The 72,089-nt window shown below is 48.5% G+C and overlaps 1 protein-coding gene across 1 annotated transcript; it reads right to left on the bottom strand.

Moving 5' to 3' along the window:
* Positions 1–7,079: 7,079 nt before the first annotated feature.
* SHD (Src homology 2 domain containing transforming protein D) lies at positions 7,080–42,495 on the bottom strand. Its single transcript, XM_085637844.1, has 6 exons — positions 41,478–42,495; positions 35,066–35,195; positions 34,582–34,812; positions 12,237–12,414; positions 11,183–11,302; positions 7,080–9,164 (listed from the first exon to the last, which is right to left on the bottom strand). Exons 1-6 carry the CDS (start codon positions 41,811–41,813, stop codon positions 8,978–8,980), a joined length of 1,182 nt encoding a protein of 393 aa, XP_085493970.1. The 5' UTR covers positions 41,814–42,495; the 3' UTR covers positions 7,080–8,977.
* Positions 42,496–72,089: the final 29,594 nt, after the last annotated feature.

Consider the following 72,089-nt stretch of genomic DNA (forward strand, 5'->3'; position numbering starts at 1 on the left):
TTCCCTTCCCTGGACACTGAGTTCAGGTGTAACCTTCCCTTCCCTGGACACTGACTGCAGGTGCAACCTTCCCTTCCCTGGACACTGAGTGCAGGTGCAACCTTCCCTTCCCTGGACACTGAGTTCAGGTGTAACCTTCCCTTCCCTGGACACTGACTGCAGGTGCAACCTTCCCTTCCCTGGACACTGAGTGCAGGTGCAACCTTCCCTTCCCTGGACACTGAGTGCAGGTGTAACCTTCCCTTCCCTGGACACTGACTGCAGGTGCAACCTTCCCTTCCCTGGACACTGAGTGCAGGTGCAACCTTCCCTTCTTGTACACTGACTGCAGGTGCAACCTTCCCTTTCCTGGACACCGAGTGCAGGTGCAACCTTCCCTTCCCTGGACACCGAGTGCAGGTGCAACCTTCCCTCCTCTGGACACTGAGTGCAGGTGTAACCTTCCCTTCCCTGGACACTGAGTACAGGTGCAACCTTCCCTTCCCTGGACACTGAGTGCAGGTGCAACCTTCCCGTCCCTGGACACTGAGTGCAGGTGCAACCCCCTCCGAGGTCAATGAGTGCAGGTGCAGTCTTCCTTTCCTGGACACTGAGTGCAGTCCCCTCTGACGTCACTGAGTGCAGGTGCAGCCCTCCCTTCCTGGACACTGAGTGCATGTGTAACCTTCCCTTCCCTGGACACTGAGTTCAGGTGCAACCTTCCCTTCCTGTACTCTGACTGCAGGTGCAACCTTCCCTTCTCTGGACACTGACTGCAGGTGCAACCTTCCCTTCCCTGGACACTGAGTGCAGGTGTAACCTTCCCTTCCCTGGACACTGAGTACAGGTGCAACCTTCCCTTGACACTGAGTGCAGGTGCAACCTTCCCTTCCTGTACACTGAGTACAGGTGCAACCTTCCCTTCCCTGGACACTGAGTGCAGGTGTAACCTTCCCTTCCCTGGACACTGACTGCAGGTGCAACCTTCCCTTCCCTGGACACTGAGTGCAGGTGCAACCTTCCCTTCCCTGGACACTGAGTTCAGGTGTAACCTTCCCTTCCCTGGACACTGACTGCAGGTGCAACCTTCCCTTCCCTGGACACTGAGTGCAGGTGCAACCTTCCCTTCCCTGGACACTGAGTTCAGGTGTAACCTTCCCTTCCCTGGACACTGACTGCAGGTGCAACCTTCCCTTCCCTGGACACTGAGTGCAGGTGCAACCTTCCCTTCCCTGGACACTGAGTGCAGGTGTAACCTTCCCTTCCCTGGACACTGACTGCAGGTGCAACCTTCCCTTCCCTGGACACTGAGTGCAGGTGCAACCTTCCCTTCTTGTACACTGACTGCAAGTGCAACCTTCCCTTTCCTGGACACCGAGTGCAGGTGCAACCTTCCCTTCCCTGGACACCGAGTGCAGGTGCAACCTTCCCTCCTCTGGACACTGAGTGCAGGTGCAACCTTCCCGTCCCTGGACACTGAGTGCAGGTGCAACCCCCTCCGAGGTCAATGAGTGCAGGTGCAGTCTTCCTTTCCTGGACACTGAGTGCAGTCCCCTCTGACGTCACTGAGTGCAGGTGCAGCCCTCCCTTCCTGGACACTGAGTGCATGTGTAACCTTCCCTTCCCTGGACACTGGGTTCAGGTGCAACCTTCCCTTCCTGTACTCTGACTGCAGGTGCAACCTTCCCTTCTCTGGACACTGACTGCATGTGCAACCTTCCCTTCCCTGGACACTGAGTGCAGAAGCAACCTTCCCTTCCCTGGACACTGAGTGCAGGTGTAACCTTCCCTTCCCTGGACACTGAGTACAGGTGCAACCTTCCCTTCCCTGGACACTGAGTGCAGGTGCAACCTTCCCGTCCCTGGACACTGAGTGCAGGTGCAACCCCCTCCGAGGTCAATGAGTGCAGGTGCAGTCTTCCTTTCCTGGACACTGAGTGCAGTCCCCTCTGACGTCACTGAGTGCAGGTGCAGCCCTCCCTTCCTGGACACTGAGTGCATGTGTAACCTTCCCTTCCCTGGACACTGGGTTCAGGTGCAACCTTCCCTTCCTGTACTCTGACTGCAGGTGCAACCTTCCCTTCTCTGGACACTGACTGCATGTGCAACCTTCCCTTCCCTGGACACCGAGTACAGGTGCAACCTTCCCTTCCCTGGACACTGAGTGCAGGTGTAACCTTCCCTTCCCTGGACACTGAGTGCAGGTGCAACCTTCCCTTCCCTGGACACTGAGTGCAGAAGCAACCTTCCCTTCCCTGGACACTGAGTGCAGGTGTAACCTTCCCTTCCCTGGACACCGAGTGCAGGTGTAGCCTTCCCTTCCCTGGACACTGACTGCAGGTGCAACCTTCCCTTCCCTGGACACTGAGTGCAGGTGCAACCTTCCCTTCCCTGGACAATAAGTGCAGGTGCAACCTTCCCTTCCCTGGACACTGAGTGCAGGTGTAACCTTCCCTTCCCTGGACACTGAGTGCAGGTGTAACCTTCCCTTCCCTTCCCTGGACACTGAGTGCAGGTGCAACCTTCCCTTCCCTGGACACTGAGTGCAGGTGTAACCTTCCCTTCCCTGGACACTGAGTGCAGGTGTAACCTTCCCTTCCCTGGACACTGACTGCAGGTGCAACCTTCCCTTCCCTGGACACTGAGTACAGGTGCAACCTTCCCTTCTTGTACACTGACTGCAAGTGCAACCTTCCCTTTCCTGGACACTGAGTGCAGGTGCAACCTTCCCTTCCCTGGACACTGAGTGCAGGTGCAACCTTCCCTTCCCTGGACACTGAGTGCAGGTGCAACCTTCCCTTCCCTGGACAATAAGTGCAGGTGCAACCTTCCCTTCCTGTACACTGACTGCAGGTGCAACCTTCCCTTCCCTGGACACTGAGTGCAGGTGTAACCTTCCCTTCCCTGGACACTGAGTACAGGTGCAACCTTCCCTTGACACTGAGTGCAGGTGCAACCTTCCCTTCCTGTACACTGAGTACAGGTGCAACCTTCCCTTCCCTGGACACTGAGTGCAGGTGTAACCTTCCCTTCCCTGGACACTGACTGCAGGTGCAACCTTCCCTTCCCTGGACACTGAGTGCAGGTGCAACCTTCCCTTCCCTGGACACTGAGTTCAGGTGTAACCTTCCCTTCCCTGGACACTGACTGCAGGTGCAACCTTCCCTTCCCTGGACACTGAGTGCAGGTGCAACCTTCCCTTCCCTGGACACTGAGTTCAGGTGTAACCTTCCCTTCCCTGGACACTGACTGCAGGTGCAAACTTCCCTTCCCTGGACACTGAGTGCAGGTGCAACCTTCCCTTCCCTGGACACTGAGTTCAGGTGTAACCTTCCCTTCCCTGGACACTGACTGCAGGTGCAACCTTCCCTTCCCTGGACACTGAGTGCAGGTGCAACCTTCCCTTCCCTGGACACTGAGTTCAGGTGTAACCTTCCCTTCCCTGGACACTGACTGCAGGTGCAACCTTCCCTTCCCTGGACACTGAGTGCAGGTGCAACCTTCCCTTCCCTGGACACTGAGTGCAGGTGTAACCTTCCCTTCCCTGGACACTGACTGCAGGTGCAACCTTCCCTTCCCTGGACACTGAGTGCAGGTGCAACCTTCCCTTCTTGTACACTGACTGCAAGTGCAACCTTCCCTTTCCTGGACACCGAGTGCAGGTGCAACCTTCCCTTCCCTGGACACCGAGTGCAGGTGCAACCTTCCCTCCTCTGGACACTGAGTGCAGGTGTAACCTTCCCTTCCCTGGACACTGAGTACAGGTGCAACCTTCCCTTCCCTGGACACTGAGTGCAGGTGCAACCTTCCCGTCCCTGGACACTGAGTGCAGGTGCAACCCCCTCCGAGGTCAATGAGTGCAGGTGCAGTCTTCCTTTCCTGGACACTGAGTGCAGTCCCCTCTGACGTCACTGAGTGCAGGTGCAGCCCTCCCTTCCTGGACACTGAGTGCATGTGTAACCTTCCCTTCCCTGGACACTGAGTTCAGGTGCAACCTTCCCTTCCTGTACTCTGACTGCAGGTGCAACCTTCCCTTCTCTGGACACTGACTGCAGGTGCAACCTTCCCTTCCCTGGACACCGAGTACAGGTGCAACCTTCCCTTCCCTGGACACTGAGTGCAGGTGTAACCTTCCCTTCCCTGGACACTGAGTGCAGGTGCAACCTTCCCTTCCCTGGACACCGAGTGCAGAAGCAACCTTCCCTTCCCTGGACACTGAGTGCAGGTGTAACCTTCCCTTCCCTGGACACCGAGTGCAGGTGTAGCCTTCCCTTCCCTGGACACTGACTGCAGGTGCAACCTTCCCTTCCCTGGACACTGAGTGCAGGTGCAACCTTCCCTTCCCTGGACAATAAGTGCAGGTGCAACCTTCCCTTCCCTGGACACTGAGTGCAGGTGTAACCTTCCCTTCCCTGGACACTGAGTGCAGGTGTAACCTTCCCTTCCCTTCCCTGGACACTGAGTGCAGGTGCAACCTTCCCTTCCCTGGACACTGAGTGCAGGTGTAACCTTCCCTTCCCTGGACACTGAGTGCAGGTGTAACCTTCCCTTCCCTGGACACTGACTGCAGGTGCAACCTTCCCTTCCCTGGACACTGAGTACAGGTGCAACCTTCCCTTCTTGTACACTGACTGCAAGTGCAACCTTCCCTTTCCTGGACACTGAGTGCAGGTGCAACCTTCCCTTCCCTGGACACTGAGTGCAGGTGCAACCTTCCCTTCCCTGGACACTGAGTGCAGGTGCAACCTTCCCTTCCCTGGACACTGAGTTCAGGTGTAACCTTCCCTTCCCTGGACACTGAGTGCAGGTGCAACCTTCCCTTCCCTGGACACTGAGTGCAGGTGTAACCTTCCCTTCCCTGGACACTGAGTGCAGGTGTAACCTTCCCTTCCCTGGACACTGAGTGAAGATGCACCCCCCTCCCTGTGCACTGAGAGGAGGTGCAGCCCTTCCCTGGACACGGAGTGCAGGTGCAGCCCCCTCCGAGATCAATGAGTGAAGGTGCAGCCTTCCTTTCCTGGACACTGAGTGCAGTCCCCTCTCAGGTCACTGAGTGCAGGTGCAGCCCTCCCTTCCTGGACACTGAGTGCAGGTGCATCCTCCCCTCCCTGGACACTGAGTGCAGGTGCAGCCCCCTCCGAGATCAATGAGTGCAGGTGCGGCCTCTTGCCCCTTTGTTGCTCTCTGGTTGCACATATAACCCTCTTTCCCTGGACACTGAGTACAGGTGCAGCCCCCTCTGAGGGCAATGAGTGCAGGTGCAGCCTCCCCTCCCTGGACACTGAGTGCAGGTGCAGCCCCCTCCGAGATCAATGAGTGCAGGTGCAGCCTCTTGCCCCTTTCTTGCTCTCTGGTTGCACATATAACCCTCTTTCCCTGAATACTGGGTGCAGCTGCGCCCTTATCTCTCTTGGCACTGGGGGCAGTGCATCTGCACCCCCATTTCCGTAGGTAGTGGGCACTGGTAGAGCTGGGAGCAGCATGCGCGCCCCTCCACTATCCTGTGCTTAGCACCGAGCCTCGGCCGGAGTCCACTCTCAGCAGCCTCTCATCACACCCTTCTCTGAGCAGCAATGCTGCGCCTGCACTGCAGCAGGGGGGAGCCCATGAAAGCCGCCATTCATTCAACACCTGCAAAAGAAGCAGTAGAAAGAGGGGTTGGGGGGGGGGGGGGGTAATAAGATGGAACAGTGGGGGAGGGGAAAAGGCGTGAGAGTGGGAGAGGCGTGTCAGCAGGGGGAACATAGAGGAGAGAAGGGGGGAAATTAATTGAGAGGAGAAGGTGAGAAAAATGAAGCAAGCCACAAGATAAGTGGACCCAAGATAGACGGGGTTGGCTCTTAAATCAGAATATGCCAGTCCGCCAGGCCACGCCTCACCAAAGCACCCTTCAATCGTGCTCTCCAGCTGCCATTCTCTCCGCCTCTCATCTCTCACCTTTCACTACAGGACATTCTAAGTGACCATTTACAAATAGTTTCTACTGGATCCACTTCATGGAAAGAAGGAAGTTGGATCATCCAATGTAATTTTTTTTTTTCTCATAGTTTTTTATAGCGCTAACTTGACCCGAAGGTATCAGAGCGCTTTACATAAGCACCAGTTCCTTTACTCAAGGACACAGTAATTTTTGTTAGGCACAGGGAGATTAAGTGATTTGCCCAGAATCACAGGATATTGAGCGTCATTGTCGAGACTCCCCAGATTTGAGTTCAACCACCCTAGCCGTTAGGCTACATCCTCTCCCCAGTTGTATCGCGTAACTGGTAATTGGTGCAACTGTTTTGTTTAAATTAGCAGCAGAAATAACCTTGTTTCTTCCGGTGGGTATTTACATCCATGGTCTATGCCACGATTGTAGGCCGTAGAATCCATTTGTAACAGGCTAACTAGATTTTTCACAAGGGCTACATCACTTGTTCTTCTCTTTCCATAGAGCCTGGCACTTGTCAGCTGACCCTTGCCATGTATTTAATGCCTGCTACTCAACACACCGGCGTACTTCAAAGCACTTAAATGCGTTTTACTATTACCTTAATGATCTCAAAAGAGTGAAAGACCGAGTGATCCCTGCCAGGAATCGGATCACTGAAATACAAATTCCCACAGATTTCTGCAGTTGGGGCTTAGCCTTCCAGGCTTTCTGACCAGCTGCTTTGAAACCATACATGTACCTGTAAACCAGGAGTGTCTAACCTAGGTCCAGAGTGACACATCCATGCCAAACGTTAGGGATTAATGTGACTACGCTAATGAGCTTCAATCAGATTCACTATGTAAAATTATCTCATTTAGATACGCGACCCTCCTTGACCTACGTTGGACAAATCAGATATAACACAACATATTCAATCGAGAGACCTTGCACTGATTGTTAAAGTAGTATCACTCCATATCATGAACCTATGACCTCACTGACCCCATGGGTGAGGGGGGTGAAGCAGTGCAATTGGCACATAAATGGTTGACCTATATGCTAATCTTGGCTTCCTCGATGGACTGCACTATGCGCTTCTTGCTACATCATCTTCTCAACCACACACTGGGAAATTTTAGAAGTCAGCTAACCCCAAGCAGGAAGTATTCACTGTACAAGTAATAACTTTTACATTGACTAAGCAGTGAGTTTAATGGATACATTTCTGATGTATTTTGTGCTCAATTTCTGTGAAAAGTGAGATTGACCAATGCCCTGGTTCCCCAAAACATGGACACGTTGAAATGCCTGCTGGTTTCCCCGCACATAATAAACTCTTCTCTTACATTTATATGAAAAGTTGGGAATTTTTCATATGGTCCTTATCATTCGAGTATCAGTGGAAAAGATTTTCGAAGCTGCTCGTGCTGTCTAGGGGTGAACCAGAGGAAACAGCCAATGGCAGGCCACAGACAGGCTGTGCTGGGTTCTTAATGATGACATTCAAAGTCTGATATAATAGGACACAAAAAATATGTTTTTGGTTGATAGCCATCTAAGCAGGTTGAAGAAGTGACAATCCTTCACTCCTAAATAGGTTCTCCACTCCTCCTTTCACAGAGCTTATGATGTTTCTGCATCTCTAATTCCAGAAAAGACCAAACTAGCTTGTACTCTATCAAAAGTAGAAAGATTTCTTCACAATTTATTTTTATCATTGTTATGTCACAAAAATATCATTATCATTGGTGGATATAATCAGTTACACGTTTCGCCACACCTACAGGACTTCCTCAGGGCTACAGAATAAGTAGTCCCTCAAGCGGCGATTTAAAATCTTTTTGATATGCTCCTTTCCTCTTGACATTTCGTACGCCATCTCATTCTATCCTCTGTCTAATTGCATTGCCACTTTCCACCCAGTTGCTTTTTGAAGTGATCCTTTTTCTTCCCATTGGCTTGCTATCTTTCCCACTCTTGGTCATGTGGGCAACTTCCCTTCTGATTTGTGGTTTAAGTAGCCTCTTTATTGTCTGCTGCTGTAGGGACATTCCCTTCAAGTGAGGTGACTCCTGTGCTTTTTGTTATTTCCTCTCTCCCTTAATGTATTTCTTTTGTTGGTAACACCAGGCCCATTTCCTTACAATTACTCTCCTGTATTAAAAGCCAATTTCCAATGGGCTCAGGTGTTCCCTATAGTTGTGTTAGTGTTTTCTTTACAAATGTTTTGTTGTCTTCATTGTGTTTAAGGAACTTTCCCTCTGACGGTGTTCTTTTTCTTTCTGATTCTCGGTGAAACGTTCTTCTCTGACCAAGATGTCTTCTACTTTGGTCTCAATGAAGTGGTGTTCTTCTTCACCCCTCTCCTCCAGATTTTGAGGTAAATGGCTGTTGCTAGACATTTTACTTTTGTGTTTTTAAGTCATTCAGTTGCATCCATTTGCATCTCATGTCGTCTGCTGGCTTGGCTTTGGTTGAGGTAATTCTTTACTTCGCTGATGTCTGTTGTTGGCCAGGCTTTATCTGAGGGAAGTTATTGTTTTTGTTGTTTGTGTAGTTGTTACTCCTTCACTTCGATTTGTACGGTCCTCTACCATGCTAATATTCTTTTGCCATAACAGCTTGGAGTTATTCACTCTCTCAAAACTGCCTTTTTACTTGTTGATTGTTATCCAAACTCCGCGCCCCACACATGACCTCCAATGGTCTAGCTTCTGTCCAGCCATTTTCCTACTGGCCGTGCCATGTTTGATGAAGGTTTTCTCTGACAATGGTGTTTTCCCGCTTTCCTCACATGGGTGGGCTGGTCACCACTCTCAATGGCTCTCTTCTGTCAGTCGGAGGTGGATTCTATGTCTGGCTGTTGTGATTGCCTGCTACGGTGTTCTCCACCTACCATAGCTCTCAGACAGTCTGCCTGAGCCCTTTCCACATAATATCTGCCCTCCTGGGCAGACCCTGCTGCCCATGGGCAGGCTGGATATGTCTAAAGCAGAATCTGACCCTTCGGCTTCCTTAGTTCCCATCAACCCAACCTTGCGGGCAGGATGCAAAGGGTCCTCTGGCTGCTCAGATGTCCTGTCAGAGAGTCTGGGCAGTGACTGGGTAGAGCAGAGAGAGGTGTTCTGCCCCCTTGATGGGCAGCTTGCGCGTGCTGTAGTAGTGTATCACCTCTGGGATGCTTCCAAAGAGGGCGCTGTTCTGACCAACGATGTACTTGTTTTCCTTTGTCTGCGTGAATTTCACGTGCATAAAACCTTGGCAGCATCTGAGGACAGAAAACACCATTAGTGAATGCGACAAGTGATAATAAGTGAAGGAAGAGAGGAACGAGACAAGACAAGGAGGCACATGCAGCGGACGAGGGAGCATGGTGGAGAAGAGAACACATAGGTAATGATGTGTGTTTAGCCTTTATTTGGGTTTTCTAAGGGCTACATGTAGCTGGCAAGCATCTTGGAGCTGTCTGCAGTGTAGGGTGTAAAGTGGGTTTGTGGGATTTTACGCAAGGATTTGGCAAACACTAAGGGACATATCCAGGAAGTTTGGTGTCGTACCAGATGCTCCCTGGTGATTGGACGTTTTCAAGTTGGATGAATAAAGGCGATCAATTGAATTGAACATTCGATCGAACTGAACCTGGTACAATTTGATGGTCCCATTTGGGACTCTTCACTTTGATGGCCTGGATAATACTCGTATGATAACAAAAGACACACAATTGATGGACGGAATGCAGAACAAATCAAAACATTCACCCGCAGTCAAGAGATGTGGGTTAAATCCATCATTCTTTTGCTCACCATGCCACCCCAGTTTAGACCTGGCCGTATGCAAATCAGTCTTGACCCATACTCATATGATGACAGAACCTTGGTAACAAGAGTTAAAGACGAATATGTAACAGCCAATCAGACTAGGGATGATGAGGGCCAACCACAGCCAACTGATCGGACCATCTTGCACATACCAAGAGGAAGTGAAAAGGGTGCTGTACACTTGTGGAAAGAGACGGGGTGATTCTGCACACATAAGAAATGAAACAATATGGTGCTGTGCATGACGAGTAAGGACTGATACAGGAGTGAGTCATTAAACACGTCAGTGTTTTGTTCACAACGAATGAGAGATGCATCTCATGCCATGACGAGGTAAGTAGAGCGGTGTTACACAAACAATGGAAGAAAAAAAGACAACACAGAGCTTTTACGGAACAAGTCCGGGTTGTGTCGAGGAACTGGTCTGTAAGGCTTTCGGGTTATTGAAAAGAGCTGCTTGTCATTTTTGCACACTATTTTAATTTCCCCCATTTTCATATCACTATTCAGGGTGTACCAACACTGGGGGGAGGAAGCCTTGCTGGAACATTGTGATTATGAGTTTAAACCTCTGATGACTTAGAGCTTCAAACTTATCTTTTTCCCGTTGATTAGACCAATGTTGTCTTCATCCTCTGAGGGGTCTGTAAATTACGTAATTTCTGTGAGAGTGCTGTTAGGCTTGTACCGTAGCGCGGGGACACACTAGCGTAGTGTTACCAGGCGCTTTATAAACTTGTTTATTTATTTATTGTTCAGACAGCCATGCATTTTTCTATTCATTTCTGTAACTCGTTGCAAATAGATGTGCCACTGAAAAGTTTTGAAAGATCTACACGTTTAGTCTAAATCCAATGTAACTTCATTGTAGAGAACTTTTTTTTGCATTCTTGTGAATTAATCAAGGAGGGTGTAATTATGCATATTAGTTTTTTTCTATCAGTGCTCATGGGAATCCGTACGCGAGTGACGCCCTCCCACATCTGTGCTGTTGTGCTGTTCTGCATTCTGTCCATCAACTGTTATTTTTGCATTTGTCACCCCGAGTGGGACGGGTATGCTCAGACGTGAGTCCCGTGCTCTCCATGCCACTGGAATCAAGCTATCCTGGCTGAAGAGGGGTGAAACCCCGAAACCGGTCCTAGGATGCTTGGTTCCAGTCCAGGGAGGACCTGGCCTGGCAGTTCGGGCTGGACTGTTCCCATGCGGCACAGGGTCAAGACTGATTTGCATATGGCTGGGTTCAAACTGGAATGGCATGGTGAGCAAAAAAACGATGGATTTAGGCCCAGATCTCTGTACTGGGGTGAATGTATGACATTGTTCTGCATTCTGTCCATCAACTGTTATTTTTGCAGTTGTGCTGTAGCAAGCGCAATGAAGCATGTTCAAAGTGCAAAGGACATAGGCAATATGAATAAAGACATGATAGCAAGGCACACGCGACTGGTCGAGGAGCGATGCTCACCTGACAGACAAGCAATAGTCATTCCGGCTGGTCTCGCTATTCCGCACCAGGTAACTGCATTCCCTGCATAGCAGCAGCAGGGTCTCAGCATCTGCCCTACTTATAGCACCATGAAACCACCTGCAGGATAGGATGAGGAAAGCATAGATGTGAGTGGGGGGGAGGGGCACCTCCTTAAACACCTTGTTGAGGCACTCTCCTAGAAACCTCTGTCCTTCCAACAACTATCATATCCACACTTTCGACACACCTTGCCAATAGTACTCCCTGGCAATGACACAAACCTATCTCTGAAAGCCTCTAACACCCCTGTGCTACTATCACAGACTTATCTATGGCACCATCTCTTGCACCGTCACAGAAATTTCACTTTGCCAACTTCAGCTTTAAAAAATAATCTTTCCGAAATGTGTCAGAGGTACCCTCCTGCACTGATACAACCCTATTTCAGGCTCACACTAGTGCCACACACTCTCTCTGTCACCCTTTGGAGTCTAACTCTCTCTCGAACACTCTGTCCAATCATATTTATATAAAAAAACTAAGAGCCTTATTTATTTAGAGCTTGGAGGACAGGGTACTCCGTCACATTGAGGCACATGTCCAGCTGTTCATTGGCGTGCCTCTAGGGAAGTGCTCTAAGATTGATATGTTAGACTCTGGACCACCCCCAGGTGCCTTTTAGAGGCACCAGCATCTCTGGAAATCTCTTTGACCCCTCATTGGCCACTCTTGACATACATTTAACTCGAGATGTTAAAGGAAGCCCAGAGGGGCATTATCATATCCATCAACCACTCCTTCTTCATTCAGGAGCGTCTTGAGTTGATCTTCTGAGGTGCAGCACTAACAAATTTCATTTCTTTATTACTTCATTGTCAACTGCTCCATATATTTTAACCCCAGCTGGTACGTGAGGTTTCTTCCTTCACATTGTACTAAACCACTTCTTGCCACGCTGGAATCAGTAGTTTATATCTATAGCCACTACGCAACCCCCCCTTCAATTCCAGGCAAGCGGCCATCTTGAGGGATCTCCCACCGAGCGACTTACGGCTGCCTCTCCAGTGGTATCGCGGGGTCCACCCTCTCGCCAACACTGGGGCGGCGCTCCTGGCTGCGGCCACTGCCATGGCGGCATCGTCCGAGCTGGGGGCTCAGCTGGCGGGTCTGCTGAAGGCGCTCCATGGAGGGGGTAGGAGGGAGCTCCCAGGCCGGGCTCTCAAACTGCACTGTGGAAACAAGGAAAGAGGGGGTAGATATATCCCCAGATGCCAACCCTCAATGCAACAACCACAACAACAATAATAGCAATAAAAAATATTATTAAAAATAAGACAAGTCATAAGATTATAGATTGTGAGAGTAATGAATGAATAAGAAATAAAATAATATTGATTTTGATAACAATAAAAATTGAACAATACAAATATTAAGTTCTTAATATGAAAATTATTAGAATAGTGATGAGAACACTTATCATAAAAGTAATAAGTATACAGATAAAACAGTACAAAAAGATGTTGATATTAACAATGAAGATGACGAGTACTATTATTATTATTACCCACTGCTCATTGTGTTAGCAGTCGTTAACGCTTTCTGCAAAGGTCATTAATACACATTTATCGCTCGCTCTACAGTTATAAGCTGGAGCTATAGGCTAGGCTTAATTACAGGTAGGGCAAATAACAATGGTTAATGCACAACAACACATGGGCAATAGTACCCGTCCGTCTACTCTCACTCAGCACAATCAGAAAATGGGCTCAGAATGCAGGCAGACAACTGGTTAGTGTCAGCATTCCAATCAGTGATATAAACGGATCATCGTGATTAAAGGACAAATGATGTAGGCGGGCGAACGAGGGGTGAGCGGGAAGACTACCGAAAAGTAACTAAAGATAGCAGATTCTGAGAGGAACCGACTTGGAAAGTGAGGAGGTTCCAAATAAAAGCAGCGAGAAGGGGAAGGAGTGCAAAATTCGGCTCCATGGAAGGAGGGAATAGTTGGCGTAAGTTAAGAATGTGACCGTAGACTGCAGCAAGGGGAAGATATTGGTAGACGAGGAAAGATAACGGGGGAAATACAATGGAAACCACAACACACAATGAACAGGTGCAAAGCTGGAAGCAGAAAAAAGAAGCAATGGAGAAGGGTTTGGGATCTGAGAGATGGAGCGAAGTTTAAAAAGGAAGCGAGGAGCGGAGTTAAAGGGTTGGAGAGCAGCAGAGGTAGGAGAACTTTGAGGAGGGAGGAACTGGGGTCAGGCGAGAGAAGAAGGCGTTAGAATGAGGACTTGTATGGTTTGAGAAGTACTGAATACTGGACTCCTCTGGTGGGTGCAAGGGAGGAAATGAGGATGAAGAATGAAAGTGAGGAGTGAAAAAAAATAACAGGGTATTTGACAGAGCAGCGGGACAGAAGAGCGAGGAAACGGAGTACGGGGCGGAGGCAGCTCATAGGCTGAGGACGGAGTGGCGAGCATGGCAGGATTGTACAGCAGAAAGACGCGAGGAGATGGAATCCGAAAGTAGAACTAGAGTAGTGTAATAATAATTAGAATAACAAAACAACTATTACTGCTACTACAATCAACACTACTACAGCCATCATTACTACTAATGCTACCACCATCACTTCTACTAACAACAATACTACCACCACGCAACTACTAGTTCAAACATTATCACTACTAGTAATAAACTCAAATAAATATTACTACTACTACTGTTTCCACTAACATCATCACTCGTACTAATACAAATTTAACAATATCAATACTACTACTTCTTCAATTACTGCTACTCATATTGACACTACTACCACCACCATCATTACTACTAATAATGCTACCCCCATCACTACTACTAGTTATATTGCTATTACCATCTCTACTAATTGATCTACGATCATGACTAATAACACTACCACCACCATAACTACTAATGATATTACGAACCATCTCTACAATGATTAAAATTGAAAAGGCACAGTAATACCAATAATGCAATTGAGGATGTTGGTTTTGCTAGTGATACTAATAATAATAAAACAAGCAAAAGAATGCTAATAATAACCCCAACATAACAACAACATCCATTATATTAGCAGTAATAATAAAGGTTAAACTAATAACAACAGTATAGCATCGTAGCCCACTGGTGAGGGCTCTAACAGTTGTTAAAGGCTTTCTCCTTGAGTTGCAGGCTTGAGCCGAAGCCAGAGGCCGGAGGGCTATAAGGCTATTAGAACATTCTGCGCTCCGAGGGGCGAATCTTTAAACAAACGGGCGAAACAGGAGGGCAAGCATTGGAATACTGGAGCAGAAGTCCTTCTGCTCCAGTGGTCCCAGCCAATGTTATCTCTGTGCAACTATATTTTCTACAAAACATAAGTAAAAGTCGACACATTAAAAAAGTTAATGAAAAGAACCATGATATGGAGTCAGAAATGAATGCAAAGGTTAGCCCATGAAGGGGGAAGGGGGAAGGGGGATGGATGGATGGATGGATGGATGAGCTAAAACCATATAGCACGCACTTCATGACAACAGACAGAAATGTAGGTATTCGTTGTGCCGAACACAGAATAACACCAAGGAAGAGACTTCAGGAACAAGGACACAGAATGAAATATTATTGAAGCTGAACCCGCCATAGGGTAACATTGAGGGAAGATGAAGCTATCTGTAGATCTGAACCTGCTATAAATTAATACTGAATGGTGTCTGCGCTAACCAAGGAGCTGAACCCGCCGAGCTAACACTGAAGGGAGACTGGGCTGTCCAAGGTGCTGAACCCGCCATAAGATACCATTGAAGGGAGCCTGAGCTATCCATGGTGCTGAACCCGCCATAAGATACCATTGAAGGGAGCCTGAGGTATCCATGGTGCTAGTCTAGTCCCACCATATGATAACACCGAAGGAAGCCTGGGATGTCCATGGTGCTGAACACGCCATAGGATAACATTAAAGGATGCCTGAGATGTCCGTGGTGCTGAACAAACATGGGGTAAAACTGAAGAGGAGACTTCAGGAACAAGGACACAAAATGAGATATCCAATGTGCTGAACCCGCCATAGGACAATACAGAGGAGAGACTTCAGGGCCAAAGAGCTATCTTTTGTGCTGAACTTGACATAGGGAAACACTTGTCGGTATGCTTCAGGAACAACAACAGAGAATGAGCTATCCATGGTTCTGAAGAAGCTATATGCCTGCAGCGAGGGAAGATTGGGCTATCTGTACAGTTGATGATGCCAGAGCATAACATTGAGGGAAGACTTCAGCAACAAGGGCATACAATGAGCTTTCCACAGCGCTAACCAATCATTAACATCGCTGCTAATAGTGCCACGGGCTCACACTGGGGGAGTTGGACTAATCTTTGGTGTGGAACAACCATAGAAGGCACTGAGCCAGAGAACTCAGAAACAAGGACAGAGATTGTTGATGCATTTTGCTTTAAGTTCTTGTAGCATCGGGTTGTCTGTGATACTGAGCGGGAGGGTGTTCTAGTAGAAAGACCAGAATCCGGACAGAGTGCAAGATGGATTCAGTCTGCTTAGAAAGTGCTAACTGGCTGAACTTAAGCTGAATGAGGGGATATGTCAGGATACAGGAGAGAGCATGGGGCTTCACACAGCCCAAGCGCCTGACTTTGAAACTGGGGAACCAGGTTCGGTTCCCGGCATCGGTTCCACGTCCTGTGATTCTGGGCATATCACATAATCGCCCTGTGCCTACAAAAAAAAGATGACCTTCTTTAATGTAACTGGTGCTGATGTAAAGTTCTCCGATGCTCTTGAGCGCAGCTAAATCTACATAAAACTGCATAAGTAAAAATAAGATCTTAAAAGCTCCCCAGGGATATCACAGAGCCAGCCGCCTTGATGGCTACACTATGACACGGACGTTTTGAAAGGGCGCCCAGGCTCTGCAAGGAGCCAAGGAAGCATACAGACTGTAGAAATGAACCATGGTATTGCTGCTAACAAGCCGCGCCTTCACTCCACTAGCAACACCCATGTTCCTGATTTAGAAGCCACATTCTGGCAAAAAACGTAAGCAGTGGTTTGGTAACGTACCATCAACACTGCACCAGAAACAGACATCAACATTCACCATTGCAGGCAAGAAGAACACCTTTCAAATTAGGAAAACAGCACCCAAGTCTTATATGGTCCTGAAAAATCCCACAATGCACCAATAATGAATTTGTAAGAGCTGAGCTGGATTTTAGTCACATATTGGAACTTGGAAATCTATGCAAGACAGAGGTGAGAAGTCGTGGCAGAGCTACAGGGTACACAATGAGTACAAAAGAGAAATGATTAGGAAGCTATCGAAAGTGGGTTGCCGGTGGAGGCGGGGGCAGAAAATGAAAGAGAGATAAGAAGGAAAATGAGGGAGAGAAGAAAAAATTAGAATAAGGGTCTATACCAAAATGTCCCGAACGAATTAATACAGACATATTTCACTTTAGCAATAATACCTTTTGAAAAACAAACATGTATTATATATATATTGTGTATATATAGCACTATATATTGTGTATATATATAATATAATATATATTGTATGTGTATATATATATATATATATATATATATATATATATATATATATATATATTACCTACTGGCGGTCGCCAGTAGGTAGTTATAGTTAGGACCACGTTTCCATAGGAAAACCTCAACATTCTATTTTGAATAACTTTTGCGCCGGTCGACGAATCCTCGCGAATTTTTCAAAATAGGTGGGGCGCTACGCTCCGCTCCTACCCTGAAAGTCTCGGGGGGATTCGTCAAGCGGGGGCTGAGATAAAAGGGGGGTCCCAAAACGCGTTTTTCCCATGCATTTTTCCATAGGACCTTTAGACAGGGCTACAGCCCGAACGGCTGAACAGAATTACTAGAAATTTGGCAGAGAGGTAGTCCTCAGGTCAAGGAAGTGCCTTTTGTAGGTTTGGTGTAAATCTGTTCAGTAGATTCTGAGAAAATAGCCTTTAAATCAATATATATATCTGAGCCAGCTTACGGTGCGCTTACGGTACGCTTACCGTACGCGTACGGTGGCGTGCGCGAGCGCGATTCTGATTGGCCCTTAGATCTTAGTAAACATTCGAATCGGTCGAAACCAGGAAGCGGCGGCCGCCATTTTCTCTCTCGCACTCTGAGGGGGGAGCTGATAAACAAATGCCAAAAACATATAAAGGGGCTGTTTAGACAGCGCCCATGCACATAACCATGTTAGTTGAGTCTTCAAAGATCCCCCAAGGCAAAAAACGCAAATTTTTAATTTTTTGAAAATTTCGCCGATTACGCTTACCGTACGCTTACCGTACGCGTACGGTAAAAAATTATAAACAAATAAATCCACACTCTCTCCACCCCGTGTGCAAATGCTGGCCGAAGGCCACCTTTTGTGCATGGCTTTTGTGAGCTCAGCATTTCCCAAAAAAATTTCAACAGATTACCTATCACAAGGAAGCGCATAATATGTCCTCCATGTGCGCACGGTGCGCGAAGCGCATCGTGCGTACATGGCCCATCTAGTGTAACGTGGGCACGCGGTGCGTGTAGCGCACCGCGTGCCCACCGTGCGTGCACGGCACTAACTGCGAAGCGCACCGCGTGCTCACTGTGCGCGCACGGTGCGCGAAGCGCACCGTGCGCGCACGGAACGAACTGCGTTAAGTGGGCGCGCACGCCACGAATGGCGTAAAGTAACTTAGCATTTAAAAAACCGTACAAATTCACTGAAAAAACCATAGGTTTCACACACGTTATAGTTAGGAATTAGCATTTAAAAAACCTTGCAAATTCACTGAAAAAACCATAGGTTTCACACATGTTATAGTTAGCGGAAATTTTACTGATAAAAAACCAATGAAATTCCCCCGTTATAGTTAGTGTAGGCAACTATAACTCACGCGACCGCAATCTTCTGCTGATGACATATGTGTCTTTATGAAAAAAAAATATTTGTAATATATGTATAGCTAAAAATGTATGGAAGAAGACATGGGCAAATAAGTGTCTAAATACAGTATTAGCATCAGCAGAGGATTGCGGTCGCGTGAGTTATAGTTGCCTGCACTACTATAACGGGGGAATTTCATTGGTTTTTTATCAGTAAAATTTCCGCTAACTATAACATGTGTGAAACCTATGGTTTTTTCAGTGAATTTTATATATATGTATATGTATGTGTGTGTGTTACATTTTGCTACCACAAATACATTTTTCACTATGTAATACACTCTTTTAGGAGTCAGTAAACTTTCACCGACTCTTGGAGTGGTATTGCCACCCGATACTTATTCTCTATTTGGGAGGTAGGCTTTGTAGTTGTCCCTTCATACACTGAATTGGCGAGAGATATATCAATATGTTGTGACTGGAATCATTGAAAAATGACTGACTTCTGAGTTGAGGGTGGGAAGGCATTCTGTTTGGGGCCCCTTCCCCTTTACAAATGTTTGTTGGGAAGTTGGCAGTGGTTCAGGGGAGCACTAACAAATTGTTAAACTTTTTTTTTTTAAAGAACCATAAAAAAAAAATGCAGACACATTTTCTTTCAGAAAAATGGCCAGCGTTTTTATGTTAAGGCAATCACAGACGTGGTCGTCTTCTGGCACTATTTGGCTACCATCCCTGTAATGTCCACCAATCAGAGTGGGTCGCATTTTGCGACTCACCTCATAACTATTCATGACGTAGGTCGGATTACGACTCATTCCAAATCGGAATTTTGCAAACCTACCTATTAGAACATAGATCAATTAATAAAAATCTTAACTGATTGCAAAAATGCTGGTCACAAATTGCAACCAGTTGTTTACGACCAGTATTTTATACATCTGGCCCTCTATGTACATGTACAGACAGACACACATATACACACATAGATTCACACACACACACTTTGCTGCTTTTATTACACAACATGCACCTACATAAAACATACATCTCAGGAAACCATGAAATATAGAAAATATTTTACCGTTGCCTGTGAAATACGAATGTTATCATGTTAAGGACAGCACCCGCAACACTCTGGAGAGATTTAACGTTTTCAGGGCTACTAGGATTATGTAGCATAAAGAACCACATTCTGTGACAAAGTTATCTAAATTATGCTGCAAAAATGCAAATTATAAGGCACATACTTTGGCAGTACTATTTTTATCCCTTTGAAATAGAAACCGTCTTTTTTGGAGAACGTTGCAAATTTCGTAAAATATGTGTGCAATGAAGAGGCAAACATGAAAATTCTTAATTATGTGGTAAACAAACTCTGCTGCCACGGAATTACCTGAATTCACTCACTCTCGGCATTGTCCATTGTTTTATTAATTATATAGCCAGGAAAGGCAAACAAAACCTAAACACTCTAACTCAAGCCCATGTCCGTTGTTAGCAGCGCTTTGAAGAAAACTTTTTCAAGCTAAAAACCCTAAAATAAACAAGCAATATTAAAGATACATAATGGGTACCATGTGTAATATGATCTCATATTAAAAATTAAAAATAATAATATGGTCTCATATTGGAATCTTGGGGTTCTGTTGACATTTACAAACTACATTTAGCCTCGTTGTTTATGATGTCACCAGAAACCCTCAATGGCAATACTCCTGTCCATCCATCCATCCATCCATCCATCCATCCATCCATCCATCCATCCATTTATTTATTTATTTATTGTTGAGATTTATACAGCGCGTACAATTGCCCGTAGGCGTCGCGGCGCTAGAAACTTTGAATGTATTCCCGAGGTTGAGCCGGTAACTATTCTTGATCAAACAGCCAGGTCTTTATCTTTCTACGGAAATGCATCAGGGATGGGCTGTCTTTGATGGATGCTGGCAGGGAGTTCCATAACCTGGGAGCTGCCACAAGGAAGCGTCTATCGCCCCAGTTAACTGTTTTTGTTCGTGGTATTTGAAGGATTTTAAGGTTGTTAGATAGGAGCGGTCTTATGGAGGACTGGTGTCTGAAATGGGATTTCAGGAAATGTGGACCACAGTTGTGCAATGCTTCATAGAGTATGCACAGCGCCTTAAACTTGATCCGGTTTCGAATCTTGAGCCAATGCAAGTCCCTTATAGTCTCAGAGATTGGTGAGAATTTAGGGATTCCATCCATCCATCCGTCCGTCCGTCCGTCCGTCCGTCTGTCTGTCTGTCTGTCTGTCTGTCTGTCTGTCTGTCTGTCTGTCTGTCTGTCTGTCTGTCTGTCTGTCTGTCTGTCTGTCTGTCTGTCTGCCTGAATAAGAGGAAGAAGAAGAGAAAGGAGGGAGAGAAAAGTAGAGTGCCCACTGAGGGCGAATGAGGGAGACATGAGAGGTAGAGAGAGTTAAAAGACTGGTGACAAGTGATGAAGAAAATAAGAGAATACAGATGAGAAGAAGTGAGAAAGATATGGGGGAGACAGAATAAAGAAGGTGGTAAGGCGAGATACGGAGGTACAGGGAAGGGGAAGAAAGACAGGGGAAAATAGAAGAACAGGAAATGAGGCAGAGTGAGGTAAAAGAGTGAGAAAAACCTGTGGAGAAAATGAAAGAAATGGCAGAGGAGGGAGTAAGGAGTTGGGGGTGGGGGGGGAGTAAAATTTGGGGAAATAGATAAAAGGCAGGCAGAGGAAAAACAGGTGACAAAAACGAGAGAGCGGAAGCCAGTGAGAAAGAGACAGAAGGAAGGAAGGATATGAGAAACGACAGCCGAGGAGAGGGAGAAGGAGGATAGAAGAAAAACCCAAGAGGTTTGGATCAGAGAAAGTGGATTAGAGGTGAGTGAAAATAAAACCAACGAGAAGAGGCGAAGAAAAGACCGAAAACAAAAATTAGGTGTGAGGGAGAGAGTGGAGCAAGACGACAGTTGTGGGGAGGAGGAGAGAAGAGGCATGAGGTGGTGAGAGGGGATACTAAATAGGAGGTTAGTGAGAAGTCACGAGAGAAGGAGAGAGAGAGAGAGAGATGGGGAAAGGGGAGGGAAAGGGGGAGAGGGAGAGACGTGCGCGAGTCCCCGCAAATGCCAGGAAGCGACTTTCACAGCCAAATCATTATCTCATGACAAGCTGTCTGAGAAGCGACGGCTCCTAATCTGTCAAAATATGTCTGTCAGCCTCGGAGGGGTCTGCTCCGGAGAGAGGCCGGACGGGAGGGAGGGGGGTGGACAGAAGAGACAGCTGGCTCCGCGAGTTAAGGGGTGGAGGGCTCCTGTGCATGGGCGAGAGAGAGCCGGTGGGCTCTTTCACTGTGTTGGTGATCAGTGGGGCGGGACCAATTTTCAGAGGGGGGGTGCGGAACATCAGCATCACCAGGCTTAAGCCCCCCCCCCCCCTGTGGTCCCACCCATGCCAGGGGGTAGCTGATCAACACAGGCAAACAGGGCCCCTTACCCTTTCTTCCTTTGGGGCCACAGCATCACCCCGCCCCACCCCCCACCACCCCATGACACTGTCCATGCTGCTGATGTACATTTTGAGATATCTGTTCTTTGCTTTACAAAGCAGGCACGTGTCTTTATTTGCATGTTGTTAGAAAACCTCCAGAATACTTTCGCCTCAACCTCATCAAGGGGCTCGCAAATTAAAATGATAAAAACCTTACATTTGCATTCGGAGACGGGAGGTGGAAAGCACAGCGCTCGCGGTAACATAAATAGCCGCACTTTGTCAGGCGGCGGCTTGTACTGGAGGGCAGAGCACGCGCCCCAAGGTCTCTTTATTGTTCCTTCTCCATCTGAACTCCACCAGTGGGCGCTGCAGTGCCCCGCCCCGCACATAGGGAGCGCGAGAGAGAGAAAGAGAGAGACGGGGAGAAAGAGAGAGTGGGAGAGAGAAGGAGGGAGAGAGGAGGAGGGAGAGAGGAGGAGGAGAGAGAGAGGAGGAGAGAAGGAGAGAGAAGGAGAGAGAGAGAGAGGGGGGAGAGTGGGGGTGAGAGAGGGGAGAGAGAGAGAAAGGGGAGGGAGAGAGAGAGAAGAGGATAGTGAAAGGTGAAGAGAGAGAGGGGTGAGAGGCGGAGAGAGGGAAAGACACAGATAGAGGTGGAGGGAAAGAAAGGTGGATAGAGTGAGTCGGAGAGAGAGGGGGAGAAAGAGGGGGAGCGAGAGAGAGAGGAAGGGAGAGGGGAAAGAAAGAGACAGAGAGAGGGGAAAGAAAGAGACAGAGTGAAAAAGGGAGAGAGAGAAAGGGAAAGGAGAGAGAGAAAGAGAGAGAGAGAAATAGAGAGAGGAGAGAGAGAAAGGGAGGGGAGAAAGAGAGAGTGGGGGAGAGAGAGGCGGGGGAGAGAGAAAGGGAGGGGAGGGAAAGAGAAAGGGAGGGGAGGGAGAGATAGGGAAAAGAGAGAGAGACGGAAAGAGAGAGAGAAAGGGGAAATAAGAGAGAGGAAAGGGAGGGAGAGGTGAGAATAGAGAGGGGTGAGAAAGAGAGCCGGAGAGAGAGAGAGAGAGAAAGATAGAGGTAGCGAGAGTGAGTAGGAAAGAGGGGGGAGAAAAAGGGGGGAGAAAGAGGAAGGGGAAGAGAGAGAGAGGAAGGAGAGAGAGAGAGAGAGAGAGAGAGAGAGAGAGAGAGAGAGAGAGAGAGAGAGAGAGAGGGGGAGAAAGATAGAGAGAGAATGAAAAAGGGAGAGAGAGAGAAAGAAGGGAGAGAGAGGGAGGAGGGGGAGAGAAAGAGAGAGGGGCGAGAGAAAGAGAGAGAGAAAGGGAGATAGAGAGAAAGAGAGGGGAAAGAGAGGGGAGAGATAGAGAGGGGAGGGGGAGAGAGAGAGAGGGCACAAAGGAGAGAGAGAGAGAGAAAGAGACTGAGAGAATGTATGTGTGTGTGCCAGCGCCACTGTTGATGATTGAGTGTGTGTGGGGGGGCTGAGAGAAGGAACACAGGAAGAGTGAGAAAGACAGGACAGTAAAAAAACAGAGAAACAGACAAAAAGAGAAAGATGAAAAACAAGAAGAGGTTAATAGAGACATTAGAGAAAATGAGAGAGGGAGGCAAAAGAGACAGGTTCGTCCAGCCAAACCGTACAGGAAAAAAAATCAGAGGCATGCTTTGGAAAGGCAGAAGAGAGGGAGAACGAACATAAAAGAGAGAGGCTGCAGACAGTCAAAGGTAAGGTGACCAGGGAGCTCAAAGATTCAGTGGGCAGTGGCAGCTTGGATGGCGGGATGGATGCAGGAAAGTGGCACATTTTTCACATGGCCACCCACATTTTTTACCTGGTATATGATGAGATTCGGCTGGAAGTGCAGCTAACCAGGTCCCCAGTGCCAGATCTCTTTCCCAAAACTGTACACGTTTCCCCCAATTGGCAATACTTTAGCCCCCCCTGTAAGCCCCTAGTAAATGGTACCTCTGATGCCTAGGCTAAGGAGGCTGAAGAGGGTCCCTAAGGGCTTTAGCATGAATTGCGCCACCCTAAGGGACCCCTCACCGAACATATACAGGCTGCCACTGCAGGCTGCGTGTCTTGGTGCAGACAAAAGTGAAAACACAACATGTTTGCCATGCCCACAGACACTACATGCAGTATAGGTAAGTCACACCTACAGCAGGGCTCACAGCCCTACGGCAGGGTGCACTATGCTACATGTGAGGGCACGTCTGCATGAGCAGATATGCCCCTGTGCTGGTCAGTTCCATTGCCGGCAGTACAAGTGAACAGAGAAAACATTTTAAAGCATGTGCTGGACCCTGGTAAAAACGAGTTTCTCAGCTACATGATGGCTTCACTGAAAACAGGGATGTTTGGTATCAAACATCTCATATTAATGAACCCACACAAATACCAGTGTTGGATTCATTAATACATGCACATAGAGGGCACCTATCAGCTACTGGTTCGCTGACTGGCTGTTTTTTGCCTTCCTGCCACCCAAGATAAGTTTCTGACCCCAAAGGGTGAAGGCCTTTGCTCTGAGGAGGTCAGAAACATCCAGTGGGAAGGGGTGTTCACGCCCCCTACCACAGGATGACCTGCAGATTAGCCGTCCAAGGCAGGGGAGCTTCAAAAAGCCCACCGCCATTGGTATGCAAATCTGGCTTCTCTAACAGGAGAGCAAGCCGAGCCCCTTTCTCCAGAGCCCTTTGGCACCTTGATAGGTGGGAAAAGTAACTAGTCAGGTGGGCGAGCCCGTCCTCAAGTGGGCTACTTGAATTGGAGGTGACTTTTCAGAGTTAGCTATCTCGGTGATGGCAAACTTTAGATCTCTGGGACAGGGTTATGCCCACTTCCCACAGGAAGTGGTGACATAGGGGACGTGGTCACCCCAGGGGTAAGTAGCCCATTGGCTGCTACCCTAAACTCTCCTGTCACCCCTAAATTCTGTATTTAGGGGAGCCCCTGGCACCAGGAAATCTGATTCAGCTGACCTGCAAAGAAGAAGGACAACACTGAGCCATGAAAGCAAAGACTGACTAAAGGAGTAGCTGACCTGGCCCCAGCCCTGCCGGCTTGTCTGCTGTTTCCATGTAATTTGCACCAAAGTCATCTCGCCCTGCAGCTGCCGTGCCTCCCAAAGCCTGGGAGGACTGCCTGCCTTAAAAAAAGACCAAGGACTCCCGTGATGCACCCCAAGAAAACCACGAGGACTTCATACCTTTCAAACCCAGACGCCATCAAGCACCACTGCCTTCGAGCCCCTCAGCCCGTGTTCAGGTGGGCCGATGGTGTCAGCATAGTCCCCAAGCCCTCAAGAGACAAAGTCCACCGTGGCTTCACCCCTGGTAAACTCTCCGATGCCGCCTGCAGCCTCTTTGTGCAGGCCCTCTCAACTGTGAGTGCTCCCGGATGAAGAAACCAGACACCTCAAAGATCCTCTGCACCCGGCAGCCCCGTCCAGAGGAAAAGAGGGTCCTCATTGTCCCCACACCCCCTAGCATCGCAAGACTTGAACCTTCTGGTTGATTTAGCCCGACTGGCTTCCCAGTCCAAACCTGCAGCCTCTTTTCCCGCAGACCAGTCTCCATTGACTAACACTGGGCACCCGACGCTGTATTGCACCGCTGGACCTGGCCGCCCTAGTGCCGCTGGAGCTGACCTGCTGGTGCTGCCTTGGACCGTAACCCATATTCACCTTAAGTCCAGGAGATTGGTCTCATAAGGTGTGTACTGTACCTGAATGCCGTACTTGTTTTTCCTCCTATAGGATAACATTGCAGCTTCTTAAAAATGCACTGTCGACTTTTTAAAAAGTAATATATTCCTCTTGCAAAACATACTTACCTGATCGCATGGATTCTGGTGCCTAAATATATATAACAATATGTGTTATTTTTATAAATTGGTGTGGATTCCTTATTGAGTCGTGTGCATAATTGATTGACTATTGTGAGTATTTGCAGATGTCTAACACTCCTCTCTGATAAGCCTAAGGCTGCTCGACCACACTGACCCCAAGAAGAGCAGCTTGGGATTGCTAGGACAAACCCCGGTCCATTCACAAGGGAACCCCCGGACTCTTTGCATGGTATATCTTTTTTTGATAGACTATATAGAGAGCCGGCTTCCTGCAGTAGATAAAGTTAAATTGAAGGCCAAGAGGAGGAAGGGACACATTCAATCCTGGGGTATAACAAGGGGGGGGGGTGTAGGGGGCCAGTGCTGCTCATTCAGGGGTGCTGGAGGTCATCACATGGGCGGGTTGGGTGTGTGATGGGGTCAGCATGCAAAGGGTTGGAGAAAATTGTGCAGGACAGGAGTCTGTGTGCACAGGTGCAGGTTTACAAGGATTGTAGGATGTGAGCTAGGGCTGGCTAGACTATAAATAGGAGTGATATATGCAACAGCGTGGACATACATAAGTGGGAAGAATGTGTAGGAGAGAAGGAAAGGTCTGGGCAGTATTGGGGCGTGAATAGAGCTGGTGTGTGCAAGCGTGGAGCATTTACAAGGGTGCCAGCAGAAATGGGGTGGACGAGGGTACAGGGTTGAGAGGGTGAGTGCATAAGTCGGAGTGCTGTGCACAGGGTAGGATGCTCTATGCATTCTTCAGAGGCGTGCGTCGTGAATTCACCTTCATCACTAAAGGACTCGTTGGAGACCTGTCCCACAGGAGGAGGCCACGGGAGGTCTTGCGTGGCCTGGAGCTCCTCTACAGGAGGCGACGAGCATCGGTAGCAAGGAGGATGGAAAGAAAACAGAAGAGAGTGACAATGACACGAGATGAGAGAACAAGAAACACTCCAGGCTACGCTGCTGAGACCACTATCAAAGGAGTGCCTTCTAGACCAAGAACTACCCAGCGAGCCGAAAGCAGAAGCACCCCACATCCAGCATAAAATCTGGGTGCAAAAACAAAGCCTGTGCACAGAGATCACAAACGTGGCACTGAACACAAGACTAGGAAAGGTGAAAGAACAAGAGAACAAGTTCAAAACGAGACAGCGGGGCACTCGAGTCAGAAGCACCGGCTTGTGAGAGATGTAGCCTCGGTTTCACGCACAGTTAACAGGAAAACCCCACTTGAAACAAAGTAAAATTCTGGTCTCCATGGGTTACATGCACTAATCGCTTTACGACGGTGCTATGATCCTGTGATGGGGATGTCCAATTTTTGAATTTAGCCATGAAAATTGTTTCTTATTTTTGTGATCACTAATAAATGCTTCCTTCACATTCTACCTACATTGCAGTATACATAGTTATTTTTCTAATATAATCATGGTGCCGTGACTCGGATTACTCAGCTCTAAGGAGCTAAAAGAGTTTTTTCCAAGGAAACATAGGAAGGAAAAGGGTCTCGTATCCAACTATTAACAGGAGAAAAAAAAAATAAGTGCGTCAGACAGACATGGGAACATGGTGCATGCATTCTTCTGTTCAATGTAATGCTGTTTGATATAAGGGTGGGTAAAAAATTGAAGTCATAGAATAGGCGCTGTGCGTATCAGGCACTGAGGCTATATACGATTGCCTTCCCATGGAATGAGCCACTTACCAAAATGTAGCTTAGGGTCATGGGCTGTCTCTGATGTGCGCATCACGATGGACCCTTTCGTGTAGGAGTACGTCAAAGGCGTGAAGCTGAGACCAGCCACCGCCAGCACTCTGAACCGCGAAGCACCGGTGTTGGCGATGCCCTCCTACTAGCTCTGTGTCTTCGTCCCATAATTCTGCCCCCCCTTTCCACTGCTTACCTCCTTCATCTGGATCCTGCCGCCAAAAATAGGGTGAGTAATCGGATTTTGTAAAAGATACAATCACAAGTTTAATATGTTTTGAATTCTTGAATTCTACTTTGGCATGTTAACCATACACCTTTCTATGTCATTATTTTTGATAGAGAACAATAGGCCATGGGTTGCAGTAAGGGGTACAGGTCCTGAAGAGGTCATCGATCCTGTGTAGGGATTTAACTTGATGGCTGAAACATGTCGACCAAAAGAAGAGAGGGGCATTGATTGCCCTCTATGTGCCCTGGCTACTTAATTGTAATATTATCACAGGCAACAAGAATTCAATAATGCATTAGTTTGCTCTATAGATATATTTTTTTGTAATGAGGACACAGTGCCTATTTAGGCAGGCTTACAGGTGGCGGAGGTAGGGGTCGCGTGCACTCTGTGTACAAGCAGCAGATTAACGAGGCAATAATCTACAGGGGCCCCTAGGGCACAGCTCGAGCAGCTGCTTCACGTGCCCGGTGGCATCCGAGGCCTGGAGGCTGAGGCTGGTGCCAGCAGAATCCACAGCAGGCTCTGGAGAGGGCCTTTGTGCTTGTCTGAAGAACAATTAGGTAGAACAAGGCGGTGTGAACAAATGTATGCAGCGTGAGTGGAGAGAGGGGGAGGAGGGGGTGTGAATGGGAGAGGAATACTCCAAGGGACAAGGGGGTGGATGCAGCGTCAAGTGTGAGGTCGAGTCAGAGGAGGAGAGAGAGAGAAGTTGACACATGAAGAAATGTAGCGGGGGAGGGGTGGAGGAGGAACCACTGGCAACGAGAAACTCCCGAGAGAAAGAAGGAGAGAGAGAAAGAGAGATGAATAACAGAGGGAGTACACACAGAGAGTTGAGACAGAGAGGCGGATGGGGAGCTTGGGGGATTCCAGAGAGAGAGAATGGGAAGAGCCAAGACGTGAGGGTCGTCGAGGGAGAGATGAGAGGAGACGGAGAGGCGGAGAAGGAAGAGCAGACATCAGTCTAATTAAGCAGACAAAGCTTTGTTTTTGTACCTTCTTTTAAGAGAGCTGTTTTTACAAAGTGCCTGGTGCGCAACCGAGAGACAACAAAGGGAAGGTCCTACCTCTCTTTATATGTCATATATTGCACCCTAATAGAATCATCAGCCAAACCGTGGACCGGCTGATGACAGGGGCTCCGTTGGATGAGTGAGAGCGTATCTCCTGGACGAATGTGTGGGATACAGGAATCGCCGCCACTAATCAGACCAGGAAGTGCAGGGATATCTCTAATAGGGTGATATATATGACATATAAAAGGAAGTAGGAACTTACCTTTTTTATTGTTTTTTCACAAATAAGCAAAGAATAGGGATCCTTCTAGAGACCTGAAGAATGCCTGAGACCTGTTTACGGGTGCTAGGAGGCGGAAACGTGTCGGCGAAAAATGGGGACACAAAGGTCATTGTACCTGAAAGCGTCCTCTGAATATATACATTATAGTATTTTTATTTATACCTAAGGTACCACCTAATAAAGGTAATCTTTGTGGTATACAGTAAGGTATTTTTAATTGGTGTAAACTAGATCGCTAGACTGTTATCCAGAAGATAATATTTTAGGAACTCCCTCAAAAAATTCATGAGGTCGACTCCGCCCTGGTAGTACTATCTTACCAGGGTGGGATGATGGGCCGACGATGAAGCATGCCACATTATGTGGGTGAGACCACCTCATTCAATAACTTAACACTCTGAGCTAGAGTGTTCACCTAGGGTAACTGCACCTGAACAGAGGGAAAGGTACAAAGGGCCCTACTCCCTCACCATATAGGCCCCCTCGTTTCTTTGTGCTGGTGTCTCGCCTATGGAGGCAAACGTGGTGTTTGAAGCCTCCACTGCTCCCTGTGTGTTAACAGCATCATGTATTGTGGTACACCAGTACTGTCGACATGGCGCTGTGTCTGTCATGTGCTGTTGCACACCGGTACTGTAGACATGGCACTGTGTGCGTCATGTGCTGTTGCTCACCAGCACTGTAGACATGGCACTGTATACGTCACGTGCTGTTGCTCACCAGCACTGTAGAAATGGCACTGGGTGCTTCATGTGCTGTTGCTCACCAGCACTGTAGACATGGCACTACGTGCGTCACGCACTGTTGCTCACCAGTACTGCTGACATGGCACTGCATGCGTCACCCACTGTTGCTCACCAGCACTGTAGACATGGCACTGCGTGCGTGCGTCATGCGCTGTTGCTCACCAGCACTGTGGACATGGCACTGCTTGCGTCACGCGCTGTTGCTCACCAGCACTGCAGACATGGCACTACGTGCATCATGCGCTGTTGCTCACCAGTACTATAGACATGGCACTGCGTGCGTCACACGCTGTTGAAGACCAGTACCTTAACCATGGCACTGTGTGTATTGTGCTTAGTGCAAATACAGAATTAGAAATCTGACATTGTGTGCGTCATGTGCTTCAAACATACACAGTGTATCAACACAGTACACTCCGGGTCATACACATTTTGCACACACAATCAATAAATATGACACTAAGTGCATTCTATACATATTGCACATACAGACTATAAACATGGTGTTATGTATATGTATCATTTGTGCTTAGAGTATACACAGACTACAAACGTGGCACTATGTGCTTCCCCTTCTCCCCAGTGTAACAGATGCAGAGTATGAAATTAGGTATGGTGCCTGGTGCACACACGGACTATGTATGTTCTTGTGTCCTCAGTGCACACGTACAGACTAGAAATATGGTATTATGTGTATCATGTGCATAGTTCACCTACCAACCATAAATAGGGTACTATGTAGTTCCTCGCATTTTGTATGCACACATTCAGACTGTAAACATGCCGCTATGTATATCATGGACTTAGTGTACACACATGCAAACTGTAAACATGGCAGTGATTGTCTTCAGTGTTTAGTGCCCATACAAACATACTGTATGCATGGCACCGTGTACAGAATATGCTTAGTGCACGCATAGACGTACTAGAAACATGGCAACATGTGTATCACGTGCTTAGTGCACACAACTAGATACTGCAGTGTGTTTATTGTGTACTGAACATATACACACACTGTAAACTTGATGCTGTATTTATCTTGTGCTTAGAGCACACACACATAAATTCACTATAAATAATGTGGTATGTTTATCCTGTGCTTAAAACATATAAGGACACTATGTAAACTTTACACATGTGTTTATCATGTGCTTAGTGCATACAGACGCACTATGAACAATGTGTTATGTGTATCCTGTGTACAACATGCACAAGGACACTCTACAAACTATAAATTGTGTTTATCATGTGCTTAGTGCGCACATACAGAGCCACACAATTAAAAATGTGTTACGTTTCACCTGTGCTTATCACATACAAGGACACGCATGAACTCTACACTGCGTTTATCATGTGCTTCGTACACACACACAAATACCCATAAACAATGTGTTATGCTTCTGCTGTGCTTAAAACATGCAAGGACAGTCTGTAACCTTTACACCGTATTTACCGTGTGCTTCGTGCACACACATATGCACACTGTAAACTTTACACTCTGTTTATTGTGTGCTCAGTGGAAACACATGTAGACTATGTGTATCATGTGCTCCCAAACACACACCTACTATAAATATATCACTGTGCGCACTGTGGTTAGTGCACACACAGACTGCTAACATGACACTATTTGCATGATGTGTTTAGTGCAGACACAGATGTAAAGTGTTTATTCTGTGTCCTTCGTGGAGCCAGGAATAGCACCGTTCTCAGGGCGCACAGAGGAAGCATGGCTTGCGGTGTCTTATAAAGCAACGAAAGGCAAGAGGACAGAGTCACCATCCCCTCCAGGAGCACCAGTCTGGATACAGACCTCCTAGAGGATGGGAAGAGTCATCTCCTGAGAGGAGACCTCCACTGTGCACCAGAGGACACTTTGCATGTCCTTGCGTGAAAGGTTGACGTGTCAGCAGCTTCCGTGCACCTGATCCCGTCCTGCCTCACCAACCAGTGTCAGCAAATTGGAAAGGTCGTCTCCCAGTGGAGCCAGCAGAAAGCCTATACGGATCGCACAGGGCTCTACGCCTGCACAGATTCTGCTTCATGCATACATGCACTCCGTGTCGGCTTGGTAATGTGGGCGCACGGGCACAGCCCAGCTCCTGAGGGACAGTTTTGTGATGGGTTTTTGGGCAGCGTGGAGGCAGTTTTTGAGGTGGTGCTGGGGGTGTGTGCCCCTGTGGCTGCCATCAGACCCCCATCGTACAGGGCTGGATTGCATGTTGCGCAGCTTGCTGGGCAGAAGTTGGGTCCACGGAGGAGACGCGGCCTGAGAGGTCGATCATGCTAGAGAGAAGGGACAAGGCAAAGGGTGGTCCCCTCCAGGGGGAAACAGACTGCTGCTAGTGTGTCCTTTCCACTCCCCGCAAGGTGGGCTGAGTGCTTGGGCGAGCCTCGGGCACCCTGCTGCTTGCAGACTGAACCCATAGGGAAAGGGCGAAACCCATAGGGAAAGGGCGAGGGGTGGCCAAAGCCCCTCACTGGCGGCCAGTAAGGAGACCAGGAGGGCCAGTCACCTCCCTCGCCACTGCGGTCAGGTGCAGAGAATCTCTCTCCCCTCCAGGCCCCGGTGGCACTACACCCTCTGAATCAATAATTCCCAGTGAGGTGCACTGGGGACAGGCAGGACTTCTCAGCTTGCTTATCTATTCCTAGGTTTATGGATAACCCCCCCACTATGATGGTTTCACCCGGGCCAGCTTTGGCCAACCGTAGTTCGACCATGTTATTGAGACCCAACATCCTGAACGTTTTTCACATGGTTCAGTCTAACTAACGAAAGGTGACGAAAATCCGGCTCTTGCCTGAGCTTTGGCTTTCACTAGACCAGTGGGGGCACTCAGAGCTCAGGGGTCATCCTGACAATCAGGGCCAGGCTGGGGAACCAAATGCAGTGGGGCCACAAATGATAAAACCAGCCCCGCTCCCTACATCTCATTGCGCAATCTCTCTCTTTCCTTCCATCCATCCATTCTCTCACTCTCCTTTTCTCCTCTCTCCTCCCTCTCTGATCCCTTTTCTCCACCTTCCACCTCCCTCCTTCCCTCTCAGCCTCCCCATGCCTGCAGCAATTAACCTCGGGGATGTGGGAGAGTGTCAGAGGCACCAGGAGCAGGCCTGGCCTTTTAAACCCGGCCTTCAAGGACTCCAGCCCACTGGGGAAATGCCCATGGAATAAAAGGCCTGTCCGGCCTCGCTGAGAATAGCTCCTGCAGTTGAGCTCTGGCAACAGGGGACAAAACGGCTGCATGTGTCTCCAAAATGGGAAGTAAAGCCTTAAGATTGGAATGGAGGAGGGGGACGTTCACCCGCTTCCGGTGCTTTCTGATGAGGTGCTGCGGTCATCTTCTCACTGATGGGGTGATGGTCACAGCTCTCCTCAGGAGAGCTAACTTGGGTTGCTTTAGGTACAGGATCCCAGTCTCCCGTCCTGGACTTACATGTCATAATCTCATGCAACCCATGTGTCATTAAAATGGGCAATAGTAATATCCGTTATTTACAGTACTTAGAAAAGACAGCTTTGGTATCAAGCGCTATATATAAAATAAGTTATTAATCTGAATAGTGATTGTAGGTGATTGTTGTCTTGGTTCATTTTTACTGAACCAATAAGGCAGAAATACCAGATGAACTGTTTTGTAAAAAAAAAAGCCAAGGGCTGGAAGGACGCATGGCATCTCAGGTGGCAAGGGGCTCACCTGGTACCATAACAGAAGCCTCTTGGATGATAGCGAGAAAGGGGCAATGGGGATGAGGAAGCGATAGAAGCAGACAGACAGATGCCTAGCATCGAATGGGGATACTGAGTGAACATGTGTTTTCATTTGAAAAGATTTTGCCAGCCTCATCTCAGAGGCGCGTGCCCCCCTCAGAAGCAAAAGGAACTGATGAGGGACGGAATGCCGAACACTGCACACATTCTCGCCCAGTCACAGATCTGGGTTTAATCCAATGTTTTTTTCTGTTCACCATGCCACTCCAGTTTGGACCAAGCTATATGCAAATCAGTCTTGACCCTGCTCCCCATGGGCACAGTCCAACTGCCAAGCCAGCTCCTCCAGTAGACACCTGGACCCACCTCATCTTGAGTGGTAGACATACCAACACCTCTATCTGGCTGAATTAGGCGCTGCAAAATCTTTTCGTAGCTGAAGTTTTTGCCCTTTTCAACTTTTACAGTTTCCAGGTGTATCTTGGCCACTGTGGGTACCAGGGTTTTCTATCACTTATAAAATAACTTTGCTCGCATAGCACATTAATTTCACCTCCAACTAAAAATGTGTGCACAACTTATCTCCACTAGTTCACCTTGTGCTGAACCTCTTCTGTGCCCAATGGCAAATGTATGCATGTTTGATATATTTCCTCTGCAAAGTTTACCTTCTGAAGACCTTTGTTTACGCACAGCGGCACTATGAAGGCGAATAACACTAGGACCCTGATTACACTGGGTTTGTTAAATTCTGATATTTCCATAAACTCCTCTGTGCAGGTATCACAATTCTGAGTATGGTGGTATTATCAAACTTTCCACAATTTTCCGCTGGCAAATTTTGACAGGTCAGCCTGATAAATCTTGCAGAAAGCTGTGAAACACGCGTAAAGGCTCGTATTGTCGCGGATCGTTTCCAATTACGGAGTGCCCGTTTTGAATAAGAGGCATTGACAGTACCCGGTAAATATCACATTCCAAAGCCCAGTATTTACCTGAAGAAGTAAATACTTCGCCCCATTATGGCTCATGCATAACCAGGGCTGCTCTAATCCTGGCCCCAGTAGTGCTCAACTGAGGCAGTCTCGTTATACTGCGAGTCACTCAGTGGTTAGGATTAGCACGAAATCCTCCAACGTAGGTGCTTGATAGAGCTTATGCTTGCCATACCAAGAACTGTACCAGGGCCGGATTTGGAACCCAAAGCAGCCCTGGCAATTTTATCGGACCAGCCCTGGCGGGCAGGGGAGGGGTCTTCGGTGGAAGTGTGAAGCACTGCTGAATTTGCTACTGGGGCCCAATATTGTAGCAGCGCTGCAAAACCTGCCCCCAGTAACAAAACTGGTCTCCACAGCCCTCGACCTTCCAGCCTCCCGGGGAAACACCAGATGCCCACTACGTTCCTGAGCTTTACCCAATGAGAGGAGAGGGATTGTGACATGGGCATTAGAGGTACCTGCGAAGGCTCTGGAGATGTTGTCTTTTTTCCATTCCCATGGCTGGTCATACTCGTCGGCAGGCCGCTCGTCATCTTGGGGCAGGCGGCTCTCGCGGCCCCTGCCCACTAGGCTTACTTCAGGGTCTGAGTCGGCTCGGATGTGCGTCTCGTATGGGGTGTCATAGAGCTGCAGCACCTTCATGGATTTTTTGGCTCCCTCGGGCTCCCGATCTCCTCTCCAATGGCAATCTGGGGTCAGGAAAAACACAGTCAATAGACTTCGACGAAGTTCAAGGATTTAAACAGGGCACAAGGATGGATGGGGAGATACTGACATAGGACATGGCCCAACCCTACCGAGCCCCACAAAAACATTAAACCTAGAATACGTGGTGTGACCCACCGGGAAATGGGGAGATATCCCCCTACTAGCTGCTTCCTAGAGGTTCCAATCTCTGGAGTAATACCCCTATTGTTGACCTTTGGCCCTCTGCACATTCACCTGTGATCACCCGTTGGGCTTCGTAGGGTTCCATGTAGCCATTACTCTCTGGTCTTGGTGCCTCTTCCGCCTCCTCTCTTGATCCGCGTTGTGCATCGAAAGGGTCTGAATATTCGCTGTCCTCTACGACCTGTAAAGAGGGAGATCAGTCTTAGTCAGTTTATCGCATATCAGGAAGGGGAGTCCATTATGGGAAATTACGCCACAGTAGGTTTCAAACCCAACAAGACACCATCAAGCTAAGAGACATTCTACAATCCTGAATGTTAGTGATTGAAGAATGGGTAAATAGAGCCGGACAGTATCGAGGGACATTTTGGAATCTCTACTGATGGTGATAGCTGGCATTGTGGGTTTTGGTAAAGAGAACAAGACAACACCCGACAAAGGTGTATCCTTGAATCAGATTGTTGGTGATGTGGTAAAGAGAACAAGGTATCGGCCAACAAAGACCCACCCTAGAATCTGATTGTAGGTGAAGCGGGATGGGGTAAAGAACCAGACGCCATCAAACAAAGGGGCATTCTGGAATCCTGACTGGTTGTGATGCGGATTGAGTAAAGAGAACCAGGAAACAGCAAACAAAGGGACTCGCTGGAATCCTTATTGGTGGAGGCGCAGAACCGAGTAAAGAGAACCTGGTATTATGAGACGAAAGGACACCCAAGAACCCTTGTGGTTGGGATGAGGGATCTGGTAGGGAGAGCTAGAAGTCATCAAACACTTGAAGATTGTCGAACTGTGATTGTTAGGGATTGTTCGTGAAGCAGCATTGAGTAAAGAGAACTGGACGCGTTCCAGAACACCATTACCATTCTGCTAAATTGATGCACTGGGTTGAGAAGTCATCTTTAGAATGCGAAAGATACGTTCTTGTATGTACAGCTTCACTTAAAGGTAAGAATGCTGCAGGGAGGGGCTTAACTCCAACCCAGTGCATAGAGGAACATGTCTGGTAATGCACCATCCTATAAAATGACAGTAACTAAGCGCCCTATCAAAAGAGGGAAAACCTGGACAGAGGGATCTGGTAACTCCTGACACTGCAATGTATACCGGTGGGGTCCAGAACTCCGACTGTGAGCCTCCCTCAGCAGAGGATGCAACTGGATGTGCCCACCATCCAAAAAGTCTCAAAATCCGACCCAAGTCTTTAATGTTTTTGAAATCCCTGCCTATTGTTGAGAAAAAGTAGCCCTCACCTCGCACCCATGAAAGTTAATGCCAAAGTTAGAATCAGGCCAGGCTGGAAGGAGAGATGGCACCACAGGGATTTGCACGAAAGTTTCAGTGCTAAACTGCTGCATATTTATTTTTAGAAATATTTCTTCGGAGTTTGCTGCAACTCCCGGACACTCTGCAAGCTGACTGTCTCGAGATGTACTGACTGTTCAGTGTTCATTCAGCCCATCAGACATTCCTTCCTGGCACAGCTCTTAGCTCCTAGAAGCTACAGCGTATGGCTCGTCTACACCACACCTGTGAAGCCTCTAGACTGGAGCCTCTCTGCAGAGTCTGGCTGGACAGATTCAGAGAACTTTCCCAGGCAAACGACTCCACATGTACAGAGAAGACACCCCCTGCGGTTGAAACAGGTTATCAAGCGCCCGCACCCGCCCTATAACGGGCAAACGAGAGCCATGGTGGAAGCAACCGGTGAGAGTATGAGCTAAGAGGGGGCCACCAACCTCCAGGGACAAATTAAGCTAGGATAAACCTCTGGCTTGGACAGTGGCCTCTACCAGGAGCCCTCTTCTGGTGATCCCTGGCTCTGGTGGTATGGCCCTCGGTGTGCCCAATGACAGCACTGAAAGTTCAGGGAGTGAGCAACTATAAAGACAACTAAAACAAGCAATGTCACTACATCAGGTGTTGGCAAGCTGGTGCAATAGATACATATTATTTGAATTGCAAGCATATGCCATGAATAGAAAAAGAAAATATACAACTGCCTAAAAGTGGCTGCCACGTGCTTTCAATTAAAAAACAAAAAATGAAACAAAAAGCTACCATCACGTTAATTTTAATAGAACAGATGGGCGCTTCCTAAAATGCAAGCATACGTGGAAACCTTTCTTAATTCTAATGGGTATCTAGGGGAAAATAGGATTCTTCTTGGTGCAAGAATGGGTACTATTGGCTTTGAATGACTCTAGTCTAAAGACCTTGTTTAAAAACACGTAAATGGTTAAAAAATAAAGATTAAACTGGAAAAAAAGCATAGGCAGAAATAATCGCTGTCCTGCCCTAGCGCTGGTCTGCGTTTCAGTTAGACATGCACATGTGATAGGGCAAAATGCCATCATTCTCAGAGCAGGAGAGCCTGTGACTAAAGTTGGTTGATCCACTGTCCAATACTGTAAGCTGTGATGGGCGGCAACGAAATGTGAATGACAGCTGGACAGACCAACGGATGAAGAGGACTGACCCGAAGGCCCTGTATGTATCCATGTATGCATGCATTGTTTATTATTTAGGATTCTTCTAAAGGTTTTTAGGGCAGGGATCGAATTCCACTCTAAAGCTGTCTCTAACTCAGACCGATACAACTGGAACGGAAGAGTCCAGTGGTGGGTTCTTATATCACCTGAGACCACAACAGACTCAGACTAGAGTAACACGAGACTAGGACAGCAGCCACTTGAGACCAAGGCCATGGCAACCAGAGTCCAAGACAACAGCCACCGGTGACCAGGGCTAAGGCACCTGGGCTGGCATCATGGCCTTTTGGCTAGATCCGGGCTTTAGAAATACTACAGAACTATTTTCACTACAGTCACCAAGGTTGTCCACCTCTGCCCACCATTATGGTGCAAAAGAATATTTCTTCCACCCATGATCTTCCTCGTGAAAGAGTGAGTTTCCAGAACGCGTGTGCAAATAACTGCAGTTTGCATTTTTCACCGCTGGGTCACCTCACTGCAACGGCACCTGTGGTGTGACAGAAAAATCAGTGCACCCACATACAACGTATAGGTAATTACAGAACAGTGTCAAATGCATTTATCCATCTTAGGGTAAACGCAACGTGCTACTGCTGTGTTTTCTTGCTTACGCTAACTTAGCGTACCAGATGAGCGGTAGACGCGCTACTTCCTGGCCCTCAAGACGTGAACGCTGAAAACCTACTTGCTGGATTGCAACTGTTTCCATTTTTGTTTCTCGTGAAGGCAGCCACTAAATCCTTTGAGCTCAGTTAGCCAGATGGTTATTCACTCAGTGATTCTGGCAGACAATCTGAGAGAGCCCAGCTCCACATCTGATCTCCTCCTCAGTAAACTCTGACTCACAGACTGCTCATTTTTGCAATAAACACTTTCAGACTCAACCGAACAGGTGAGACAGTTTCCATCGTTCCCACAACACTGGATTTATCCTGGTGTCACCCAGACAGGCAGCTGGGACCTGTTAGCGAAGAGCCTTTGTTTTGTTTTATGGAACAAACCTTGGACCCGCTGCTTCAGCAGCAACGAGGGATGAAAGCTTAGAGTGGGAGAGAGACGCGTCGGCTTTTGATGTTTGTCCATCCAGCTGTCAAGCCCCCCAGCTGTCATGACCGCAAACTCTTTTCCAAGAGTCCCAGTTTAATATAGACTTCCCCCCCCTGGCTATGAGACCAGTTGCAAATGTCCCTGCCAAGGAGCTCTACCTATATACTCGTCAATCCAGGAAGCCCAGTAGGCTCAACCCAACTGCACACTCACCTGTCCATTCCAGGTGCACATTCACTAGCCTTAGGAGCTCAGTCACAAACTAACCTGTCAATCACAGATGCACACTAGCCTGCCTTGGGGGCTGAGTCACGCACTAACTAACCTGTCAATCACAGATGCAACCTAGCCTGCCTTGGGAGCGGAGTCACGCACTAACTAACTTGTCAATCACAGATGCACACTAGCCTGCCTTGGGAGCTGGGTCACGCACTAACTAACCTGTCAATCACAGATGCCCACTAGCTTGCCTTGGGAGCTGAGTCACGCACTAACTAACCTGTCAATCACAGATGCAACCTAGCCTGCCTTGGGAGCGGAGTCACGCACTAACTAACTTGTCAATCACAGATGCACACTAGCCTGCCTTGGGAGCTGGGTCACGCACTAACTAACCTGTCAATCACAGATGCCCACTAGCTTGCCTTGGGAGCTGAGTCACGCACTAACTAACCTGTCAATCACAGATGCAACCTAGCCTGCCTTGGGAGCGGAGTCACGCACTAACTAACTTGTCAATCACAGATGCACACTAGCCTGCCTTGGGAGCTGGGTCACGCACTAACTAACCTGTCAATCACAGATGCCCACTAGCTTGCCTTGGGAGCTGAGTCACGCACTAACTAACCTGTCAATCACAGATGCAACCTAGCCTGCCTTGGGAGCGGAGTCACGCACTAACTAACTTGTCAATCACAGATGCACACTAGCCTGCCTTGGGAGCTGGGTCACGCACTAACTAACCTGTCAATCACAGATGCCCACTAGCTTGCCTTGGGAGCTGAGTCACCACTAACTAACCTGTCAATCACAGATGCACACTGGCCTGCCTTGGGAGCTGGGTCACGCACTAACTAACCTGTCAATCACAGATGCACACTAGCCTGCCTTGGGGGCTGAGTCACGCACTAACTAACCTGTCAATCACAGATGCACACTAGCCTGCCTTGGGAGCTGAGTCACCACTAACTAACCTGTCAATCACAGATGCAACCTAGCCTGCCTTGGGAGCGGAGTCACGCACTAACTAACTTGTCAATCACAGATGCCCACTAGCCTGCCTTGGGGGCTGAGTCACGCACTAACTAACCTGTCAATCACAGATGCACACTAGCTTGCCTTGGGAGCTGAGTCACGCACTAACTAACCTGTCAATCACAGATGCACACTAGCCTGCCTTGGGGGCTGAGTCACGCACTAACTAACCTGTCAATCACAGATGCACACTAGCTTGCCTTGGGAGCTGAGTCACGCACTAACTAACCTGTCAATCACAGATGCAACCTAGCCTGCCTTGGGAGCGGAGTCACGCACTAACTAACTTGTCAATCACAGATGCCCACTAGCCTGCCTTGGGAGCTGGGTCACGCACTAACTAACCTGTCAATCACAGATGCCCACTAGCTTGCCTTGGGAGCTGAGTCACGCACTAACTAACCTGTCAATCACAGACGCACACTAGCCTTCCTTGGGAGCTGAGTCGCACACTAACTTGTCAGTCCCACTCACGCGCACGTGCCCCGAGAGCTCGCTTGCACACCAGCCTGTCAGTCCCGGCTAGGGCACTCTTGCACCGTGTGAGCTCATTCACCACTATCTTGTCGGTCACATTTAAAGCCGGCCTAAGGAGCCGAGTCACACACTGACCTCTCTGTCCACGTGCAACCCCCTACCCTGGAGGCAGAGCCACACATGCCCTGGAGCTCAGTGCTGTAGGAACCTGTGAGCCCCAGGTGCACACTCACGAGCCTTGGCGGCTCATTTACACAACAACCTGATGCTTCAAGGCACACTCACCCGCCGGGAGACCCCCAATTACACGATTCCATGCCCTGGGACCTCAGTCGCATACTGACCTTTTAGGCCGGGTTAAACGCTCGCCTGAAGTGGGAGCTCAGTCACACACTAACCTGTGATTCCCAAGGAACACTCACTCTTACCCTGAAAGCTCTAGTTGAAGCTCACGCTCCCGGAGAACTCTGCAATATGTAACCTATAAGTCATAGTTGCTCACTCATTTGTTCTAGGAGCTCAGTCACAGAGTAACCCGCCAGACCAGGCTGCACACTCCTCTGCCCTAGGATCTCAGTCATGCAGTACCCTGCCAGTCCTTTCTGCTCACTCCTCCACCCGGGAGCTCAGTCACAGAGTACCCTGCCAGTCCTTTCTGCTCACTCCTCCACCCGGGAGCTCAGTCACAGAGTACCCTGCCAGTCCTTTCTGCTCACTCCTTCGCCCTGGGAGCTCAGTCACAGAGTACCCTGCAGAACTCGTTGCACACTCCTCCACCCGGGAGCTCAGTCACAGAGTACCCTGCCCAGCCTTGCTGCTCACTCCTCCGCCCCGCTCAGTCGCTGAGTACCCTGCAGAACTCGTTGCACACTCCTCCACCCGGGAGCTCAGTCACAGAGTACCCTGCCAGTCCTTTCTGCTCACTCCTTCGCCCTGGGAGCTCAGTCACAGAGTACCCTGACAGTCCTTGCTGCTCACTCCTGCGCCCGGCTCAGTCGCCGAGTACCCTGCAGACCTCGTTGCTCACTCCTCCACCCGGGAGCTCAGTCACAGAGTACCCTGCCAGTCCTTTCTGCTCACTCCTTCGCCCTGGGAGCTCAGTCACAGAATACCCTGACAGTCCTTGCTGCTCACTCCTCCGCCCTGAGAGCTCAGTCACTGAGAACCTGCAGACCTCGCTGCTCACTCACCGGCTCAGCCCTGGCGAGGGCCTCCCCCGCTGCAGCCGCCAGCACTTTGCTCCTGTTGAGGTCGGTGGAGTCCACTTTGATGAGCCGATGCTTGGGGGACACGAATCTCACCTCGGGGCCCAGGCTCCTCGAGGGAGACTCGTGGCACTCCGGGGCCCCCTCCTCCCGGAGGGGGGGCTCGCAATCCTCGTAGGGGTCCTCAAAGTCCAGGCTCTTCTGGGCACGGTAGGCCTTCAGGATCTCACTCTCCGTGTAGTCGGGCTTGGGGGGCTGCGGGGGAGACCTCCTGCTCCCCAAACTCAAGTAGTCCCTCAGCCACTTGGCCACGTGTTCCATCCTCGCGACGCAAAGGTCACCGGGTCACGAGAGAAAGAGGGGCGCAATACAGGGGCGGCAGTGGGGTGGGCACGTCTCCAAGCTTCTCACAGTGCAAGCCTCCCACGCTGGCCCATCCCTGTGTCACTCACAAGAGAGTGACTGACCCGCATCCATCCCCGCGACCTCCCAATCTGCAGTTTCCAAAAACAGCTACACCACGCCCAGTTCTCCCAAGCGCCCAAAGGCGGCCCTGTTCAAACGCAGCGCTGCATTCGAAGTGCACAGTTACAACTTGCAGAGCAAAAAAAATCACCTGTTGTGCAATGTTATATTCCCTATGTACACAATCCCACTGTCCTCATGGAATTGTATGTACTGTTCGTCCGGATGCGCCGTAAAACCGGTCCTTGTTAGCGCTTTACAAACATAAAAAGTGCAAATCCTTATGGCTGAAGCAACCCGTTTTTCTTTGTGAAAACAACACTACGGACGCTGAACGAAAGGGTGCGAGGAAAGTTTCTCACAGTCAAAATAGAAAGTGGCCAACTTGGAACGAATCGACAAATGTCCTGTTTATGAGCAGCAGGTTTAATCCGGTCCCACTGGGACGTGCAGGGTTTATTCAGAAGGTTCACGCCCATGCCCAGCCGGCCCTTGCCCCGGTGACCCTGGGCAATTCTCCCCGTGTCACAAGAACTCCAAATCTAATTTCAGTGCCAGCATGGGGGGCGTTCAGCGATCGCCCGGCTCCGGAAGTCCAACAGAGAGTGTCCCCCACCCCTCCGCGAGGATAATGGATCTTCTACCAGGGCACCAGGCGAGGAAACAATGCGGGAGCTCAGTGGGTTACTGCGCCTGCTGCGGAGGTGTTCATGCAACCGCAGATTGGAATGCGGCCCATTCTGCGGCGGCCCACAAAGCACCAAAGTGCCTCTCGGCGCCTTGAGATACAGTCCCGTTGGCGCTATATAAATTGTTTCAAAGTCGGCGGCCGTCTGCCTCAGGCTCTGTTTCCGACCTGGAAGTTGTGGAAAGTGCCGCAGGGCTGTGGTTTCTCGGCTCTTCCTTGCTAAGATGATGGATGGTGGCGGTGGGGGGAGGGGGTTGCGCTGAAGATGCCCCCGGTCCCTGGAGTCATCAGGTAGCTAGCTGCAGGAGAGATAAGAAACGGAGCGGCGTCCGCGCAGCGCACAAAGGCGGAGGTTGAAGGCTCTCCCCCGGGAACCCGGCGGGTGGGGGGTGGGGGGTCAGTCGCTGGTGAGGGGGTGCAGGAGCTGCTCTGGGAGGTCCGGGCTCAGCAGCATCCCTCCCGGACAAGCTCCGGAGACAGCGGCTTCTCTCGGACCGGCTGCTGGTAATGGATGGATGGGCAGAGGGGGGAGGTGGTGTGGGAGGGGAAGATGAAGGAGGCTGGGCATGGGCGGGGGGAGGCAGTCAAAACACAGAGCACACAGTGAGAGAGGGGAGAGGCTGGGGGCGAGGGGGCCGAGAAGAGGAGGAACCCAGGAAGAAGTGTGTGTGGGGGGGTGTTAAAATAGAGGTGGGTTTGAGAGGGGGAAAGCACAAAGAAAGCTAGAATTAATAAAAAAAACAAGCATTGGGACGTCTGTCTTTTAAATCAGCGCCTCCTGAGAAATGATGCGTTTAGGCATTCAACAAGTCATCATGCAAGCACTCTGTCACCCAACTTAGCACTCATGCATTCATCCATCCTTTGACTCATTTGTGCATTCACACCCTTATACAGCTACTGCCAATTTGCAGACAGACTCCACAACTTATAAAAGACAAATTAAAATAATCTAGGGCAAAGATGAGCTTGCAATAAAAAATAAAATAAACCTAGCTGCATGTGGCCATCTTGCACTGGTATTGTCCATGGTGTTTGATAGTTTTGAAGTTCCTTCATGGCTGCCACCAGAGCTTTACGAGGGTCGTCTCAGTCCCGATAGTAAATAAAAGCTAACATAGAAATGGGTCCTTACTGGGGCCTTTAAGCATGTCCATAACATTACAGACAAAAACACTGATCGATTTCTGGGCAATTAATTTAAAAACATGTTATGGTAATCGAAGTAAGCAACTTATTTCCTGTTTTTTTTTGTATTTTACATATTTTACTTCATCTTCCATTCCCTACAGGTGTTTGTTATGGTGTTCATGTTATGTTTCTGTAGCATAATACTCTGCATAGTGAAATCTTTGAGCTGAGTTGCATCCGTGTGTTTATAATGGACTACGATTGAGAGTTCTACGGTCGAGGCTGAGGGAAGTGTGAGATATTCACAGGGGCGGTCAATTGGTGAGAAGGTGCTCACAAAACATGGTCATCCAATCCTTGGCCTCTCTGTAGAGAGCAAAGAGTAATGGTCACGTATGCCTGTTGCATAACTGTGATTCTTTGCAAATATGTGTGAAGGAGATAAACAGAGGTCAAAATATTTGTAAATGCAGTGCCTAGAGGTGAGTGGGTGCTTTTTGTATGTGTGTATGTGAGATGGTGAAGTGAAGGAGACCGAAGAAGTACATACAGAGTAGAGTGAAAAGATGGTGTCGAAGAGGAAAGAGATAAGAGGTGCATATGGGGATTTCAAAAAGATTTAAAGAGAAAAAGGGCACAAGTGTCTAACAGACCACATAAGAATAAGGTGTGAAAGGAAGAACAGTCACACCCTTAATTAAAAAGGCCACTCTCCTTTAAGAACCCCGCCTAGTGTTTCACCACACTTAAAGCCCTGGCATCACGTTGAGAACCAACGTGTTGGCCATCTTGGAATGGTAAAACAGTGAAACTCTGGATAATACCATACCATGATGGCGGCCTGTTCTAATGGCTGTGGCTCCGCAGGATGCAGCGCACTGCAGATGAAATAAACGGCAGGCAAGCAGCCAGTCAGCGTTGTCTGGGGAGCTGTAGTATGCTCTAAAAACAATTCCAATAAAAGGGTGAGAAGGAAGGAAACGTTAGGAAAAATTTGAAAACTGAACAACTGGCCCAGCGGTCTTGCCGCTGAAGCGCACTTATTTTCAAGTGGATGTGCCCATGATCAGAAAAGTGCTGGCACTCATTTGGTACCAGAACCAGTGTATTTGTATCCATGATGACATTATGTGTGGGACAATGGGTTGCCAATTTCAGGGAGCTTCAGCCATTGGCTCTCTTGCATTGGTATTATGGCCCTGGGAGTGGCAGCATTTTTCTGATCCGATTTCTTTCCTTCTCCTATTTTCTATTTCTCTCTCTCTCTCTATATATATATATATATTTTTTTTTTTCACACGCACTATCAGCAGCAATGCCTCTGTCCTGCCTGATCGCCGGTGGTGCCAGATATATGTGTGTGTATATGTGTGTGTATATATATATATATATATATATATATATATATATATATATATATATATATATATATATATATATATAAATCCTCCTCATGTGCATCATTAAAAAGATGCGCCAACTCTTTCGAGCCGCTTTTATGATTTTTATTGATAGTCTGTGATGACGGGCGCTATGTAAATAATGCAAGTTTGGTCTGCTGCCTGTGACAGGTGGGAGGCAGCTCTGCTGTCTCAGATAGACGAGGGATAGCTTTACTGTCTGCACTGACCAAGACGCCAAGCTGCTGTGGGAAAGAAGTGATCTGTGAAAGGTAAGGGGTTGCTCAGTTATTTGTGGTGAGAGATAGCTCTGCTAGCTGTGGCAAAGGAGGGGTAGTTTTGATGTGGGGGTATAACTAGGAGTGAGAGAGAGGGTAGAGGAGAGACAAGAGAAGGGTAGGTGGCATGATGGCAGAGTAGGTTTAAATGGAAGTGAGTGGAGAAGAGAGTGGGCTGAATGAAATGGACAGAATGGGGCAGGAGAGAGGACAGAGTCTGGTGAATGGAGGAATGGGAAGAAAGGGGGCAGATTATATTCTGGGTGTCGTATTCAAATTCACATCAATAATCAAATTGAACAAATACACCTGAAAACAACGGGTGTGTAAAAGTAAGGTAAAATGATGGCAGCACTGTGTCTTACGGAGAAAGCGGTCTAGTTACCGAAACGTGTCTAGTATACACCACTTGTGAAGTAGTGGCCTTGTAAAATGGAAAGTCAAAGGGGGTGTCTAATGTTCAGAAGACAAGGCCACGCAAAAAGAGCATATTTAAAAAAGACAAGGGACCCCAAAGGGTAATCAAGGACCTTGGGTAATAGTTAATTACAAGAAACAGTGGTCCTCAAGTGATTTGAATAAGGATGAAATAAATATAGTTCAGAATCGATACTATATTCTGGATGTCCAGCCGGACAAACAGTTTAATTCTTCAATAAAACAATGCACATATAAAACAACACAATTTTAGTGGGACACAGTCCTGTATCCAATAAGAACAGTGACATTACAAAACACACAAAGACATTTCAGGCAAGACAAGGAGAAGCTTGTTTACATTGTCCAATGTTTTAAGTGTTTTCAAAACAGCGAATGCACTTCTTTACACAATGGATTAATGTGCATACTGTTTGTATAAGGTCGACGACGTTTCGATCCTGTTAAGAAGATACTAGGATCATCATCAGGACAATATTGTGTACATGCTTGATTGTTTAAGGAAATTGCCTGTGGGAAAACAAACAGGGGTGATGTAGAGAAGGAGATAAGAGGTGATTGAAGAAAAAGAGAGAGAAGAAATTAGGACGGTACGATAGCAACAGTGACAACGTTCAGTTGTGGTACCAAGGAACCATGCTAATGTGTGAGCATGCGTCGAGTTACAGTGAACTAAAGACAAGGGAGAGTATACCGCAAGATATGCTGGTGAAGTGCGTACTGACAACAGCTACTCCGTGCGAATGACTAAAAAAGGGGCGCGAAGTTAAGTCGCCGAGGAGGGTCAGGCATTACATGGTGCCTACGAATTGCTAGTTATGTGTTAACTAAAAGATACCGCAAGTAATGCTGGTGAAGTGCGTAATGAAAACAGCTACTCCGTGCGAATGACTAAAAAAGGCGCGAAGTTAAGTCGCCGAGGAGGGTCAGGCATTACTTGGTGACTACGAATTGCTAGTTATGTGTTGACTAAGAGGTCCAAAAGGACGGGCACTGCAATGGAGAACGCTCACGCAAAAAGAGCAAGCATTGGCCAAGCTAATACTTCTCTGAGCTATTTGCTTTGACAGTGGGTGTTGGCACTGGCATACGAACTAGGGTGACCAGGTGTCACGGATTTGCCCGGACAGTCCCTGTTTTTCGCAAGCTGTTCCGGCAGATTTCAGGAAATTAGGCTCATGTCCCGTTTTTTTAAAGGGTCGGCTGAAAAGGGTGGGTGGTATCTTTTTATGTTTTGCAAAGCAGGGATAGTTAGCAGCTGTTATAAGAAAGCAATTTCATTAACAGGCATGCAACTGGCTTTAATAAGGCCTTTTATGTATGTTCTTACTGCCTTTTCTGTAATTCTCTGCTAAGGAGTGCTGTCATTCTGTGCGCTGGGTTGAAGGTAAATGTTAGTCCTTCTTCTATGTTTGGGAAATGCCCCGGTTCTTGGCTTTAAAACTCGGGTCACTCTAATGCGAACGCATGTGTCAAGATTCAGACACATTCAAGTCCAACATTCTGGAACATGGGGGAGAGATCCGGAAAGCTCCTGCACGCCGATGGAGTGACCAATAGCAAATAAAAAGAGACCCCTCAAGTGTGCTGCGGAAGGATACAGCTTGTCCAGATGGAATTCAAGAGTGAAATGCTCTTTAGTGGGACAAACAAAAGTCCACAAAGCGATCAAATCAAGAGCGGCCAACTGAGATAGACAAAATAGTCATCCAATCAGGAGCAAGGGGTCAATCCAAATCCCCTCTGAGTATATGTTATATATCGGAAAGTATAAGTCTGACCGTCTGTGGCTGAGGCCTACAAAGAACCATGCAGGCCGGAGCTGGGGTTGCAGTTGGTTGGAAGTGGTTGAAGTTAGGGGGGGGGGGGGGGGGGAGAAATACCCGCCTCGTGTGTTTGTCGAATGAAATATGCAGGGTTCATTAGCTACATGATGATCAAGTAGCACCATCCCACGTGACATCATATGTCAGTGATGGCATGTTAGCCAGCAACTCTTTGCATTCTGGGACTTGTAGTTTCGCTTTTATTGTTGGCTATGGGTGAGGGAAAGACACTGATAACTAGCGCCAAAACACAACGGGCAACGCTGGGGTTTATTAGACTATAATTATAACAATATCTTCTTTGTGCGGGCCAGAGGACTCCAGATAATAACGAAGAGCTCTCAAGTTTTCCAGGTCCATGCACGACTAGCTCATCTGTTCCAGGTTTATATTTTTTGCGTTGTGGGATTCATCCTGTGATAAATTCAGGACTACGTGTCCCAGAATGCAAAGCAAAAAAGTGGGTTGGAACATGGGAAACGTGAGGGTCCTCGATTACACATCAGTGGGCATCCCCTCCTCGACAATCTCACATTTGCGTAGCCGTCCTTACGTAAAAGGACAAACAGGCCTCACATTTCAGCCTCTGAGCGCTGTGCAGGGTTTCTGTGCTTCTGAGCGCTGTGCAGGGTTTATGTGCTTCTGAGCGCTGTGCCGGGTGTCTGTGCTCCTGTGTGGCACTAACAGAAGCTGCTGCACTCACCAGCTGACGCCTGGGGGACCTGAGGAGAACATGTGCTACTTCACTCATTAGCACCCCCCCCCCTCACAGATGTTACAACGCGGAGGGTGGGGGAGGGGCAAAGCAGCCAGGCAGAGGTGTGAGATTCTATGGAAGCGAGAAACAAGGCCGTGGGGAGCAGGTGCTTTGTGCACAGGCAGGATGCAGGAGCCTTGGAGGGGCGGGGGGATACGGGTGGAGCACAGAAATAACATCTTATGCGATTAGCTGCTTGTTACCTCCATGCCATTCTCTCTTGGTGGGCCTCGCAGGTGGCACCCCTGACAAGTTCCCCAGGTTCTTGTGCTACAGCCCGTTTTTTATTTAATTCTGGGACTTGTAGTCTTGTTTATACCATTATAAAACAGGGACTACAAGTCCCAGAATGCAAAGAAAATAAATCTGGACTAGAGCAGCACATCACGCAAGGACAATGGAAACTTAGCAGCTATGAGGTGGTGACACCCGGAACAAAGGTCTCATGACCAATCAGTTTACAGTAAAAAAACAAAAACAAAAAAACACCAAAAACAACGTGGCATAAAAGGTCTTGTCTAAAAAATGAGAATATTTGCAACTTTAATTAAAACAAAGTAAAACATTTGTGAATAAGGTAATTAGGTGGGAGGGTTAGGTATTTGCTGAGGTGGGGGACAGGGTAAGAGAGTTCATTACGATTAAGTAAGGTTAGGGATGGGTCAGTGGAACAGCAGGGGAAGGCATAAGGGGAGCTGTAGGGAACGATGTAAGGTATAAGGTTTAGAGTTTAGGTCAAGGATTAGCGTTATGACTGGGGTAACATTTATGCAATTTGTATAAAAAAAATAAAAAAAACAAGTGCAAGGGCCCAAAATATTATTATATAGCTTGCTGCCAGGGTTGGCAAATATCAAAGCTGCCTGGTCTTGATTCCACCTCATGCCTCTTCCTTCCACCTTTGTACACTTCCTGTGTCTTTATCTCATGAATACCAAGGCTGCCTGGTCTTGATTCCACCTCCTGCCTCTTTCTTCCACTGCCCTACACTTCCTGTCTCTATCTCATGAATATCAAGGCTGCCTGGTCTTGATTCCACCTCATGCCTCTTTCTTGCACCTCTGTACACTTCCTGTCTCTTTATCTCATGAATACAAAGGCTGCCTGGTCTTCATTCCACCTTATGCCTCTTTCTCAGCCCCTACACTTCCTGCCTCTTTATCTCATGAACACCAAGGCTGCCTGGTCTTGATTCCACCTCGAGCTTCTTTTTTCTACCACTATACACTTCTTGTCTATTTATCTCATGAATACCAAGGGTGTCTAGTTTTCAATAAACCTCATGCCTCTTTCTCCCACCACCACAAACTTCCTTTCTTTATCGGACTCTTGCGTGTTCTTTTTCACCCCTCCTTTCCCATTTTGTGAATTCTTTCCTACTTTTCTCTTCTTTATTCTTTCTCCATTTTGTAGCTTTTTAAATCTCTCTTACTCTGGGTCAGATTCTGATGGAAAGTAAGTTCTGTTCCCTAAAAATTAGTGCCGAGGCCCATCATCCGCAAGCACCGGTACGAATTTAGTACTGGTGGGAGCTAGAACCTCACTTTTAACCATGAGACAGGAGTTGTAGGATGGTGGAAGAAAGAGGCATGAGTTAGAATCAAGACCAGGCAGCCCCGGTGTTCATGAGAAAAAGAGGCAGGAATTGTAGGGTGGTGGAAGAAAGAGGCGTGATGTGGAATCAATACCAGGAAGCCTCGGTATTCATGAGATACAGAGACAGGAAGTGTAGAGTGGAAGAAAGAGGCGTGAGGTGGAATCAAGACCAGGCAGCCTCGGTATTCATGAGATACAGAGACAGGAAGTGTAGAGTGGAAGAAAGAGGCGTGAGGTGGAATCAAGATCAGGCAGCCTCGGTATTCATGAGATACAGAGACAGGAAGTGTAGAGTGGAAGAAAGAGGCGTGAGGTGGAATCAAGATCAGGCAGCCTCGGTATTCATGAGATACAGAGACAGGAAGTGTAGAGTGGATGAAAGAGGCGTGAGGTGGAATCAAGACCAGGCAGCCTCGGTATTCATGAGATACAGAAACAGGAAGTGTATAGTGGAAGAAAGAGGCGTGAGGTGGAATCAAGACCAGGCAGCCTCGGTATTCGTGAGGTAAAGAGACAGGAAGTGTAGGGGTGGAGGAAGAAAGAGGCATGAGGTGGAATCAAGACCCGGCAGCCTCAGTATTCATGAGATAAAGCGCCAGGAAGTGTAGAGGGTGGAGGAAAGAGGCATGCGGTGGAATCAAGACCAGGCGGCCTTGGTGTTCATGAGATAAAGAGACAGGAAGTGCAGGGAAGTGGAAGAAAGAGGCGTGAGGTGGAATCAAGACCAGGCAACCTCGGTATTCTACAACTTTGGCGTTCAGTGGCAAGATCCTATATATAAAATTTGAGCAGGGACACTTATTTTATTTTACATATTAAGCACAAGTTCCCACAGAGTCGGTCGCCATTTTGGTTATCTTTGACCTACAGTGGCGGCGAGGCAGTCCACAGACAGCCACCCCAGGGCCAGGTCACCCGCAGACAGTGACTAATGTGTTTTATGCTTCTGTCTCTGCAAGCTCATTTTCCTGGTGAGCTCATAGAAGCGCAGCCTGCTTTTCTCTGAGTTGATTCGCCCCCTGGGAGGTAGGTTTTGCGGTGTAACGCTGTCTCCCGACGAGCTGAGAGCGCCGGCCCAGGCTGCAAGGATGGAGATGTACCAGCTCTCCCAGGCCCCCAGGGAGCCACCCCGGGATATATTAAGCTTTAAATCAAGGAGACGTCACTGTACGTCTCGCACGGTGCGGGCTTTCTGTGTTTAATTCATGGTTGAAGCTTTTATCGTCCCCCCTGCTGAACGAAATGACACAGTAATGCAGGGCCTGCTGGGAGAGGGGCCGGCCCTGCTTCCGGGAGGCTGTTACTTACACATCTCGCCTCCTTTCCCCATCGTGGCACGGCGAGAGGGGAGGGGTCACTTGAACGGCGAGAGGCGGCCACGTTACGTCCGCATTACTGGTATTTAATTTAATTTTAAAGGCAGCCCGCTCATGCTGCGAGAGCGTTCAACGGTGCACTTAACAAGCACGCAAAGCAAAAAACAGAAAACAAACTAGAAAATACATAACGTTTTTTAAACATTTTTATTTAGTACTGGCATTAGCAAAGAAACCAAAGATTAAAGTGACAATTATACTAAGGTGAAAATGTCAAGTTAAACTAAGCAGTACATGGCGAGGGCGTTGCTTCAATTAATTATGGTCAGTGCCAGTGGAATTATGTGGCAGGAGAGGGACAAGTTATGCGGTATGATCGAGTAAATTATGCAGCAAGGTAAGGCAAATTATGCGTCATAATGCGGTACATTTTTTAATAGCATTATTCATTATTTTGTACTTTTTACACTTGTTAACACTGTCTGGGCATTGGGTGCACCTCATTAGTGCCCGTTTAATATACAGATATAGCAATAAGCAACAGAAAGGTGAGCAGTCAACCGTTGCAAAAGGCACTCCACTGCACAGCAACAGCGAGCTGCTGCATTTTTAGTAACTTTTGAACAGTTTGAGCTAGAAATAAAAACTTTTTGGGGAGGTTAAAATCTGCAGATTATGCAGCAGATGATGGATTATGCGGCAAATGTATAATTATGCAAAAATCACCTCGGCCACCCAATCTCATCATTCCAGTGACCCGGACTATGGTGAATTTCATTTTTTTAAACTTTAAATTGAAACATTTTAACTGACATTTGCATCTAACTATAACGTCACTTTAACCTTCATTATTTATTTATTTATTTTTTTTGAAACCGTTTATTACAAAGTTCAAAGAATATACAAAGATGGGCCTACAACCTTCAGGCCGGCCGCTAGCGAACAAGAGGAGCATATGATACACACAGTAGAACGCAGGCTGCGGCAAAGGGAAACGTACAGGAGTTAGCAGCGTTGATGGCCACACCATCCGGACCCCACATAACGGTTTCTTTTTAACATAAATAACAACAAAAAATCAAACCATAAGGCAACCCACAATCGAAAACAGCAGCACGTGCTCCCCTAGAAGGGGGACCCTACCAATCCATAGAAGTATCAAGGGGGGGAGAAGGTCAGGACAGGGACTGGGTGGACTCAGTGCCCGGTACCGGAGAGCTAAACCGGCTACGGGGACGGGGCAGGCGATGGATCGGGCAATAACGGCGGGGCACAGATTCCCCCGCGGTAGGCGTTCCAGGGGCCCCATACTTTCACCCATGTCCCAGGCTTACCTCTCGCTACATACACCACCTTTTCCCGAAACATGCACCAGTCCATATTTTCCTTCCAGGCCGAAACAGTCGGGGACCTCTGGGAACCCCACAGTTGAGCAATATCGCGCTTGGCCACCATATATCCCAGAATCACCCACCACGTCTGTGGCGCCGAGTAGTCGGTTGGTTCCCACACGTTCAACAGGCATCTCCTCGCTTCGGGCAGTAGCGACACACGCGTAACCACCCGCAGGACCTCATGCACACCACGCCAGAATCGCTCCACCTCTGGGCATTCCCACAAAATATGAAGAAAGGTCCCCAAAGAACCACACCCACGCTTACACAACCCGTCCACAGCATAGCCCATACGCAATAGCCTTGGCCCCGTTATGTAGACCCTATGGAGTATCTTGAGCTGGACGAAGCGAAGGCGTGCCGGTATGGCCACCTCTTTCGGGGAGGCCACCGCAGAGACCCAGTCCTCGTCGTCCAGCTCCAATCCATCGGCAACCCAAGCCTCACGAAGAGTAGTCAGCAATCCCGAGCGGTCATTAATCAGTTTTTTATAGATTAATGAGATCGTGCTTTCCGGTACATGTCCATCCAGCACTCTATCCTCCAGAGGGGAGTACTCCGGGATGGAGGCGACGTCCGGGAAGGCGGAGCATAGTGCATGACGGATCTGCATATACCGAAAGTACTCCCTGTCCTGCAACTGGAATTCCGTCTGCAGCATCTCGAACGTTTTGAATCCCCCCCTCGTCCAGAGATCTCCCACCCTGCTGATGCCTATCATGTCCCACTTCTCGAAGCCCTTCGAGGTCCACAGGGAGCCCAACTGCTCAGATGCGTATAGTGGTGACGCCCGGGTCAAACGATCCTTCCACCCCATCGCTACATTAGCCGCGTGCCACACTCGTACCATGACACGCGTGGGGCCCGTCAGACGTGCGTCGAGCGAGCTGGAGTAGAGCGCTCGATTATAGTCACCACCCGGCAATAGCGTCCTATCCATTTCAAAGGCCGGGTTTAGGGCGGGCCCGTATAGGCCGTGATTAATCGCAGCCAGCTGGGAGGCCCAATAATACCGTTTAATATCCGGGAGGGCAATCCCCCCGTCATACCACGGGAGCGTCAGCTTCGCCAGGGCGATACGCGGTCTCCTGTCCCAGAACAGGCGGCGTTGCAAACTCTCCACCTCGCGGAAGTAGCGCGCCGGGACGAGGTCCATTGTATTCTGCAGAGCGTACAGGAAACGCGGCAGCGACATCATCTTAAACAATGCCGCCCGGCCGAGCGGCAAGAGCGGCAAATGCCGCCAACGCGCGACATCCTCCTTCAGGCGCTGGAGGGGGGGAAGCAAGTTCCGATCATACCGGGCCTCCGCGTCCAGGGTAATGAAGACACCCAGGTACCTAAATCCCTGCGGGACGATCTGGATAGGACAGCCCCGCGGAAGCATAGGAGCCTCCCCAGAGAGAACATACATGCACGATTTAGCCCAGTTGATGACAAGGCCGGAGTTACGACCAAATGAATGCAATACATCAACCAGTACTATCAGTGATTTACGTGGGGAAGCCAGGTACAGGAGAATATCGTCAGCGTATAGAGATACGCGGTCCTCATACTCGGGGGTCCAGCGGAGACCACGAATAGAAGGTTCCCACCGCAGCCACTCCGCCAGGGGCTCCAAGGCGAGCGCAAAGAGGAGCGGCGATAACGGGCAGCCCTGCCGCGTGCCCCTGCCCAACTCAAGCGGAGCCGACACTCTACCGTTCACAACCACCTGCGCCAGTGGGCCAGAGTACAACAATTTAACCCAGCTGATAAACCATGGGCCAAACCCAAATTTCGCGAGCGTCGCCCAAATATATGGCCATTCAAGTGTGTCAAACGCCATAGTGGCGTCCAAGGACGCCAAGATGGTCGGCTCCCGTATGAACGGGACACGTGCGTGCACCCCATGTAAACGCCGCAGGTTAAGCGCTGTGTTGCGATGGGGAATAAAGCCAGACTGGTCCTGGTGGACCAAGTCACACACTACGCCGACCAGCCGATTGGCCAACACCTTGGTGAGAATTTTGGGCTCCGCATTCAATAACGAAATGGGTCGATAGGATGTGACCCGGTCCCGTGGCCTCCCCTCCTTGTGGACAACCACGATGGTAGCCAGACGCTGGTCTAGCGGGAGGGAACCCACCGAGTGGGCCGCAAGGAACATAGCACGGAGATGCGGCGCCAGCGTATCCGGTCGCAGTTTATACAACTCGATGGGAAGACCATTAGGACCCATGGCCTTGCCGGAAGCGACCGAGCGTATGGCGAGGGCAATTTCTTTGGAGGTTGGAGCGGCGTCCAACGACACTCTGTCCTCCTCCGAAAGGGAAGGCAGCGCGATATCTCTGAGCAGGGCATGGGAATCCTCTTCAGAGCGGGAAGACACCAGGGAATACACCCCACGGAAATAGTCCGCGAAGCAGGAGACAATTTCCTCCGGTTCAGTAACACACACACCATTCGTTTTCTCAATCAACGGGACAACTCGACTCGCTCTCTCTTTTTTGTCCAGCCACGCAATCAATTTACCAGCCTTATCACCCACATCATACAGTCTCCCCTGTTGCTCTCTACTGAGGCCCCTGGCCGCCTCCGTGACGAGGGCCTTATAGGCCGCTTGCTTGAGTTGGAGAACATGTAATTTGTCATCCGTCACCCCACATTCTAGATCACCCTCCAACTCGGTTATCTCAGCTTCAGCACGGGTCACCTCCTCCCGCTCGCGCCTCCGGGAGTGGGAAATAAGGGACAGGGCCTCTCCTCGGAGTACTGTCTTGAACGCCTCCCACAATGAGACCGCCGATGACACAGACCCCACATTCTCGTCAAAATAGCGCTTAAGGGATTTAATCAGCTCGGCGCGAATGGTAGGGTCACGCAGGTACCAGGGATGGATCGGGACCACCCTACCCTCTCCCCTCGGCAAAATATCAAAGTGCAACAAGAGCGGGGAGTGGTCCGAAATACCCCGTGCCAAATGGCGCACCTCTCCCACCCTCCCCACATAAGCCGCTGGGACCAGGACATAATCTAGCCGTGAGAGACTACCATGAGCCCCTGAATGGAAGGTGTACTGTAGCTGCGACAGCTTGTGAGTCAGTCAGAGGTATCGACGGACAGAGCGGTGCCTCCTTCTCCGAGCAGTCAGCCGGGTGAGGTGAGGCTTTTCTCCCACATAAAGCTGGGAATGAAGACATTGTCCTTACGCTCAAGTACAAGCTTTTTCTGGTAGGGTGGCAAGTGCCACGATCGTACCCCACACTCACATTTGGTTTGCATGGGTTTAGCTCTTTCACTTTATAATTAGTTTGGCAGTAGCTTTTTTCGTTGTTTTTTCGGTCCTGATGAAAGCCGGGTCAAGTGACCGCAACGGCTGAAACATGTTGACCACACTTTTACACGAACCAAGAATTAACCTGTGAAAATTCATATCAGACTATAGGTTCTTTTAGACGTGAAACTTGGTTGATCCACATTAAACACATTTTTTGATCAAGTATTCATTTTTAACCTCACATCACTCTCTAGCACTGCACATCACTGGAGCCCTCGATTACTTGGGTACACACCCTGGCAGGAGTTCATTTTCTTTCTGGGTATCACTGGCCTGCGCACCAGGCAGAGTCCTTGGGGATCTGCTACCCCGGGCTCAGACAGTGATTCCTTGGAGTTCCAGATGACGATGCTCCGCCAATAAGGGTGGGCTGATGGACTCCTACCTCCTGCGGGGGGGTGTCTCAACTATTTGCAGGATCTCATGTACTTCTCCACAATAACTATTGGTCTGCTATTTTGTTCTGAACGGACTGTGCACCTTCTGTTGGTTTCATTTTTTAAACGCCAACAATCCACCAGCCCCAGGGTATCCAAGAGGCCAGATAACCACGCTTGGGCCCGGGGGAGATCCCTAGGGGGGTGACGATCCACAGTTCCGGAAACCACAGCATTAAAATCCCCCCCCACCACTAGAATCCCCTCCGGAAGGCCAAGGAGGAGGCGCCCCAGGTCCGCAAAGGTGGTCGTCTGCAGCCCCGGCGGGACATATACTGACACAAAAACGACCACTCTGCCCTCCATTCTGCCCACCAAAACCGTGTAACGTCCCCTATCGTCATGGCGCACCTCATCTATCTCCAACGGGAGCGAGTTTTTAACCATAATGCCCACACCCCTTGAACCAGACGTGAAGCCCGAATGGGCCACAAGGCGGTAGCCCCGTCGATTCATAGCGCAAAAAGAGTTACCAATGAGGTGCGTCTCCTGCAGAAAAACCATATCGGGCGAAATTCGCTTCAAGAACTGCAGGACCACACCTCGTTTTATCCTGTCCCCCAGTCCATTAACATTCCAGGACAACAAACTCAGTCCCCTACCCCCCATCGTAAACAGAAGTCATCACTCGTCCCCCAGAGAGCACTGTAGAGATAACACAATGATACGTTTGCCTTGTGGTGTAAACGAACAACACCCCACCCCAACCCACCCTCTCCAACAAAACTCCCCCCTCCCTGCACCCCTGCATGAGCCCGGACAGCCCCCCCAACTTGCAGTGTGCCTGTCGCCCCTATAAAATGAAACTAGCTAGACCCCCTAGAGGAGGAAAGAGTGCCCCTTCTAGACCCCACACAACCTCCATGGGAGGGGAATGTACAAAGACAAACGCTTGATCGAAAGTAGCATCGTATTCGTCCAGAGTGAGGCCCAATATTGACCCCTCAGTCCCGATCCAGTGGGCCGTCTCCTCCCGCTGCCCCCCCCCGCCATCTCGATCACGATCCCCAGACAGAGTGTCCAGCCAGTCCCCGGCCGCTTCGGGACGATCAAAAAAGTGCGTGCGACCATCCACCTCCACTCGCAGCTTGGCCGGGAAGAGCATGGCGTATTTTAAGTTCAGGTCCCGAAGTCGGCGTTTGACGCCCAGGAAGCTCAGTCTCTGCTTCTGGACCGCTTGGGTGAAATCAGGGTAAAAGTTCACCTCCATATTTTCCAGCTTAACCGGCCCATGTAGTCTGGAGGCTTGCAGGATCGCGTCTCTGTCCCGAAAGTTAAAAATCCGGGCAATGAGAGGTCGCGGAGGGGCTCCGACCTTCGGCCTTCCCCCGGGAACTCTGTGGGCCCTCTCCACGGCAAAAAATTTACTCAGTCCCCGAGGCTGGAGATGGGTAGCGATCAGGTCCTCCACAAATAGATCCGCCGCCGCTTCCTCCCGTCCCTCGGGTACTCCGATGATGCGGATGTTATTCCTCCGGGCCCGACTCTCGGAATCCTCAAGGCGCCGATCCATAAGTGCACTCGCCTGACTAAGCCGGCGCACCTCCATTTGTAGTGCCGCCACCTCAGTCGTAAGGCCCGATGCGGTTTGGGCCAAAGAATCAACTCGGCCGTTGGTCTTGGAAAGATCGGCCCTCACCAGGCCAACATCCACAAGGACCGCGTCGATCTTCTGTGCCAGGGTGTCGAACCGCTGGCCCACCGAGGCCTTCATCTCAGAAATGGCGCCCATGACGTCGTGGAGAGTCAGATCCGTGGGCAAGTCCGGGGCATCAGAAGGGCCCTCAGGGGGCTTGTGCGGTCCGCCGGGAGATCCCCTCTGGAGGGTATAGCGGTCCATGCTGTTGGCCTGATGGACGGTGCCACGCCGGGTCGACTTGGTCTTTGACCGATCTCCATCTTGTTTCGTGGCCATCGCCGCTGGTCCCACAATCGCACCAGCAACGCCGTAGAGGGCAGGCAATCAGGGCCACGAGCTCCAGGGGGGCCACCCCAGATCGGCGGGGTGGGTCACAGCCGGCAGGCAGGCAGGGTCCCCCAGCGAGGCCACACCAACACAAAAAGCTCCGCGATCTCACTTGCAGAGACGGTGCGAAAGCGAAAGTGCGGGGTACGCGACTCGCCAGGCCCGGCCCGCCGTTGTTGTTCACTTTGCCACTGGGTCACCCCCCAACGCAAATCCGGGGTCCGGCGAGAAGAAGGCCGCAAACTTCAATCGGTGCTCACTCCGGCACCCGAGGTCCGATTTGAGAACGGAAAACGGGTACCACCTCAGCTCAGGCTCACAAACACAGTCCCCTCAACCGAGACAGGATGAATTCAGGATAGACGTAGGAGGTTGCGGAGGTCCTCGGGAGCCTCGCACCTACGCGGCCATCTTGGTTGCGCGCTAGGCTCCTCCCTCCTTAAAATCTAACCTTCATTATTAACAGTGAATTTCTAGTTTAAAAACGCGCGAAAATGTAAAGTACTATGTAATTAACATACATAACTAGCCTAACCCGTGCTGAAGGCCATGCATGGCACAGGATAAACTAGTAAGGAATGGTAATAAATAGTACTTTACATTTTTTAAAAACTAGAAATTCACTGAAAAAACTAGGGTTTCCTCCTCTCCCCCACCCTGCGCCCTCTGCCTAGAAATGACAACGATTTCAGCGCTGCCAGGTGTGTCACCCACGCCCTCTCCTAGGTACGCTGTCTCCAAGAATTGATCTATTTGTTTGATTCTATCCACTTTGTAAAGACACCCCCTTTTGTTAGTCGCCATAAGTTTTTCATTTCTTTTGGGACTCGCCTGCTGGTAATCTTGAACTCTAACACTGGGACACTGCTGTCCAGTGTATGTGCTTTGACCCAGAGGCGCAACTAGAGCCAAATTTCGGGGGGGCTACTAAAAATTTCAGGGGGGGGGCTGATTCTTCCAGCAATATGCAGAGTGGAGATGCAGGGGCTCTGAGAAGGGGTGAAGACACAACAAAGCCTCTTTAACAAGTAAATGGTCTTTTAAAGACCTGTGAAGTACTCTGGTGCGGCTGTGTGTGCGCCCAGGAAGCTGTCTCAGCCCGGGCTGACACACACGATGGGGGGTGCGGGGGGGCTGAAGCCCTTTGAGCCCAATGGGCGTTGCGCGCCTGCTTTGACCCCTAATGCATGTCGAAATTGGCTTAAAACCTGATTGGCATATTTAACTTTCCTATGAGGCATCAAAAGTTAAATGCCATTTGTGGACTGCCGCACCTACTGTGCTACCCGCTACAGCGGCAGTGAAAATGTGGCTTCTGGCCGGCCCGTTTAGCTGGACAGGAGCAGCTTGAACCTTATGCACGGGACCTCTGCTCACCCTTTTGGCAGAGAGGAAAACAAGATTTTAAATATTGTTTTTTTTTTCTTTTCCCTTTTTATTTATTTTTATATGCCGTTTACAATCACAAATACTGTTGCAGGGTTAGCCACGAATGGCAGAGAACATTCGTACAATGCTGCATACGTGGTTACCCTATTACTGCTTAGATTTTGACGGTGAAGGAGATGTAAGATGAAAAGGACAGAAAGTTAGAGATAAAAGAAAAAGGGGGATAGGACAGGCATATAAAGAGGTACATTCTCTTGGCTATACATTAGCGCCAGTTATACAAACTGCATTATGTCTTACAGCAAATCAGGGTTCTTGAATCCGTCTGCGAGCCCACCCAGGCTCTGCATTGTGCTGTGCATTTGGTCCATGGGTCGGTACAATAGATGTGAGGGCCAGTTGATTATGGAGGTCCATATCTCTCTCAGAGGAAAGATTAGTTCGCATAAACGTCGTGGTGAGGGCAGAGAACTCCCTCGCTAGTTTGCAGTTAAACACATTGTTGATGAAATCAAATACCATTCCCCAGAACACCTTGAGTGCTGGGGATTGAAAGATAAGGTGCGCTAGGTCCCCTTTCTCTTTGTTGCAGTTCCAGCAGAGGGAGTCCTCCCTGAGACCTAGTGTGTGTAGTCGGGCTGGGGTCCAGAAAACTTTATGGAGTAGCCAGAATTTTGTTTGTGCTAGGACTGGGGTGATCTTATTTCGCATGGACAAGGCCCACAGAGTTTTCCACTCCTGTTGATTTAGCGGGGTGTTGGTCTGTTTATCCCAGTATGCCATTGTTTTGGCATTAAGTGTGTTGGCTTTTGTGCGTGGTAGCTTGTATATTTGCGAGACTTGGTGTCTCTGTTTATTGATGTTTGCTACATATCGGAAGATCGAGGGTTGCGTGCTAGTTAGGTTCCTCTTTGTTAAGGCTGTTCTTATCTTTAGGAATCTGTATAGGTCTATGTCTTTTAGGTGGTGGCTTGATTTTAGGTCGGAGATGGTAATGGGGTATTCACCATCCTCGAGTTGGTGCGGGTAGCATATATCTTTTTCTATCCATGTGTCGAAGGTAAGACTTTTCCCCTTGTACTTAAGCTTGCTATTCACCCATAATGATTCTGACTTAGACCCTTTGATGCTAATTTCCATCTTCTTGTCGACTTTTAGGAGTGCGATTTTTGTATTTTTAAAGATAGGTTTGGATGTGTATGGGTATGAATTTGCCATTAGTAGGGCCAGTGGGCTCAGGTTGTTCAGAATGGCCTTCTCTACCTGTAGCCATACTGGTATGTAGTTGGTCGCCTGGGCCACCCAGTAAGCTCCCTGTTTTGCTAGGAAGGCTAGTTGGAAGACCCTGAAGTCTGCTAGGTTTACCCCTCCCTGGGTTTTCTCTAATCTCAGTTTCTTAATGCTAATCCTTGCCTTCTTACCGCGCCAGAGGAATTTGGTGAGCATGTTATCGATTTTCCGGTGAAAATCGTCTGTGAGTAGGAGTGGAAGCATGCTTATCAGGTAGTTAATCATTGGAGTGATCATCAGTTTTATCGTTTCGATCTTCCCCCACCATGTTATGAATTTTGGGGACCAGGAATCCAAAAGGTTCTTAACTTTTTCTAGTAGTGACTTCTCATTGTGTTGATTAGGTCGGTACCGAAATATATTTCTAAGTATTTGATGTGTCCCGTCTGCCAGGTCAAACCCGAGTCCCCTAGAGTGTCTCTCGTGCAGTGGATGTTTAATGGTTTACATTCAGATTTTTCATTGTTTAGTTTATACCCTGATAGGCTGGAGTATTCTGCTATTGTGGTCATTAGAGCCCTTATCGAGGGCTTTGGTTGTTCTGTTATTATCAGAATATCATCTGCGTACGCGGCTAGTTTAACTACGGTTCCATTGATATTGACCCCTTTTATGCTAGAGTTTAGTTTTATGTCCTGGATGAGGGGTTCAAGGGCCAGCAGGAAGAGTGCCGGTGACAGTGGACAACCCTGTCTGGTTCCTTGCTGCAGTGAGAAGGGGTCAGAGAGTGTGCCGTTAACTGTAACATGGACTGACGGGGTCTGATGAAGGGCCATAATCATCCGTATGTATGACTGGCCTAGGTTGAAGGCCTGCATACATTGCTCTAGGAAGGCCCAGGAGACCTTATCAAAGGCCTTTTCTGCGTCAAATGCAATAGCTACTGCCGGCACTGATTTGGTGGAGACTTGTCCTAGTATATGGCAGAAAAGCCGTGTGTTATCGCTAGATATGCGGTTTCACATGAATCCTACTTGGGAGTTGCTTATTAATGTGGGGAGGACCGTGTTTAGTCTGACCGCCAGGATTTTGGCGTAGATTTTACAATCCACATTGATGAGGGATATGGGTCTGTCATTTTTTGGTAGTTGGTGGTCTTTACCCTCCTTTGGGATGACTATTATATTCGCCTCTGTCATGGAGTGGGGTACTTTCCCTGTAGTCGCAGCATAGTTAAAGACCCTTTTCATGGTTGGGATTAATTGGGTTAAAAAGTTCTTATAGAAATCAGCAGTGTACCCGTCTGGCCCAGGGGCCTTATTTCTTTTTAGTGACTTGACTGCCATTTCGATTTCCGTGTAGTTGAATTCCTGGCCTAGCCTTACTGTGTCTGCGGTGTCTAACTTTGGGAGCCCTATTCTGTCGAGGTATCTTGTGCATTCTTCTTGATTGAGGGTCTGAGTAGAACTCCTGGAATGTATTGAGGATCTCCTTTTGTCTTGTGTGTGTTTTGTTGTTTGAGTCTGTGATTGTTGAGATCGCAAACTGGTTGCGTTTGTGTTTCAGGTAGGATGTCAGTAGTTTCCCCGCTCTGTTGGCTTCGCAAAGGTTAAGTGCTTTGCACTTGTTGAACCACAGCCCTGCCCTCTCGCTCAGGATTTTGATATACTCATATTTGTTCTGTGTTAGTCTTGCTAGGAGTGCATTGTCATTTGTGGCTTTTACGTGATCTAGTTCTAACCTTTTTATCTCTTCCTCGAGTTGGTTTATTCTCAGGTTTGCCTTCTTGTTTATTCTCGCCTTATTTCCAATTAATTTACCCCTGATCGTTGCTTTTAGGGCCTCCTAAAGTGTGCTAACACTAGTCTCTGGGGTATCATTGTGAATTAGGCAATCTGTTATGGCTTCCTCGATTTCCTTTTTGTTTCCTGGGTCTGATATAATTTCACTGTTAAAACGCCATCTTCTCGGGACAGCTGTGTTTTGGCAGCCGCTTAGTTTTAGACTGATGCATGAGTGGTCTGAAACTAGTCCTGGTGCTATTTCGGAGTGTTCGATTAGACGTGTGTGCACTCCCGAGATTAGTATGTAGTCTATCCTGGTGTATGAGTTGTGTGGGTTGGAGTAGAAGGTGTAGTCTCTAGTATCTGGGTGTTGAAGTCTCCATGCATCTTTGAGGTTGAATTTGGTGCCGATGTTTTGGAGTGCGGCGTGCAAGTTGGTGGGGGTGGTATTGGCAAGAGGACTGTCTGTCTATTATATGATCTAGTGGGATGTTGAAATCCCCCGCCACAATCGTGAGTTTGTCTTGAGGGAGGTTGTCTAGCATGTTTGATACTTCAGCCCAGAAAGTAGGGTCGTCTGTGTTGGGGCCATATATGTTCGCTACGTGGAACCGTTCCTCCCCTCTCCTCAGGTGTATTATTGGGAGTCTGCCCTCCTTGTCGTGGGAATGGGAGTCTATTGTTATATTTGATCTTTTGGATACTCGGGTCAGCACCCCCTGCTTCTTCTTGTCGGCTGGTGAGCAGGCAGTTTGCGCTATCCAGTTGGCTCTGACTAGCTTAGCATCTTCCTTGGATAGTTTGGTTTCCTGTAGTAGAATGATATCACCTTTGGTCTTTGCTAGGTAGTCCACTATCTTCCTGTGTTTAATGGGGTGGTTTAGACCCTTGACATTGAGGGATACTATATTGAGGTCAGATGTCAGGGTGAGTGTTTTGTTAAGAGCCATCAGATGTGGTGTGGTGCGGCGATTTTGTGTGCCCAACACTCAAGTTTTTTTGGTCCCGTCAGTATTTCTCTATCCTTATGTGGCCCCCCCTCCATTGTGTATTGATTTGAAGGCTTTGTCAGATATCGTGTGCAGTGAAAAAGAAGGTGTGAAAAGAACAAAAGACTGGAAAATAAAGAGGACAGAAAACAGAGATCCTAGTGCGGATCTCTCCCCCCCCCCTCCCTCCACCCCCCCCTCGAGTTACTCGTATGTCGGAGGTGCGGCGGCAGGATCACCATTCCGCCTCCCGGAGAAATGTTGTTGGGTAAGTAGCTTGCATACTCCATTGTCAGCATTGTTCATTAAAGCTGTTGAGTCCATATATGGTGTTGTGATATAAAAAAAAAAAAGGAACGCTGCCGTGCCTTGAGTCTTCTTTTAAACTGCTTTATTCTTCCACACTGCGTTCTTGTCGAGGTGAGTTAGTTGTTGATTGTTATCGACCGCTGGCTTGAGGAAGATGTTGTGTCTTTAAGAGGTTGATACTGGTTTGAGGTAGTTCCTGGTATCTATGAGGTAGATATGTGCAGAGGCTTTGATGACTCTTTATTGAGGATGTTCTTTTCAAATACCTGCCCCCCCGGCGTTTGGTTCCGGCAAAGGTCCTCTCTTTGCTGAGCCATGTTGTGAGGTGTCCATGCTCAGAGCTGCTGGGCCGTCTGGGAAGCTCCCCAGGTCTCTCGGTCGGTGAAAAAGTGATTTTTGCCTTTATCTATTATCTTGAATTTTGCGGGTGCTACAAACAAGAATTGAATGTTTTTACTCCTAAGTCTGTGGCGTAGGGCTAGAAAGCCTTTCCTGGTGTCGACCATGGGTTTAGAATAATCCTGCGTGTGGATGATCTTGTGGCCTTTCCAGTTGATCTGATGGTTTTTGCGGGCATAGTTAAAGATGTCTTCCGTGTGTTGCGATCTCAAGGGTTTACATATGATAGGCCGAGCGGTTTGGGATGTTGAGGATTTGGAGGCGGGAATTCTGTAGGCCTTATCCAGCTCGAATTGTCGAGTAAATTTAAGGTTGGTGAGCTTGGGGATCAGGTCTTCGAGGAATGCTGAGCATGACCCCGCCATGTCCTCCGCCCCTTCCGGGATCCCAAGTATGCGTATGTTCCCTCTGCGGTTCCTGTCCTCCATCTCTGCTGTCTGTTTTTGGAGTGTTTCTGTGATTGTTGATATTGACTTCACCTCCTCACTTGTGTTGTGGGTAGAGTCCTCTACGTTGCTGATCCTCTGCTCTGCCACTGCGAGTCTAATGTTCACTGAGTTCAGGTCTGCTCTGATTGCCGCGATCTCTAGTTGGATTGTATCTGTGGTGAGTTTTGTAGTTTTCGCCAGGTCGTGTACTTCCTCTAATTTTTTTAGGATCATTTCCAGGGTGCTGCTTATGTCCGGTTTTTGTTTGATCGGTGAGTCTGATGTCACTGGTTCCCCTTTGCTCTTCTTCAGTTCTTGTTGCTGCAGTCTCATTTCTCTGTCTGCCATGTTGCTTTTCCTGCTTTGCTTGCCTTCTTTATCTTTCTTGTTCTCTTGGTGTCTCTCCCTGTGCGCCCTTTTCTGTGGATCTCTTCTGTCCTTGCACCTCTCTCTATATCCCTCTCTCTATGTGAGCTTGTTTCTCCCTTTAGTTGTTTGTTTGCTTCAGGCTGTTTTGCGTGGGCCATCTGGAGAGCTGCTTGGACGGTATGATAGGGGGTCCCCCACCTGTCCTTGTGTCCTTTGCTCCCGTGGTAACCCTTTGTCCGTGCTCAATGGGATGCGGGCGTTAAGTTTTCTGGTGCAGTGATCCTCTTTTTGTTCACTGAGTTCCTAGCCCCTCTTGCCTTCTTCTTGTGCCATCGAAACATTTCTGTCCTCCCTGCTGGAGGCGCTTGAGTAGTTCCCGCTTGGTTCTCCTCGCTTTATTTTATCGGCTGAAATCATGGATCGCCATTGCAGGCGCGACTTGGGGGTACTTCTCCCGCTTAGGTCTCGTTTTCATACGTGGGTGTGAGGCGAACCCCCGGTTTCGGTCTTGAGTGTTTTTTTTTTTTTTTTGGTGTAGTAACCGGTCGGTCCGCTCTCTCGCCCACTGATGTTTGTGGCGCTGGAGAAACTGAGCGTTAGAGGAGTCCTTTCCCGTCTCAGCGCTACTTCTTTTGATCCCAGCTCGGTTTTGTTTATGCCGATGCCATCTTTCTTCCCTTTTCTCTCGCTCCGCTTTGCCTCCTGAAGTGTTTTTTCACCTCTTCCCGGCGTCTAGCTACTTGGAGGGGGACAGCAACCCAGGGCACTGTGTTTCCGATGCCTAGAGTGCCTGTTGTCCTTGTGTTTCAGAGGAGCACTTAGCTATCGGCACGTCATGCGTTAGTTAACGGTGCGAGCTGTGAGGGGACTGCTCCCGTTCCAGTTTTGATTTCGGGCGCTGGCTCGAGGTGAGCTCGCGGTTCAGTCTTTGGGATGTTTGTTTATTTTTGGTCCTGGTGACGGGGCAGCACGCTCTCTCACCCGCTCTCGTTGCACAGTCTTGCGGCGCTGGGAAATCTGTGCGTTAGCTATTGGTGCGCACTGCAATGCGGTTAGATGCAGGCTCGCGCTCACCTCATGAGTTTTAGCTTCCCCTCCTACCAACCGGGTGTCGGATATTGTTGGGTCGGTGAGCGTATGTTGTCCGTGTGAGCAGTGGAGCCCTTTCCCATCTTAGCGCGACTTCTTTGTTTCCCTGCTCAGTTTCGTTTTCGCCGTCGCCATCTTTCTTCCTCTTGCTCTCGCTCTGCTTCGCTCCTCAAAGTACTTCCCCTCCTTCCTGGTTGTGTCTAGCTTCTTGGGGAGGGCAGCATCTCACGGCTCTGCATTTCCGATGCCTGATCTTCCTTTTGTCGGGTTATATCCTAGCTCGTTACCGGAGCATTCAGCTTTGTTATCTCCGTTACGGCGCTGAGGCAGGATCAGGCAGCCATCAGCTCTGCCGTCCAAGCCACGCCTTCAAGATTTTAAATATTAAATAACTTGACACTGGGCCCTGGAACAGATGCAGACAAACCAAAGGTAAATTAATAAGACGTTTAAGAAGTCACTGGGATTCGGACACGAGCAGGTGAAAAAGATGAAAGGCAGTAGAACCTCAGAGGAGGAAAGCAATGCATTGCCTGGCGATGCAGCTGCACAAGAGCCATCAGGACTTCTGGCTGTACACTTGGAACCACAAAATAACCAGGCTAAACCTATCATTATCTAATCTTGCCTAACCCCACCACAAAAACTACACTTCTGACTGTATTTAAAACAAGCTGTATTAAGTCTTAACATAACATAACACATGTATTTGAAAACTCCCATTCACCCCTTGGGGCTCCTCGGTGCGGAGTATCAGTTGTTTACTCTTACAAATCAGAGTGATGCGATTTGCTTGCAAAACTGTCCAACGCAAGTTTATCTTTTTGCACAACTAGACAAGAGTAGGAATCTCAGGTAACCACAAAGAAATCCGGTGCCCGAAAGGCAGTGCGCCTTAACTTCTTTGGCACAATTCACAAATCCGTGACCTGGGCGTCAAACATCATCTGTTCTTTTGGTCCAATACATCGCCTTCTCCAGGCCTCTACTTGTCAGTAGACTACACACAGCCCAAGTGAAGGCGGGACACGCAGGTGCTACCAGGTGAGTCCACTACTCCTACGCCCGCTTCTCGAATCTGGTTGTAAAGAAGATAAGCTACAGTCTTTGCTATGAAGTGTAGTTAATAAAAACCTGTGCACCCAAGAAAGAGCCCAATGCAACAAAAGACCTGGTGCCTTATGTAGGGCTCTCTAAATAGGTGTGTGCTGCGCAGGGACATGCCTCACTGCTCATGGTGCATGCACGACTTCTTGGTGTAGAAGTGAGAATGGTTTCTCCGGGCATGGGGAATGTCAGACTGTTTTTAGGTCGAAGCCTACATTCCCAAAGCTTCCCTGGGAATGCCTTTCGCCCATTGCCTACCAATGGCTTTGTGCTTTGTAACTCACATTTGCTTGATTTCTTTTTGCTAGATCTAACTGTTTTAGGCTGTCCAGCTTGAGGTCTTCCCTTCCATTGTCCGAACCCTATTTACTGTATTTTTCCACCAGTGCTCGATTCCTGTAAACAGGCCTTTAAATCGTGTTATTATCATGTCACATTTGCTGTGCATTCTAAGACAGGGATCACATGTCAGGCTCTGTCTTCCAGGAAGCTTGGTGTTTACTTTTCTTTCTCCCACTTCAAAATGAGAGGATTTATGTGACAATCATGCTGGCTACTGCGGATGTGCTTGAAGAAAGTTATACAATGTTATATTTTTGCTAGCATACAACAAAATTTAATTATGTAATTGAACTGTGCAGATATTTCAAAATATATCAGAATTAGAAAAGCACTAAGGAAGCCAATGTTTTGGTAGTTCTGAAATATTTCGATATGATACAAACAAGGAAATACACTAGGTCATGACATTTTCACACAGTATCGTTTGTGTGCTGTATACTTTTATAAATAAAACTGTATGTCTGTGCAAATGTAATGGTCATTTCAATTGAAGATGTGTTGTCTGTAATGGTAGTGTGGTACCACACCCTGTATATTTCACACTCCCCCCACTCTTCTCTGCATCACTCCACACCACTGCAGTCTACTCTGCACCACTCCACACTGCGCAACTCCATTCCACTCCACGCTTCGTCACTGCACTCTACTCGGCACCACTCCACTCTACGCCTCCCTACTCTACACCACTGAACTCTACAGCACTGCACTCCACACCACTCTATACCAAAGCACTCCATGCCTCTACACTTTACACCACACCACTCTATGCCACTGCACTCTACCCAGCACCACTCCATGCTACGCCACTCTACTTTGCAATACTGCACTTTCCGCCAGTGAATTCTATGTCATTCGTCTCTGCACCACTGCACTCTACCCTGGACTACTCTACGCCACTTTACTGCACTCTACACCAATGCACTGTATGCCACTACGCTCTACTCTGCATCACTCCATTCTACTCTACTGCACTCTATGCCAATCCGCTCTAATCTACTCTGCACCACTGCACTCTACAACACTGCAATCTATTGTGAAACATTCTACTCTACGCCACTCTGTTCGACTCTGCACCACTCTACTCTATGCCAATACACTCTACGCCACTCTACTATGCACCACTGCACTCTTCACCACTCAAGTCTAGGACACTCCACTCTACACCACTCTACTCTATGCCATTCTACTCTGCAACACTCCACTCTATATCACTGCACACTACCTTGACCTCTACCCTACACTACCCCACTGCACTCTATGCCACTTCACTCTAGTCTGAAACAATCTACCCTGCACCACTGCACTCTTTGCTACTGCATTCTACACCACTCTACTCTGCAAGACTGCACTCTCTGCCACTGAACTCAATGTCACTCTACTCTGCACCACAGTACTCTATGCCACTGCTCTCAGCACCTCTCTACTCTGCAACCAGTCTACTCAACACCAATACACTTTACACCACTGCAATCTACCCTGCACCTCTTTATTCTACGCCACTTTACGTCACTGCACTCTACACCAATGCAGTCTATGCCCCTTTACTCAAAACAAATGCACTCTATGCCAATCTACTCTGTACCACTGTACTTCAGCCACTTCACCACTCTAGACCGCTCTATGACCCTACACTCTACGAAACTCGACTATATGAAGCTCTGCTCCACTCTGGCACTCTACTCTAAGCCACTCCACTGTACAACACTCTACTCCACTCCACTCTATGCCACTCCACAACACTACTCTACTCTACAAAACTCCCTCTATGCCACTTTACTCCACTCTATACCACTCCACTCTATGTCTCTCTATGCCACTCCACACCACTCGACAACACTTTTCTCCGCTATGCCGTTCCACTCTCTACACTACTCCACTCGGTGCCACTCCACAACAATGTACTTCGCTCTCTGTCACTATACAACACTCTACACAACACCCTCTACCCCACTCCACTCTCCTCTGCTCTGCTCTACATGACACTATGCTGCTTCACTCTGACACTCTACTCCACTCTATGCCCTTCTACTCTATGTCACTCTACTCCCTTCACAACACTCTACACACTCCCCACAACTCTGCTCTACACCACTCCACTCAACTCTGCTTTACAGCACTTTACATCACTCCACTCTACTTAACAACCCCCCCCACACCACTCTGCTTTACCCCATTAACTTTTAGCCATGCTGAACAGCAGCGACGCTGGTGTACAACATGGAGAACACATTGGCACAACCAACAGCTCTTGCATAGGCGAGACCAATTGGCTGTGGCAATGCATCTTGCGTGGCCGCCTCTTCTACAATGTTGCCGAGCGTGAACGCATGGAACTGGGAAACTTGAGAACTGTGATTTCAAATGTATTCCATAAAACTTTACACGGGGTGAGAATTACTGCTCTATTGTCATTAACATCCTGCTAGGATAATCAGCTAGTAGGATTGCAAATCAGCATTAACGCTGTTAGTATGGGGACTCCACGGAGGTATATGCTACCATGGGGAGTTACCGCAGGAGGAAGAACTACACCAAGTAACATAACTCCATGCATTTTGTGGCTAAAATAATTGATCTGGGAAGCAGTGGATCGACTACAAGACTGGTAAAATAGACCGATCGAAAAAACACATTGAAATTCAAGAGACAGGGAAAAGGGCCTTGTAGGACAAAGCATTGCTGGTATATATGCAAAGTCGCCACACAAAACCAAAGCTGGGGAATATAGTTATGAGCCTAACATTTTGGGCAGCCCTGCAATGTAGGGGATTTTTTTTCAAACCTTATGATGTGGGGAGGTGCAGGTGTACTTCAGCTTAGAGCTAAGGGTCCCTCACTGTGCCAAAAAGTCTTATTTATATAAGAGCTTTAGTATTCATGGATGGCCTCCAGATGCCAAGGACCAATCAGAACCTCCCAGCCAAATGAAGCTGACGGGAGGGCCTGAGGCTTGAGTTTAAGCACTCCGAGGGCTGGGCAAGAAATTGGATACCACTAAACTTTGAGGAAATATTGCTTTTCCAGGAGCAAGACAGGCAGCTAAGAGTTTTCAGTATGTTTTGGCAACCTTCCTCTGTGCCTCAAGTCAGACCATGCTATTCGTGTACTCAGACCTCAGAATTGACACAAAAATGGAGTTTGAACTCGTGAAACATTTTGGAGCGATTTTTAGGAACTGACTATGTCAGTGCCATAATTTAAATGTAAATTTGGCCCAGATGCATGCTCACCTTGCATTACAAAAGTTGAGAACATGCTTAAAAAAATATTGGAAGTACAATATGTGGAATTCCTGTTGGTGTGAGTATGGCATAGGAGAAGTCTTAATTACGCTGTAGAAATTCACCATAGTCACAAATTTTGCTTCTTGTAAAATTTGCAAAATTGCTCAGAATTTCACATTATGCTATTTGCCGAAATCTTGCATACCAGAGACTTGTTTGCTCAGAAAATGAATTTGCAGAGAGTCATTTTTTGCTTGAATCCCTTTCCTGATGGTATCTCACAAGACTTTTTATGCGAAGCGTTGAAAATAGTCCCATGAGGTACCTACAAATCCAATTTCCCAAAATTTCTGATAAATGGGCGTGCGCAACTCCCTGGAAATGGGGTGTGCCAGACATTTGGGCTCAATAACTTATCTCTGACCTGAAAGGCTTTCTTCAGATTGTTTAGCCTACATCACCCTTAACCCGGATTCTGCTCTCCACAAAGAGGGATTCGGAGCCCCCAGAGTGTTTCTAGTACAGTCTGTTGAAATTATTTTAAGATACACAAGGGACCAAAGATAAGGCGGTGGGACATCCCATAATGGGCAATTACGAAGGTTATACGCTAGCAGCCAGGGTGATGGAGCACCAGACGGGTCCAGGAGGAAGACAGCAGGGGTACGGTACCTCCTAACTCCCTTTTGGCAATTCCACTGTTTGCCCACAAGCCATAGTAAGAAATGGGCACTCCAAGACTTTTCCAGCTCAAACTGTGCCAGCCCTCAAGACTTTACTAGACACTGTGTCCCTGCTAAATCATTATTAGGCCAGACTGTGCCCACCCCCAAAGATTACCAAAGTTCTGCGATACCCTCTAGACTGATCTACCTGAGGCCCCAACACTTTCCATGTCCCACCAACACTTTCCTAGATCCCACGGTA

This window comes from Triturus cristatus, chromosome 12 (genome assembly GCF_964204655.1).
Source record: "Triturus cristatus chromosome 12, aTriCri1.1, whole genome shotgun sequence".
NCBI lineage: Eukaryota > Metazoa > Chordata > Amphibia > Caudata > Salamandridae > Triturus > Triturus cristatus.

What these genes read in the sequence shown, in the direction of transcription:
- SHD (XM_085637844.1), bottom strand. Translation starts at nt 41,813, where the DNA reads ATGGAACACGTGGCCAAGTGGCTGAGGGACTACTTGAGTTTGGGGAGC. An exon ending in CCCTCGCCAGGGCTGAGCCG is followed by an intron (nt 35,196 to 41,477) that starts GTGAGTGAGCAG and finishes CCCTCTTTACAG; the next exon opens with GTCGTAGAGGACAGCGAATA. An exon ending in CATCTCCAGAGCCTTCGCAG is followed by an intron (nt 12,415 to 34,581) that starts GTACCTCTAATG and finishes TTGTTTCCACAG; the next exon opens with TGCAGTTTGAGAGCCCGGCC.